This window comes from Phaethon aethereus (genome assembly GCF_964289735.1).
Source record: "Phaethon aethereus genome assembly, contig: HAP1_SCAFFOLD_220, whole genome shotgun sequence".
Classification (NCBI taxonomy): Eukaryota; Metazoa; Chordata; class Aves; order Phaethontiformes; family Phaethontidae; genus Phaethon; species Phaethon aethereus.
The window spans coordinates 54,852-125,790 of NW_028114225.1; the positions used below are offsets into that span (position 1 = coordinate 54,852).

The window sequence follows — 70,939 nt, forward strand, 5'->3', positions numbered from 1 at the left end:
TCCTGGAATTTTCCTGGGGGAAATTTTCAAGACACCCTACCCCACCCTCTGCCATGTTAAGATTGTAAATAGTTTTCACAGTGGAAGTTCATTTACAAATAATCCAGTGTTCCTGAAACGAAAGCCGTTTGTGTTACTCCTCCATTGTGATGTCTTTCAACAATGTTGAGTCACTGCAGTGTTAAATATTTTGGTTTGTGGCACATTTGCTGCCTTCTCACGCTTTCCCCTCCTGACCCCAGGCTGTGCTTTCTTCCTTGTTACCACCTGCGTGAGGGTCCCTGCAGCAATGTCAGAGGGAAACGGTGTGTGGGTTTGTGTGTTGCAAGCCCTCTGACCAGCCTGGCCTGCAGTGGTGGGTGTGAGTCAAAACTATAATTTTCATAAAGCAATAGAAGTGATTTGGGAAAAAACCTCCAGTTTTTCATGAAACTGGATATGAAATTTTCCAAGCTGTTTCCGGAAAAGAAATCATGCGAGTTGGAGCTACTGTGTATTTCTGATCGGTGAGCATCTAATGATTTTGTCTCAAATTTAAAACTTTCCCACAAAAAGCTTAAGCTTTGCAGAAACTAAAATGTATCTCGGGAAGATCTTACCAGTTGGTAATCTGCTGCTGTGTGGTGTGGTCACGAATGAGTGGTTTAGGCCGCTTAAAGAATCACCGCCACAGACATTAGAAAGCAAATTATTTTAAAATAAATTTGTGAAAAGTGTGACTTAAGAGAATTTGATGGCAAGGTCCCCTCTATTACTTATTCAACATGGAAAAAGCATACAACGAGAAATCAAATTAGAACTGAGTTGGAATGATATACACATGGATAGGAGGAAATGGTTTTTACAGACTCGGGGAAGTTGAATCGGGTTAGTATGACTTATATGTGGATTAAGGAAAGAAAATGATGGAGACCCTGCTGTTGAATCATGAGGTTCAGAGTGGACTGGAATCCACTTGGTCAATGGTTTATGTCTAGAGATTGTGTATAGGGAAAGATGAGGGATGCCTTCCCATTGAATCACGAGATTCAGAGCAGACCCCCTTGCTTTCTAAAGTCCTTCTCAGAGAAAAGTCTAGGTGTGGCTGAATCCACTCCTAGTCCCAGATTTGGTCAATGGCTTATGACTAAAGGAATCAAGTGCTGGAGATTTTGGTGTGGTGATGTAGCCTATGATTTTGTGCTTTCTGTAACTTTAGGATGTCAACAATCTAATATAAAATAGCAGCAATGAAAATTCACTAACACTGTTAAGGTAAATCACAGTATTAAATCATATAATTTCCTCATAAAGCTTAACAACACAACAACGTAAAACTTAATAAGATTCTCTAATTACGCATGCACGTACATAGACGTGGATACAGAGATAGAAAAGATAGGTATATGTGGGAGGAGAGAGAGAGAGAGAGATATACACCAAGGTATCTATTAAAAGTTTCCCCTAGAATTCCATGAAATACTCAATGTCAAATGCTTTTGCATTTTCTCAACAGGCGAAGAGTTGAGCTTCAGACAGGGGTTTCAGCCCAGGTTCGTGCCAGTGCTCCAAACTGATCAAGAACTTGAGAGCTCATGAGCTCCGAGAGGCGTCCCCCTCAGAGGGGAGTCAGGTTGCAGCCTGCTGCGGTCCGGGAGAGCTCAAAGGGTCTCACCTGGAACCGCTGTTTAGAGGGTCGGGAGATAATTGACTTTCGGCATCAGTGAACTTCCATGCTGGCCACAACGCAGACAGTTAATTTCTCAAGTCTCTGGTAGCACTGGTACCAGTTGTTCCAGGGTTGTCAGGAGATGGTTAGTTACTCCTGTTCTTGTTCCGCACCCTGGTCAGGCAACCGCATTCCTGGTGCAATCAGTGCCATCCCCCACCTCAGCTATGCAAGAGTGCTTGGTATGGTTGAGGGGCTCTCAACCACCAACCTCTTTGTTCAAAGGCCAAGGCTTGCCAGGCAACTGTATTCCTCAGGTTGTAGAGCGGCCCAGGTGCAAGGCAAGGAAGGGGGCATATATAAACTCGTAGCACAAACTAGTTTATTCTATCAGTCTGCATCCACTAGTTGAGGATTATAATCTCTTGTCAAGAGTAATTGAGCATATGTTTAGAAGATAAGTGACAGCATCACGTTTCTGACAGCAACTAACCTCGTCCTGGCCCTCCCTATTGCTTGGAGATGGGCCTATTTGCAGAGGGACGTAATTTTAAATGGTAGCCATCCTGCTTCAAGACAGGAGTGGGCACTTGGTGCATGGCAGAAATGGTGGCAAGCTGTGTTTACTTCTTCATTTCTGAGACCTGCAGTCGAGTTCCTCCTTAGCAGTGGCAATTTCAGTCACAGCAATAAATGCAGAGTAAGGTTCTGTTCTGGAGGTGCAGCAAATTCAGTAAGGCACCCAGCTGAGGAGTCTGTCTGTCCGTCTGGGCTGTCCTTCCCCAGCTGACAGCAGGCTAGTGGCCTTTGACAGATCTGGAGTTGTGTTTGTTGGAAATAAATACCTATTCTGCTCAAATTTCAAGGAGCGGCCAGCCTGCCTCTGTTACAATCCCAGGTAGAGCAGGTCTTTGCAGCCAAGCACCAGTGCTGTAAATCCAGCTCCACCTCCTGCCCAGTCTGTCTGGCCGTGGTCAGGTCTGGGACAGGAGCCTCAGTTCACATTTGGGGGTTTGGGCAGCTGGGTACAGGCTTTCTGTCCTGGCTTTGGGTGAGACATGACATGCAGGAGGTTTCAGCAACTTTGTTTTAATGTCTTGGTGACTGTGGCCCGTGGGCCAGCCCTGCTGGAGAGCAAATGTGTGCAGGTCCATACATCCGGACTCTGCTCTTATCACCTGTCCTCTTGCATCATGGAGGAAGGTTACTGTAATAAAGTGAGAACTGAAATTCTGCATTTTCTTTGATCAAGAAAAGGAAAATTCTGTAACTACAGGATTTTTGAATATTTCAGATCCTCAAGATATAAACATGGATCACCCCATTAGAGGATTTGTGCCTCTGTTCTGTGGATCATACAGCCTTAAGATAGCCCTTTTATATTTTAATTTTTCCAAGTTATTTCCAAGTCTCGTGTAGGACATGTGATGCAATCCTCTAACAGGCAGCTGGGTGCTATTTGTGTGCTCTGTGTGCCGTTTGGCTGCGGGTCCCTTCCTGCCTGCACTGTTGTGGGATGTTTCAGCAGAGGCAGGTCTGTGGCTGCCGGCCCTGCAGTGGTCCTGCCGCGGGGCTGCGTCCTGCCCTTGGCTGCAGCCCTGACCCTGTGGAGAACTGGGCCCCGTGAGTGGTGGGGATGGCCATCACGTGCATCCTGCAAGTCGACAGCACAACCAGGGGACCACAGTTTGGGCTCCTGCACTTTGGGCACCACTGTGGTGGTGGGGATGCACCAAGTCAGGCTGGGGAGGGGGTTGTGTCACTGGGGACCTGCTTCCCAGAAGTGCATTGCCTGCTGCACTGCTTTTCTGTCATTCAGCCCTGTTGAGCAGGAAGACCTAGAAACTGGGGAGTTGCTTTTTACCTTTTTGCATCTCTGGTGGATGAGGGGGTGGGCATAACTGTGTGATGGTTCACTTTGTGCTTCTGCCTCCTGTGGAAGGGAGTGAAGGCATCGCATAGGAAAAGCAGCAGCACCCTCCCGGCTGCAGGGTACGTGCCACGGTGGGATTGTCTTTTTTCTCCAGAGCTTGCCGGTACATGGCGTTAGACAGCGCTTTAGTGTGGGACACCTTCCCGTGCTGAGGAGAGAGGGAAGGGGAAGTTAATCCATGCCTGGGATTGCTCTGACCTGCCCTGGTGCTCAGAGATGTTGATATTGGAGGAACTTGCATCAGACACAACAAGCAGGATGCAGAAACTACCTCCTTTTTCTTTATTCCCCGTGTCCTCTTTTGCCTCAAGCATTTATTGTCACTGATTTGTCTTCTCCTTGCCTTCTCTCACAGGCCTTGAAGTGACGTCATGGCAGATCACAGAATCACAGAATCGTTAAAATTGGAGAAGAGCTTTAAGATCATCAAGTCCAACCATCAACCCAACACCACTATGCCCACTAAACCATGTCCTGAAGTGCCACGTCAACATGTTTTCTGAACACTTCCAGTGATGGTGACTCCACCACCTCCCTGGGCAGCCTGTTCCTATGTTTAACCATGCTCTCAGTAAAGAAATTTTTCCTAAGTTCTAGTCTAAATCCCCTGGCACAACTTGAGGCCATTTCCTCTTGTCCTATTGCTAGTTACCTGGGAGAAGAAACCAACACCCACCTCACTACAACCTCCTTTCAGGAATGGCATGCACATGCCATTTCAGATGCAGATGCCATTGCAGATGCCACTGCAGATGCAAATACAATTTCAGATGCAGTTGCCCGCGGACATGTTTCTGAAGACGCAGGTGCCATTGCCGACACCATTGCAGATGCAGAGAGCATTACAGACAGCTCTGGAGAAATGACATCTGAAACGGTATCTACATCTCCAAGGGTAGTTGCAATGGTATCTGCATCTGCATCTTGCTACAGGTTACAAAATCTTGGAATAGAAGCTGTTCTGCATAATATCCTTGGCTTCTTTTTCTTTTTTCTTTTTTATTCCACCCCAGGTGAACAAAGCAAAGACGGACAGGGTCTTTGTGCTTGAGGACAGGAGGTGTCATTTTAACTAGAACTTCAGATTGCCCGAGCTTTTTTCCTTTTTGCTTTGCCTTTTTTCAACCAGATACACCCATATGTGGTATATAATGGCTGCTGCATTTCCTATAGGGCCTGCAGGAGGACAGAGGCAGGCGAGGGGGTGCTGGGGTGGAAGGTGACATCGCTGGGGTGTGGTGAGGTCACTAGTGTGGGAGGAAGCGGATTGGTCACTGAGTTGCTCAGTGCCTGCCAGCTGAGAGAGCAGAGAGCTGGCGGGGGGGCAGAGGAGAAGTGGGCTGGGGGGATGGCAAGGGACCAGCAGCGAGGTGACACCTGGGGTGGGGGCTGCTGAGGTCACTTCTGCCGGAGATGCTGATAGGGTAGGAGCAGGCACGTGGCTTGGCTGTTCCTTGTGAGGTCACTCCTGTCTCTGCAGGTGATAGGCCAGCAGCGTGCAAATGGCTTGGAAGTCCCTTGTGAGGTCACTTCTTCCCGAGACCCTGATAGGCCAGGAGGAGGCTGATGGCTGGGTGGGTGTTGGTGAGGTCCCTTCAGCTGGAGCTGCTGCCAGGCCAGCAGCAGGCTGGAGGGGCATTGTTGGGTCTCTCCTCTCCACTGTGGGCCCTGCCTTGCTCCTTCTTCCGCCAGCTTTTATTGCTGAGCACGACATCATATGGTGTGGAATATGTCTTTGGTCTGGTGGGGTCAGCTGTCCCAGCTTGTCCCCTCACAACTTCTTGCCCACCCCCAGCCTACTCGCTGGTGGGTCAGAGCGAGGAACAGAGAAGCCCTTGACGCTGTGCAGGCACTGCTCAGTGACAGCTGACACAGCCATGTTTTATCCGGAGGCTTTTGGTCACAAATCCAAAACACAGCACCATACGGGCTGCTGCTGAAGAAAACTAACTCCATCGCAGCCGAAACCAATGCCGTGAAGCACATCCTACTCCTACCACGAGAGCAACACAAAGCCGACAGTGTTCGGTCACACAGGAGGGGCTGTTTTACCCCAAAGGCTTTCCATCCCACCTCTTGAAACAGCCTGACCACAGCCAACCCCTAAACCCTGCCTGCCCAGATGGGCTCCCAGTAGCAGAGACATGCGGGTGCAGGGGGCAGACGCAATTATTTGGAAAAGGACCAGGGAGAAAGGGGTGACTGTTTCTCAGGACAAGAGGGAAAATCTCTCGCCTCTCTCCCCAGCTGTGCCATCTCCTTGCTGGTGTCATAATGGGCCTCCAAATGACGTGGACTGATGTCACAGGGTGGTGCCCTGCATCCCAGGGAGGTTTCTCCAGCGCCGCGGCAGTGCTGGCACTTCCTGGCGAGGCCTGGGCACTGCTCAGGGGCTCCTCACTGTTGCCCTTTGGAGCTGCTCCACAGCCGGGAGCAGGGCTGGGAGGCAGCGGGGCTGTACTGGGGGACCCTCGACTGACAAGCAGGACCCTTGCTGACAGTCAGAGCAGGGGCACATCGGAGATGTTGAGTTTTGGGCAAGGAGCCGCACAGAGCATCCTCTTCCCCAAGATGAGGGCAAGTGGTAAGCGTGATGGTGGGCTGCTGCACCGTGGCTGTCAGCTTGGAGCTGAGCTACTTGTTCGCCATGCTCCTGCAGCTCTGCACCAAGGCTGAGGGGTTTGGGAGCTCCTTCCTGAGGGGTTGCACTAGGGCTGTCCACTGCCCAAAGCTGCAGCTGCTGTGCTGTGGGGGTGGCTGGACAGGGCTGGGGGCTGTTGTGTGAGAGCGCTGCCTGAGGGTCCCTCTGGGCTCGGGGGACTGTGTGGCTGCCAGAACTGCCAGGTGCTGGTACGGGGCTCCTGTGGGCATGGCTTGGTCCCCTTAAAAGGGGAAACCGTTCAGGGCCAGCTGTCTCTGGGAGTTGGCAGTCTGAAATGGGGGCACAGTCCAGCTCCACAGCCATGGCAGTGTTCTTCTGGGATGTCTGTGTACTTCAGCATCAGTCATCCCCCGGGTAGGGAGCTTGCCGAGCGTCTGTGAGCTGTCTGGTCTGGAGCCTGAGACCTCTTTCCTTTGCTTTGCAGCAGTCGTGGCTATCTGGGGAGCTGTGTCTGATTACATCATGGGACAGCTGAAGGTGGACAAGGTGGGCGGGTGTCCTGGTCCCCCTCACCATGCCGGGGTTCAGTCCTCCTGAGAGGCCTGGGCCCCGAGGAACGATCCCCCCCTGAGCACCACAGCAGCACGCCGAGACCACCTTGTGTGCCCAGAACAGCTTCTGAGAGCCAGTCTGAGAAAGCATCCAGCATGCCCTAGGGCTTCACTCTTCCCTGTGGTCAGAGTGGAGAGACCAAGCAGAGGGACTGGGCATGATGCTGGGTCTGTGCCAAGGACTAAGTCCCAGGGGTATTCCCTGTGCTGGAAATGGCTGGGATCTTCTCTAGCCAAGAGATGTTCGCAAACATTTTGAGGAGGAGAAGTAAAAAAATGGAGAACATGGGTTTTTTCCAAAGCTTTCACTTTTCCTATCTCTAAGGTACTCATTTATCAGCCAGCCGTTTTGTCTTTTCCCTGGGCAGGGTGTCCTGGTTGCAGGACTTGGGACCTTCGCTACCATCCAAGAGCAATTCCACGGCAAGTAAGTGGTGTTTGTGGTTTACAGACCCACCTTCCAGCTGGGCATTGATGAGTTATGGGTGTGGGAGCTTGCGCTCCCCACAGTGATTATCCCTGCTGAGAAGGCCACCCTAAGCTTTCCCCCTCCAGGTCTAGGGGGTCATGGGTTGCGTGCTCCTTGTTCCTTGGAAGGGGCTGGGAGAAGTAGCCAATTGCCACCAAAGGTCAGGGGACAGCTTGAGCTCCCCCAAAACAAATGGCTTCCCAAGAGCTGTTTCTACAAATGACCTTTTCTCTAGAATTTTGTTATGGAACTTGCATGGAAATTGGGCCTGCTGTGGCAGTGACAACGTTCCTCCTCCTTGCAGCCAATGTCAAGATCGAGCTGCAGAACTACAAGCAGCTGTCGTGAGCTGGCACCTCCTAACCGTGGCATGTTGTGGAGAATCATGTGCAAGAGTGTCACCCGAGACTAAGGGGATAGACAGGTTGAAGCATGATGAGGATGTTAAGGAGGAGGAGGGGGAGGAGGAAACATGAGAAGCAGGCAACAGGAGGCAACATGCGTAGGATTTAGCAATAGGAGGCACGAAGAAGAAAAAAGGAGCAGGAGGAGGCAACAGGAAGAAACATGAGGCAACAGGATGACAAGGCAACAGGAGGCCACAAGTAGAGGAAGAGGAGAAGGAGGCGGCAAAAAGAAGCAAGAGGAGGACACAATAAGAGAAGAGTAGCATGCAGGTTAGGACATGGAGATGGACATAAAAAAGGAAAAAGAGAAGGAGAAGGAAGAGGAGGAGGGCGAGGAGAAGGAGGACAATGATGACAACAACAACAACAACGATGAAGACAAGGAAGACAAGGACAAGGAAGAAGAGGACAAGGAGGAGGCAAAAGGAGAAGAGAGGAGCCAAAAGGAAGAAGAGGCGTAGGATGAAACAAATGGCAACAGCAGGTGACAGGGACAGGAGGAGAAACAGAAGGCTATAGGAGTCAAGAGAAGGCAACCAGAGAAGGAGGAGGGGGAGCAGGAGGAAGCAACGGGAAGTAAGAGACAGAGGAGACAATATGACACAAGAGGAAGAGGAGGACCCAAGAGGAAGCAGAAGAGGACAAGAGGTGGAAAGAAAAAGAGGCAAAATGAGGAAGAGCAGGAGACGGGAAGAGGAGGCAATGGGAAGAGGAGAAGGAGACAAGAGGAGGCCAAAGCAGAAAACTGGAGGAGATGGAGAAGGAGGCAAGAGGAAGCAATAAGAGGCAACAGGATGCAAAAGGAGGAGGAAGATGAAGACGAAGGAACATGATGCAACAGTGAGAGAAGAAGGGAAGAGGAAGGGGAGGCAACAGGAAAAACAGAGCAACAGGAGGCAACAGGAGGCAAGAAAAGGAGGAGAAGGCAGAGGGCACGAAGGAGGAAGAGAAGGAGGAGGTAACAGGAGGCAAGAAGAGGAAGAGCAGGAAGACAAGGAGAAGGAAGAGGAGGCAAGAGGAGGAAACCAAAAGGAACAGGAAGAGCAGGCAACAAGAGGAGGAGGAGGCAATAGGATAAGGGGCAAAATGAGTTAACATGACGAGCGTACGGAAACAGGAAACAACAGGAGGAAAATTCGAAAGAAAGCAAAAGGAGGAGAAGAAGAAAAGGGAGGCAATAAGAGGCAAAAAGAGGAAACAGACGGCACCAGCAGAAAAGAGAAGGCATACAAGGTGGAGAAATAGACAAAGGCAACGAGAAGAACCAGGAGGTCAGACAAAGCCGAGGAAGAGAAAACAGGTGGAAACAGGAGGCAAGAGGAGGGAGAGGAGGCAACCGAAGACGACAACAGCAGGAGGAGGAGGAGGTAACAGCAGGACACAGTAAGTGGAGAAGGGATCAGGAAGTAAAAGGACGCAAAAGGAGGTAGCAGGAGAAGAAGAAAGAGGCAGCAGGAGATGGGGGAAAAAAATATAAAAGGACACATAAGGACACAAGGGGTAAAGAAGAAAGAAGAGCAAGGAAGCAGCAGGAGGAAACAGGAACAGGAGGGATATGGAGGCAACAGGAGCAGAAGGACACAGGAGGTAAGAGAAGATAGAGGCAGCAGGAGGCAAAGATGGAAGAAAAACAGGAGGCGAAACAACAACACAGCAGGACCCAGGAGATAAAGGAGGAGGAGGCAACAGCATGCCACACAGGGCAACAGGAGGGACTAGGAGGAAGAGGAGGAAAAGGCAACAAGAGGTAAGAGGAGGCAATAAGAGGGAACTGGACAAAAAGAAGTGTGAGACAAAAGGAGGCAAAAGCGCGTAAGAGGCGCGGGAGGATGATGAAAAGGAGACAATAGGAGAAAACAGGTGACGTCAAGATGAAGAGGAGAAAGCAACAGGATAATAAGAAAAGGAGGAGGACAAGGAACAGGAGAAGATGCCAGGCACTTTCCTCTTAGAGTTCAATAACCGGTGACAAAAGAGAAGGAAGAGAAGCAGGAGTAGGAGAAAGTGTAGGAGGCATAGGGAAGAAGGGACAAAAGGAGAAAACAGAAGGAATAAAAGAGGTTGGCAAGAGGAAGCAACAGGAGGCACCACGAGGCAACAGGCTATGGAAGAAATAGGAGGAGAACAGGCAAGTAGGAAGAAGAGGTGTAAGAGGATTACGATGCAGAGGAGGAGAAACTGCATGAGGACAGGATGTCAACACATAAACACTAGGAGGAACAAGGGGAGGTGGAGGACAAAAAACAGAAGGACAATGCAGAAGAACATTTTCCAGTATTCTGCTGTTCCTCTCTGGTGCCTCCTGTGGTGTCCTGGTCGTCACTCTCCTCTTGGCTATTCTTGCCTCCGGTGGCATCCTCCTCCTCTTGCCTCCCCTCTCCTCCTCCTTGTCCGCCTTCTCTTGCTTCCCGTGACGTTCCTTAGCCAGCTGTTCCCTCCTGCTGCTGCTGCTCTTCCTGCTGCCTGCTGGAGGAGAGGGGAATATGGGGAGGAGGAGGAGGAGGAGGCAAGAGGAAAAAACAGGGAGTAAGAGGAGACAGCAGGAGGAAAGAGGAAGAGGGGAAGGAGGAGGAGGACCTAACAAGGGCCAGGAGGAGGCAGGCGAAGGAGGAGCAGGTGGAGAAGGCAGAGGAGACAAGAGAAGGATGAGCAAGAGGAGGCAACCGGAGGCAGCAGAAGGCAACAGTTGATGAGAGGAGGCCTGCGAGCTGCAGAAGAGGAGGCGACCGGAGGGAACGGGAGCCAACAGGAGGCAAGAGAAGGTTTAGGAAGGTAGGGAGGAAGAGGAGGCAAAAGACAACAGCAGGTAGGAGGAGGAGAGCAGGAGGAGCAGCCACAGAAGGAAACCGGAGGCCAGAAGAGGAGTAAAAGATGGAGAAGGAGGCGGAGAAGGAGGCAAGAGAAGGCAGGAGATCAAAGAGGACGCAAGAGGAGGACAGAGCAGGACAGAACACGTAAAGAATGACTAGTCCCAAGGAGGCAACCGGAAGAGAAAGAGCATGAGGCCACAAGATGCCCGGGGAGACAAGAGGAGGCAAAAGCAGGAGGAGGAGAAGGCCACAGGGTAACAGGAGAAGGAGGAGGTGCCAGACACATTAGGCAATAGGGTTCAAGAAGAGGTGACAGAAGAGAAGGAGGAGAAGCATGAGTAGGAGTCGGTGGAGGAGCCATAGGGAACAAGGGGCCGAAGGAGGCAACGGAAGGAGTAGAAGGAATTAGCAGGAGGAAGCAATGGGAGACGATGGGAGGCTACCTAAGGAAGAGGAGGGGGAGAGGCGGTTAGGGAGAAGAAGAGGTGTAAGTGGAGGAGGATGGAGAGGAGGAGAATCTGCAGGAGGAGGGAGCAGCCAAAAAGGAACAGGAGAAGGAGCAAGGGGAGGAGGAGGAATGGAAAGAGGAGGAGGATGACGAAGAGCAGGAGGCTACGCGGTACAAAGATGTGCAGGAACAAAAAGGGAGAAAAAGCAGAAAAAGGGGAGGATGAGCAGAGGCGGTGGAGTCTAGAGGAGGAAGCAGGAGGCGACAGGCTGAGGGAGGAGGCAAGTGGAGGCAAGAGCAGGCAAGAGCAGGCCAAAGGAAACGAAAGAGACATCCTCCTCCTTCCCGGGCCTCTTGGTGACAGCTCTTGCCTCCTCCTCCACTTGCTCCAGTGCTCTGCTCTTGCCTCCGCAGGCCTCCTCCTTCCTTCTCCTTTTCCCCTTGCTCCTCCGTTGCTTGCCATTGCTTCCTTTCTTCTCCTCTTCCACCCGCCGCCTTTTTTCTTCGGTCTCCTCCTCCCCTTGCCACCTCTTGCCTCCTCCTTCTCTGCTTGACTGCTCCGCCTCCTCCTCCTTTCGCGTCTTCCTCCTGTCGCCACTTGTTGCTTTGGCCTCCTTTGGCCTCCTCTTGCCTCCTCCGCCTCTTGCCTCATAGTGTCGCAGCCTTCTCTCACCTTCGGAGACTTTCATCGCTTCGCGCCTGTGGAGCCTTTTGCCGCGTCGGCCGCCTCGTTTTGGAGTCCTTTGCCGCATTGGCCGCATCGTTTTGGAGCCTTTGGCCGCACCGACGGCCTCCGTTTCGGAGGGTTTGGCCGCGCCGCCTGCCTCCTTTTGGAGCCTTTGGCCGTGTCGACCGCCTCCTTTCGGACCCTTTGACCCTGTCGACCGCCTCCTTTCGGAGCCTTTGGCCGCGCCGACCCCCTCCTTTTGGAGCCTTTGGCCGTGCCTACCGCCTCTTTTTGGAGCCTTTGGCCGCGTCGACCGCCTCCTTTTGGAGCCTTTGGCCGCGCCGCCCGCCTCTTTTTGGAGGCTTTGGCCCCATCGATCGCCACTTTCGGAGGCTTTGGCCCCGTCGATCGCCACTTTCGGAGCCTTTGGCCCCTTCGACCGTCTGCTTTCGGAGCCTATGGCCCCGTCGACTGCTTCCTTTCTTCCTAAGGAGTCGTTTGTCATGTTGCCCCGCTGTTTTCGGATCCTTTCGTCTCTTCACGCCTGAGGAGCCTTTCGCTGCGTCGCCCCCGAGGAGCCTTTGGCTGCGTCGCCCGCGTCCTTTCGGAGCCTTTGGCCGCGTTGCCTGCCTCCTTTCGGAGCCTTTCGTCACGTCGCGCCCCAGGAGCCTCTCGCAGTATCGCGACTGAGGAGCCTCTCGCCGTATCACCCCCGAGGAGCCTCTCGCCTCCTGTCCCCCGAGGAGTCTTTGGCGGCGTCGCCCGCGTCATTTCGGAGCCTTTGGCCGCGTTGTCTGCCTCCTTTCGGAGACTTTCATCACTTCGCCCCTGTGGAGCCTCTCGCCACGTCGCGCCCCAGGAGCCTCTCGCAGCATCAGCCCTGAGGAGCCTCTCGCCGCGTCGCCCCCGTCCTTTCGGAGCCTTTGGCTGCGTCGCCCGCGTCCTTTCGGAGCCTTTGGCCGCGTTGCCTGCCTCCTTTCGGAGCCTATCGTCACGTCGCGCCCCAGGAGCCTCTCGCAGTATCGCCACTGAGGAGCCTCTCGCCGCGTAGACCCCGAGGAGCCTGTCACCCCGTGGCCCCCAAGGAGCCTTTTGCCGCATCGCCCGCCTGCCTTCGGAGCCTTTTGCCGCGTCGGCCGCCTCGTTTTGGAGTCCTTTGCCACGTCGGCCGTCTCATTTTGAAGCCTTTGGCCGCGTCGACCGCCTCTGTTTTGGAGCCCTTAGCCGCGCCGACCGCCTCCTTTCGGAGCCTCTCGCCGCGTCGCGCCCCAGGAGCCTCTCACCACGTCGTGCCCCAGCTGCCTCTTGCAGCATCGCCACCGTGGAGCCTCTCATCGCGTGGCCCCCGCGGAGCCTCTCATTGCGCGGCCCCCGAGGAGCCTCTCGCCGCGTGGCCCCCGAGGAGCCTTTTCCCGCGTCGCCCGCCCGCTTTCAGAGCAATTTCCCGCCTCGCCCGCCCGCTATCGGAGCGTTTTCCCGTGTCGCCCGCCTCTTTTCGGAGCCTTTGGCCGCGCCGCCCGCCTTCGTTCGGAGCCTTTGGCCGCGTCGACCACCTCCTTTTGGAGCCTTTGGCCGCGTCGACCACCTTGTTTCGGAGGCTTTGGCCGCGCCGCCTGCCTCCTTTTGGAGCCTTTGGCCGTGTCGACCGCCTCCTTTCGGACCCTTTGACCCTGTCGACCGCCTCCTTTCGGAGTCTTTGGCCGCGCCGACCCCCTCCTTTTGGAGCCTTTGGCCGTGCCTACCGCCTCTTTTTGGAGCCTTTGGCCGCGTCGACCGCCTCCATTTGGAGCCTTTGGCCGCACCGCCCGCCTCTTTTTGGAGGCTTTGGCCCCATCGATCGCCACTTTCGGAGGCTTTGGCCCTGTCGATCGCCACTTTCGGAGCCTTTGGCCCCTTCGACCGTCTGCTTTCGGAGCCTATGGCCCCGTCGACTGCTTCCTTTCTTCCTAAGGAGTCGTTTGTCATGTTGCCCGGCTGTTTTCGGATCCTTTCGTCTCTTCACGCCTGAGGAGCCTTTCGCTGCGTCGCTCCCGAGGAGCCTTTGGCTGCGTCGCCCGCGTCCTTTCGGAGCCTTTGGCCGCGTTGCCTGCCTCCTTTCGGAGCCTTTCATCACGGCGCCCCCAAGGAGCCTCTCTCTGCATCACCCCCGAGGAGCCTCTCGCGGCCTGTCCCCCGAGGAGGCTTTGGCGGCGTCACCCGTGTCATTTCGGAGCCTTTGGCCGCGTTTGCCTGCCTCCTTTCGGAGCCTTTCATTGCTTCGCGCCTGTGGAGCCTCTCGCCACGTCGCGCCCCAGGAGCCTCTCGCAGCATCGCCATCGAGGAGCCTCTCACCGCGTGGCTCCCGAGGAGCCTTTTCCCGCGTCACCCGCCCGCTTCCGGAGCATTTTTCCGCCTCGCCCGCCCGCTTTCGGTGCGTTTTCCCGTGTCGCCCGCCTCGTTTTGGAGCCTTTGGCCGCGCCGCCCGACTCCTTTCGCAGACTTTGGCCGTGCCGCCCACCTCCTTTCGGAGCCTTTGGCCGCGCCGACCGCCTCCTTTTGGAGCCTTTGGCCACGCCGCCCGCCTCCTTTCGGAGTCTTTGGCCCTGTCGACCGCCTCCTTTTCGGAGCCTTTGGCCGCGCCGACCGCCTCCTTTTTGAGCCTTTGGCCGCGTCGACCGCCTCCTTTCGGAGCCTTTGGCCGCGTCGACCGCCTCCTTTCGGAGCCTTTGGCCCCGTCGACCGCCTCCTTTCGGAGCCTTTGGCCCCGTCGACCGCCTCCTTTTCGGAGCCTTTGGCCGCGCCGCCCGAATCGTTTCGGAGCCATTGGCCGCGTCGCCTGCCTCCTTTTCGGAGCCTTTGGCCGTGCCGCCCGCCTCCTTTTGGAGATTTTTCCCACAGTGCCCGCCTCCTTTTCGCAGCCTTGGCCGTGTAGCCCGCCTCCTTTCGGAGATTTTTCCTGCACCGCCCGCCTCCTTTCTTCCTGAGAAGTCATTTGTCACGTTGCCCTGTTGTTTTCGGATCCTTTCGTCTCTTCACGCCTGAGGAGCGTCGCGCTGCGTTGCCCTCGAGGAGCCTTTGGCTGCGTCGCCCGCGTCCTTTCGGAGCCTTTGGCCGCGTTGCCTGCCTCCTTTCGGAGCGTTTCGTCACGTCGCGCCCCAGGAGCCTCTCGCACTATCGCCACTGAGGAGTCTCTCACCGCGTAGACCCCGAGGAGCCTGTCGCGCCGTGGCCCCCGAGGAGCCTTTTGCCGCGTCGTCCGCCTCGTTTCGGAGTCCTTTGCCGCGTCGGCCACCTCGTTTTGGAGCCTTTGGCCGCGCCGACCACCTCCGTTTTGGAACCTTTGGCCGCGTCGACCGCCTCCTTTCGAAGCCTTTGGCCCCGCGGACCGCCTCCTTTTCGGATCCTTTGGCCGCGCCGCCCGCCTCCTTTCGGAGCCTATGGCCCCTTCGATCGCCTCCTTTCGGAGCTTTTGGCACCGTTGACTGCCTCCATTCTTCCTGAGAAGTCGTTTGTCACGTTCCCCGGCTGTTTTCGGATCCTTTCTTCTCTTCACGCCCGACGAGACTCTCGCCGCGTCGCCCCCGAGGAGTCTTTGGCCGCAACGCCCGCCTCGTTTCGGAGCCTTTGGCTGCGCCACCCGCCTCGTTTTGGAGTCTTTGGCCGCGCTGCCCGCCTCCTTTTGGAGCCTTTGGCCGCGTCGACCGCCTCCTTTTGGAGCCTTTGGCCCCGTCGACCGCCTCCTTTCAGAGCCTTTGGCCCCATTGACCGCCGCTTTTCTTCCTGAGGAGTCGTTTATCACGTCCCCCGGCTGTTTTCGGATGCTTTCGTCGCTTCACGCCCGAGGAGCCTCTTACTGCGTTGCCCCCGAGGAGCCTCTCGCCGCGTGTCCCCCGAGGAGGCTTTGGCGGCGTCGCCCGCGTCATTTCGGAGCCTTTGGCCGCGTTGCCTGCCTCCTTTCGGAGCCTTTCATTGCTTCGCGCCTGTGGAGCCTCTCGCCACGTCGCGCCCCAGGAGCCTCTCGCAGCATCGCCATCGAGGAGCCTCTCACCGCGTGGCTCCCGAGGAGCCTTTTCCCGCGTCGCCCGCCCGCTTCTGGAGCGTTTTTCCACCTCGCCCTCCCGCTTTCGGTGCATTTTCCCGTGTCGCCCGCCTCGTTTCGGAGCCTTTGGCCACGTCGCCCGCCTCCTTTTGGAGCCTTTGGCCCCGTCGCCCGCCTCCTTTCGGAGTCTTTGGCCTTGTCGACCGCCTCCTTTTCGGAGCCTTTGGCCGCGCCGCCCGACTCCTTTCGCAGCCTTTGGCCGCGTCGCCCGCCTCGTTTCGCAGCCTTTGGCCGCGTCGCCCGCATCCTTTCGGAGCCTTTGGCCATGCCGCCCGCCTCCTTTCGGAGCCTTTGGCCACGCCGACCGCCTCCTTTCGGAACCTTTGGCCGCGCCGCCCGCCTCCTTTCGGAGCCTTTGGCCCCGTCGACCGTCTCCTTTCGGAGCCTATGGCCCCGTCGACTGCCTCCTTTCGGAGCCTTTGGCACCGTCGACTGCCTCCTTTCTTGCTCAGGAGTCGTTTGTGATGTTGCCCGGCTGTTTTTGGATCCTTTCGTCTCGTCACGCCCGAGGAGCCTCTTGCCGTATCGCCCCCGAGGAGCCTTTGGCTGCGTCGCCCGCGTCCTTTCGGAGCCTTTGGCCGCGTTGTCTTCCTCCTTTCGGAGCCTCTCGCCGCGTCGCGCCCCAGGAGCCTCTCGCCATGTCGCGCCCCAGCTGCCTCTCGCAGCATCGCCACCGAGGAGCCTCTCATCGCGTGGCCCCCGAGGAGCCTTTTGCCGCGCCGACCGCCTCCTTTCGGAGCATTTTCTTGTGTCGCCCGCCTCCTTTTCGGAGCCTTTGGCCCCGTCGACCGCCTCCTTTCGGAGCCTATGGCCCCGTCGACCGTCTCCTTTTGGAGCCTATGGCCCCGTCGACCGCCTCCTTTCGGAGCCTTTGGCCGCGTCGACCGCCTCCTTTTGGAGCCTTTGGCCGCGCCGCCTGCCTCCTTTTGGAGCCTTTGGCCGTGTTGACCGCCTCCTTTCGGACCCTTTGACCCTCTCGACCGCCTCCTTTCGGAGCCGTTTGCCGCCTCGCCCGCATCCTTTTGGAGCCTTTGGCCACGTCGACCACCTCCTTTTGGAGCCTTTGGCCCTGTCGACGGCCTCCTTTCGGAGCCTTTGGCCACATCGACCACCTTCTTTCGGAGCCTTTGACCCTGTCGACCGTCTCCTTTCGGAGCCTATGGCCCCGTCGACCGCCTTCTTTCGGAGCCTTTGGCACCGTCGACTGCTTCCTTTCTTGCTCAGGAGTCGTTTGTCACGTTGCCCGGCTGTTTTCGGATGCTTTCGTCGCTTCACGCCCGAGGAGCCTCTCGCCGCGTCGCCCCCGAGGAGCCTTTGGCTGCGTCTCCCGCTTCCTTTTGGAGCCTTTGGCCGCGTTGCCTGCCTCCTTTCGGAGACTCTCGCCGCGTCGCGCCCCAGGAGCCTCTCGCCATGTCGCGCCCCAGCTGCCTCTCGCAGCATCGCCACCGAGGAGCCTCTCATCGCGTGGCCCCCGAGGAGCCTTTTCCCGCCTCGCCCGCCCGCTTTCGGAGTGTTTTCCTCTGTCGCCCGCCTCCTTTTCGGAGTCTTTGGCCGCAACGCCCGCCTCGTTTCGGAGCCTTTTGCCGCGTCGCCCGCCTCCTTTTTGGAGCCTTTGGCCGCGTCGCCCGCCTCCTTTTCGGAGCCTTTTGCGGTGCTGCCCGCCTCCTTTCGGAGCCTATGGCCCCGTCAACGGCCTCCTTTCGGAGCCTATGGCCCCGTCGACCGCCTCCTTTCGGAGCCTTTGGCACCGTCGACTGCCTCCTTTCTTCCTGAGAAGTCGTTTGTCATGTTGCCCGGCTGTTGTCGGATCCTTTCGTCTCTTCACGCCCGAGGAGCCTCTCGCCGCGTCGCCCCCGAGGAGCCTTTGGCCGAGTCGCCCGCGTCCTTTCGCAGCCTTTGGCCCCGTCGACTGCCTACTTTCGGAGTCTTTGGCCCTGTTGACCACCGCTTTTCTTCCTCAGGAGTCGTTTGTCACGTCGCCCGGCTTTTTTCGGATCCTTTCGTCGCTTCACGCCCGAGGAGCCTCTCACTGCGTTGCCCCCGAGGAGCCTCTCGCTGCGTGTCCCCCGAGGAGCCTCTTGCCGCGTGTCCCCCGAGGAGCCTTTGGCCGCGTCGCCCGCCTCCTTTCGCAGCCTTTGGCCGCGCCGCCCGCCTCCTTTCGGAGCCTTTGTCCGCACTGACCACCTCCTTTTGGATCCTTTGTCCCCGTGGTCCGCCTCCATTCAGAGCGTTTGGCCCCGTCGACCGCCTCCTTTTGTAGCCTTTGGTCCCGTCGACCACCTCCTTTCGGAGCATTTGGACGCGCCGCCCGCCTCGTTTCGGAGTCTATGGCCCCGTCGACCGCCTCCTTTTCGGAGCCTTTGGCACCGTCTACTGCCTCCTTTCTTCCTGAGGAGTCGTTTGTCACGTTGCCCGGCTGTTTTCGGATCCTTTCCTCTCTTCACGCCCGAGGGGCCTCTCGCCGCGTCGCCCCCGAGGAGTCTTTGGCCGCACCGCCCGCCTCGTTTCGGAGCCTTTGGCTGCGCCACCCGCCTCGTTTCGGAGTCTTTGGCTGCGCCGTCCGCCTCCTTTCGGAGCCTTTGGCTGCGTCACCCCCCTCATTTCGGAGCCTTTGGCCGCGTCGACCGCCTCTTTTCGGAGCCTTTGGCCGCGTCGACCGCCTCCTTTCAGAGCCTTTGGCCCTGTTGACCGCCTCTTTTCGGAGCCTTTGGCCCTGTTGACCGCCTGCTTTCAGAGCATTTGGCCCCGTCCACCGCCTCCTTTCTTCCTGAGGAGTCTTTTGTCACGTTGCCCGGCTGTTTTCGGATCCTTTCGTCTCTTCACGTCCGCGGAGCCTCTCACCGCATCTCCCCTGTCCTTTCGGAGCCTATGGCCCCGTCGACCGCCTCCTTTCGGAGCCTTTGGCACCGTTGACTGCGTCCTTTCGAAGCCTTTGGCCGTGTTGCCTGCCTCCTTTCGGAGCCTTTCGTCGCGTTGCGCCCCAGGAGCCTTTCGCCGCGTTGCGCCTCAGGAGCCTCTCGCAGTATCGCCACTGAGAAGCCTCTCACCGCGTAGACCCCGAGGAGCCTGTCGCCCCGTGGCCTCCGAGGAGCCTTTTGGCGTGTCGCCTGCCTGCCTTTGGAGCCTTTGGCACTGTCGACCGCCTCCTTTTGGAGCCTTTGGCCCCGTCGACCGCCTCCTTTTGGAGCCTTTGGCCCTGTCGACCGCCTCCTTTCGGAGCCTTTGGCCCCGTCGACCGCCTCCTTTCGGAGCCTTTGGCCGCGTCGACCGCCTCCTTTTGGAGCCTTTGGCCGCGCCGCCTGCCTCCTTTTGGAGCCTTTGGCCGTGTTGACCGCCTCCTTTCGGACCCTTTGACCCTCTCGACCGCCTCCTTTCGGAGCCGTTTGCCGCCTCGCCCGCATCCTTTTGGAGCCTTTGGCCACGTCGACCACCTCCTTTTGGAGCCTTTGGCCCTGTCGACGGCCTCCTTTCGGAGCCTTTGGCCCCATCGACCACCTTCTTTCGGAGCCTTTGACCCTGTCGACCGTCTCCTTTCGGAGCCTATGGCCCCGTCGACCGCCTTCTTTCGGAGCCTTTGGCACCGTCGACTGCTTCCTTTCTTGCTCAGGAGTCGTTTGTCACGTTGCCCGGCTGTTTTCAGATGCTTTCGTCGCTTCACGCCCGAGGAGCCTCTCGCCGCGTCGCCCCCGAGGAGCCTTTGGCTGCGTCTCCCGCTTCCTTTTGGAGCCTTTGGCCGCGTTGCCTGCCTCCTTTCGGAGACTCTCGCCGCGTCGCGCCCCAGGAGCCTCTCGCCATGTCGCGCCCCAGCTGCCTCTCGCAGCATCGCCACCGAGGAGCCTCTCATCGCGTGGCCCCCGAGGAGCCTTTTCCCGCCTCGCCCGCCCGCTTTCGGAGTGTTTTCCTGTGTCGCCCGCCTCCTTTTCGGAGTCTTTGGCCGCAACGCCCGCCTCGTTTCGGAGCCTTTTGCCGCGTCGCCCGCCTCCTTTTTGGAGCCTTTGGCCGCGTCGCCCGCCTCCTTTTCGGAGCCTTTTGCAGTGCTGCCCGCCTCCTTTCGGAGCCTATGGCCCCGTCAACGGCCTCCTTTCGGAGCCTATGGCCCCGTCGACCGCCTCCTTTCGGAGCCTTTGGCACCGTCGACTGCCTCCTTTCTTCCTGAGAAGTCGTTTGTCATGTTGCCCGGCTGTTGTCGGATCCTTTCGTCTCTTCACGCCCGAGGAGCCTCTCGCCGCGTCGCCCCCGAGGAGCCTTTGGCCGAGTCGCCCGCGTCCTTTCGCAGCCTTTGGCCCCGTCGACTGCCTACTTTCGGAGTCTTTGGCCCTGTTGACCACCGCTTTTCTTCCTCAGGAGTCGTTTGTCACGTCGCCCGGCTTTTTTCGGATCCTTTCGTCGCTTCACGCCCGAGGAGCCTCTCACTGCGTTGCCCCCGAGGAGCCTCTCGCTGCGTGTCCCCCGAGGAGCCTCTTGCCGCGTGTCCCCCGAGGAGCCTTTGGCCGCGTCGCCCGCCTCCTTTCGCAGCCTTTGGCCGCGCCGCCCGCCTCCTTTCGGAGCCTTTGTCCGCACTGACCACCTCCTTTTGGATCCTTTGTCCCCGTGGTCCGCCTCCATTCAGAGCGTTTGGCCCCGTCGACCGCCTCCTTTTGTAGCCTTTGGTCCCGTCGACCACCTCCTTTCGGAGCATTTGGATGCGCCGCCCGCCTCGTTTCGGAGTCTATGGCCCCGTCGACCGCCTCCTTTTCGGAGCCTTTGGCACCGTCTACTGCCTCCTTTCTTCCTGAGGAGTCGTTTGTCACGTTGCCCGGCTGTTTTCGGATCCTTTCCTCTCTTCACGCCCGAGGGGCCTCTCGCCGCGTCGCCCCCGAGGAGTCTTTGGCCGCACCGCCCGCCTCGTTTCGGAGCCTTTGGCTGCGCCACCCGCCTCGTTTCGGAGTCTTTGGCTGCGCCGTCCGCCTCCTTTCGGAGCCTTTGACTGCGTCACCCCCCTCATTTCGGAGCCTTTGGCCGCGTCGACCGCCTCTTTTCGGAGCCTTTGGCCCTGTTGACCGCCTCTTTTCGGAGCCTTTGGCCCTGTTGACCGCCTGCTTTCAGAGCATTTGGCCCCGTCCACCGCCTCCTTTCTTCCTGAGGAGTCTTTTGTCACGTTGCCCGGCTGTTTTCGGATCCTTTCGTCTCTTCACGTCCGCGGAGCCTCTCACCGCATCTCCCCTGTCCTTTCGGAGCCTATGGCCCCGTCGACCGCCTCCTTTCGGAGCCTTTGGCACCGTCGACTGCGTCCTTTCGAAGCCTTTGGCCGTGTTGCCTGCCTCCTTTCGGAGCCTTTCGTCGCGTTGCGCCCCAGGAGCCTTTCGCCGCGTTGCGCCTCAGGAGCCTCTCGCAGTATCGCCACTGAGAAGCCTCTCACCGCGTAGACCCCGAGGAGCCTGTCGCCCCGTGGCCTCCGAGGAGCCTTTTGGCGTGTCGCCTGCCTGCCTTTGGAGCCTTTGGCACTGTCGACCGCCTCCTTTTGGAGCCTTTGGCCCCGTCGACCGCCTCCTTTTGGAGCCTTTGGCCCTGTCGACCGCCTCCTTTCGGAGCCTTTGGCCCCGTCGACCGCCTCCTTTCGGAGCCTTTGGCCGCGTCGACCGCCTCCTTTTGGAGCCTTTGGCCGCGCCGCCTGCCTCCTTTTGGAGCCTTTGGCCGTGTTGACCGCCTCCTTTCGGACCCTTTGACCCTCTCGACCGCCTCCTTTCGGAGCCGTTTGCCGCCTCGCCCGCATCCTTTTGGAGCCTTTGGCCACGTCGACCACCTCCTTTTGGAGCCTTTGGCCCTGTCGACGGCCTCCTTTCGGAGCCTTTGGCCCCATCGACCACCTTCTTTCGGAGCCTTTGACCCTGTCGACCGTCTCCTTTCGGAGCCTATGGCCCCGTCGACCGCCTTCTTTCGGAGCCTTTGGCACCGTCGACTGCTTCCTTTCTTGCTCAGGAGTCGTTTGTCACGTTGCCCGGCTGTTTTCAGATGCTTTCGTCGCTTCACGCCCGAGGAGCCTCTCGCCGCGTCGCCCCCGAGGAGCCTTTGGCTGCGTCTCCCGCTTCCTTTTGGAGCCTTTGGCCGCGTTGCCTGCCTCCTTTCGGAGACTCTCGCCGCGTCGCGCCCCAGGAGCCTCTCGCCATGTCGCGCCCCAGCTGCCTCTCGCAGCATCGCCACCGAGGAGCCTCTCATCGCGTGGCCCCCGAGGAGCCTTTTCCCGCCTCGCCCGCCCGCTTTCGGAGTGTTTTCCTGTGTCGCCCGCCTCCTTTTCGGAGTCTTTGGCCGCAACGCCCGCCTCGTTTCGGAGCCTTTTGCCGCGTCGCCCGCCTCCTTTTTGGAGCCTTTGGCCGCGTCGCCCGCCTCCTTTTCGGAGCCTTTTGCAGTGCTGCCCGCCTCCTTTCGGAGCCTATGGCCCCGTCAACGGCCTCCTTTCGGAGCCTATGGCCCCGTCGACCGCCTCCTTTCGGAGCCTTTGGCACCGTCGACTGCCTCCTTTCTTCCTGAGAAGTCGTTTGTCATGTTGCCCGGCTGTTGTCGGATCCTTTCGTCTCTTCACGCCCGAGGAGCCTCTCGCCGCGTCGCCCCCGAGGAGCCTTTGGCCGAGTCGCCCGCGTCCTTTCGCAGCCTTTGGCCCCGTCGACTGCCTACTTTCGGAGTCTTTGGCCCTGTTGACCACCGCTTTTCTTCCTCAGGAGTCGTTTGTCACGTCGCCCGGCTTTTTTCGGATCCTTTCGTCGCTTCACGCCCGAGGAGCCTCTCACTGCGTTGCCCCCGAGGAGCCTCTCGCTGCGTGTCCCCCGAGGAGCCTCTTGCCGCGTGTCCCCCGAGGAGCCTTTGGCCGCGTCGCCCGCCTCCTTTCGCAGCCTTTGGCCGCGCCGCCCGCCTCCTTTCGGAGCCTTTGTCCGCACTGACCACCTCCTTTTGGATCCTTTGTCCCCGTGGTCCGCCTCCATTCAGAGCGTTTGGCCCCGTCGACCGCCTCCTTTTGTAGCCTTTGGTCCCGTCGACCACCTCCTTTCGGAGCATTTGGATGCGCCGCCCGCCTCGTTTCGGAGTCTATGGCCCCGTCGACCGCCTCCTTTTCGGAGCCTTTGGCACCGTCTACTGCCTCCTTTCTTCCTGAGGAGTCGTTTGTCACGTTGCCCGGCTGTTTTCGGATCCTTTCCTCTCTTCACGCCCGAGGGGCCTCTCGCCGCGTCGCCCCCGAGGAGTCTTTGGCCGCACCGCCCGCCTCGTTTCGGAGCCTTTGGCTGCGCCACCCGCCTCGTTTCGGAGTCTTTGGCTGCGCCGTCCGCCTCCTTTCGGAGCCTTTGGCTGCGTCACCCCCCTCATTTCGGAGCCTTTGGCCGCGTCGACCGCCTCTTTTCGGAGCCTTTGGCCCTGTTGACCGCCTCTTTTCGGAGCCTTTGGCCCTGTTGACCGCCTGCTTTCAGAGCATTTGGCCCCGTCCACCGCCTCCTTTCTTCCTGAGGAGTCTTTTGTCACGTTGCCCGGCTGTTTTCGGATCCTTTCGTCTCTTCACGTCCGCGGAGCCTCTCACCGCATCTCCCCTGTCCTTTCGGAGCCTATGGCCCCGTCGACCGCCTCCTTTCGGAGCCTTTGGCACCGTCGACTGCGTCCTTTCGAAGCCTTTGGCCGTGTTGCCTGCCTCCTTTCGGAGCCTTTCGTCGCGTTGCGCCCCAGGAGCCTTTCGCCGCGTTGCGCCTCAGGAGCCTCTCGCAGTATCGCCACTGAGAAGCCTCTCACCGCGTAGACCCCGAGGAGCCTGTCGCCCCGTGGCCTCCGAGGAGCCTTTTGGCGTGTCGCCTGCCTGCCTTTGGAGCCTTTGGCACTGTCGACCGCCTCCTTTTGGAGCCTTTGGCCCTGTCGACCGCCTCCTTTTGGAGCCTTTGGCCCCGTCGACCGCCTCCTTTCGGAGCCTTTGGCCATGTCGTCTGCCTCCTTTTCGGAGCCTTTTTTCCCACGCCGCCCGCCTCCTTTCGGAACCTTTGGCACCGTCGACTGCCTCCTTTCTTCCTGAGGAATCGTTTGTCACGTTGCCCGGCTGTTTTCGGATCCTTTCGTCTCTTCACGCCCGAGGAGCCTCTCGCCGTGTCGCCCCCGAGGAGCCTTTGGCTTCTCGCCCGCGTCCTTTCGGAGACTTTGGCCGCGTTGCCTGCCTCCTTTCGGAGCCTTTCGTCACGTCGCGCCTGTGGAGCCTCTCGCCACGTCGCGCCCCAGGAGTCTCTTGTAGCATCGCCACCGAGGAGCCTCTCATCGCGTGGCCCCCGAGGAACCTCTCATCGCGCGGCCCCCGAGGAGCCTCTCGCCACGTGGCACCCGAGGAGCCTTTTCCCGCGTTGCTCGCCCGCTTTCGGGGCTTTTTCCTGCCTCGCCCGCCCGCTTTCGGAGCGTTTTCCCGTTTCGCCCGCCTCGTTTCGGAGCCTTTGCCGCGCCGCCCGCCTCGTTTCAGAGCCTTTGGCCGTGTCGCCCGCCTCCTTTTTGGAGTCTTTGGCCGTGTCGACCGCGTCCTTTTCGGAGCCTTTGTCCGCGCCACCCGCCTCGTTTCGGAGCCTTTGGTCGCGTCGCTCGCCTCCTTTTCGGAGCCTTTGGCCGCGTCGACCGCCTCCGTTTTGAAGCCATTGGCCGCATCGACTGCCTCCTTTTGGAGCCTTTGGCCGCGCCGCCTGCCTCCGTTTTGGAGCCTTTGGCCGCGTCGACCGTCTCCTTTCGGAGCCTTTGGGCGCGCCGCCGGCCTCCTTTTGGAGCCTTTGGCCCCGTCGACCGCCTCCTTTCGGAGCCTTTGGCCCTGTTGACCGCCTGGTTTCGGAGCCTTTGGTACCGTCGACTGCCTCCTTTCTTCCTGATAAGTCGTTTGTCACGTTGCCCGGCTGTTTTCGGATCCTTTCGTGTCTTCACACCCGAGGAGCATCTCGCCGCGTCGCCCCCGAGGAGCCTTTGTCTGCGTCGCCCACGTCCTTTCGGAGCCTTTGGCCGCGTTGCCTGCCTCCTTCCGGAGCCTTTCATCGGTTCGCGCCTGTGGAGCCTCTCGCAGTATCGCCACTGAGGAGCCTCTCACCGCGTGGCCCCCGAGGACCCTGTCACCCTGTGGCCCCCGAGAAGCGTTTTGCCGCATCGGCCGCCTCGTTTCGGAGCCCTTTGCCCCGTCGGCCGCCTCTTTTTGGAGCCTTTCATTGCTTCGCGCCTGTGGAGCCTCTCGCCACGTCGCTCCCCAGGAGCCTCTCGCAGCATCGCAACCGAGGTACCTCTCATCGCGTGACCCCCGAGGAGCCTCTCATTGCGCGGCCCCCGAGGATCCTCTCTCCGCGTGGCCCCCGAGGAGCCTTTTCCCGCCTCACCCGCCCGCTTTCGGAGCGTTTTCCCGTGTCGCCCGCCTCGTTTTGGAGCCTTTGGCCGCGCCGTCCGCCTCGTTTTGGAGCCTTTGGCCGTGTCGCCCACCTCGTTTTGGTGCCTTTGGCCGCGCCGTCCACCTCGTTTCGGAGCCTTTGGCCGTGCCGCCCGCCTCCTTTTGGAGATTTTTCCCGCGCTGCCCGCCTCCTTTTTGGAGCCTTTGGCCGCGTCGCCTGCCTCGTTTCGGAGTCTTTGGCCGCGCCATCCGCCGTCTTTTGGAGATTTTTCCCGTGCCGCCCACCTCATTTTCGGAGCCTTTGGCTGCGTTGCACGCCTCCTTTCGGAGCCTTTGGCCGTGTCGCCCGCCTCCTTTCGGAGCCTTTGGCCGCATTGCCCGCCTCCTTTCTTTCTGAGGAGTCGTGTGTCATGTCGCCCGGCTGTTTTCGGATCCTTTCGTTGCTTCACGCCCAGGGAAACTCTCGCTGCTTCGCCCCCGAGGAGCCTCTCGCCGCATATCCCCCGAGGAGCCTTGGGCCACGTCGCCCGCCTCCTTTCGGAGCCTTTTGCTGCGTCGCCCGCCTCCTTTTCGGAACCTTTCGCAGCGTCGCCCACCTTCTTTTGGAGCCTTCTGCAGCATCACCCGCCTCGTTTCGGAGCCTTTGGCCGTGCCACTCGCCTCCTTTTGGAGCCTTTGGCGGCACCGCTCGCCTCCTTTCGGAGCCTTTTACCCCGTCGACTGCCTCCTTTCGGGGCCTTTAGCCGCGTCTCCCGCCTCCTTTTGGAGATTTTTCCCGTGCCGCTCGCTTCCTTTTCGGAGCCTTTTGCCGCGTCGCCCGCCTCCTTTCGGAGCCTTTGGCAGCGTCGACCGCCTCCTTTTGGAGCCTTTTACCCTGTCGACTGTGTGAAATATGTTTATCTGATTCGTGTGATGAAGTGTAATCTTCTGTACTTTCATGGATTTCTCCTGCACCATGAAAAGGGGTAAAGGAGAAAGTTAAACTACTTTGCTGGTATATCAGCTCAAACCAGTTTGACCACTGGCCGCATAGTATTGTGTAAAGAAAGTGCATGCATAAGGTTTGGGGTCATCCTGGGGGCACGCCGAGGAAGATTCGAGAAGACTCCAGCAGGAGAAGAGGGCATGTGCTGAAGAAGACACGGCTGTTCATTAATATGTATTAGAAGACACGCCTATTCATGAATATGTATTAGCGAACAGGATCACGCTGAGGAAGAGTCGAGAACGATTCTAGAAGGAGAAGAGGGCATGCGCCGAAGAAGACACGCCTATTCATGAATATGTATTAACGGACAAGATATAAACCAGGAACAGGAACTGAACCGCGTGCGTCTTGGTGGAGCAGAGACTCCCGGCGCACCCAGCGCTGTTTGCTTGCCTCTATTCGCTTAATAAATTGTAAATTTGAATTGGAATCCTGTTTGGGACTAAATCATTTATAAAAATTGGGGGCTCGTCCGGGAGGGTCTTGGTTCCTGAATTCTGACTTGATCTAGGAGGGGCGCCCCACCTTTTGGTGGCTCCTGATCGGGTCGGGTCGGGACTAACGCCATCCTGAACCTGAATAGGGGCAAGCAAAGAATTTGATTTTTTTATGAGCTCCCTTGCCGGCTGCAGCAGTTTATTTTGCCCGTAATTCTGCGCGCGAAGATCCGAACGAAGACGACGGAGTCCTAAGTATTTAAGGTGTATACCGTTCGGTTGGGTAGGATTCGGTTGCCTGTGTGTGTAAGAGTGTGACTGAGACGGAACCTAGTTCCGAAGCGATTGTGGAGGTCTTCTAACCGCGGTTCCAATCTCCCGCGAGGGACTTGGCCGGTGAAGGACCGAAGCGATTCTTAGAGGATTCGTGGGTGGGTGGGTGATAGGTCCTAAACCCCCTGCAAGACACTCTTACTGGTTGCCAAGGGCTGTAGGAATTGCCACAGTAACAATTCCTAGATGGGTCAGACGAAATCGAGAACCCAGGACCAGAAGAAAGGGAGCGAATTACTAGAAATACCTCCGGAGAGTCCATTAGGAATAATGATTGAAAATTGGAATGATAGGGGCCCCAGAAAAGGAAAAAGTAAATTAAAAGTAGTTCAATATTGTATGGTAGAATGGCCAAAAGAACCTTTGAGACCACATGTCTTCTGGCCTGTTTTTGGATCTTTTGAAGACTGGGTCTGCCAGGCCTTAAATATATATGTTAATTCAAAGGAACCTTTTATTCAGGAGGAAAGTGATTATGCAGGATTATGGGACAGAACTTTACGTTCTTTTCCAGCCTCAAAACTTGCATTAAAAACAGATGAAAAGTTTGAGGAAGAAGAAGAGGGGAAAAGTGAAAAGGAAAAAGATGATAAATGGGAGCCACTGGATAACCTACCGCCTCCATATTCTAATAATCCATCTCTGGTGGCGGCTCCCCCTCCGGTGGCCGTAGTATCTCCACCACCAACAGCACCGGAATTAGATCGACCTCCGGCTTCATGTACGAGAAGTAGGACTGCTGTATCTGAGGGAGCTTCTCTATATCCCTTACGAGAAGTACCCCTCAGAGGCAATCAGGGAGGCATCGGGTTTGTGGCAGTCCCATTAAATACCACAGATGTAAGAAATTTCAAGAAAGACATGGGAACCCTATTAGATGATCCCCTCGGAGTAGCTGAAAAATTGGACCAATTCCTAGGCCCCAATACTTATACCTGGGAAGAAATACAGTCCATTTTAGGGATCCTATTCACTGTTGAGGAAAGGGGAATGATTAGACAAGCTGGAATGAGAATTTGGGAAAGACAGAATCAGGCAGGACCCCCGGGAGATCAGAAATGGCCAAATGTGGATCCCCACTGGGATCATCAACAACCCCAAGGAAGACAAAATATGAGGGATTTGAGAACGTTAATCATACAGGGAATAAGGGAAGCGGTTCCCCGAGGGCAAAACATTACTAAAGCATTTAATGAACACCAAGGGAAAGATGAATCTCCAACAGAATGGTTGGAGAGGTTGAGGAAAAACCTACAAATGTATTCTGGACTTGATCCGAATACAGTGGCTGGGACCGCATTCCTTGAAACACAATTTGTAGCTAAATCCTGGGGGGATATAAGAAGGAAATTAGAAAAATTGGAAGATTGGCAAGAAAGAGGATTAGAGGAGTTACTTAGAGAAGCCCAGAAAGTCTATGTTAGGAGGGACGAAGAAAAACAAAAAGCAAAAGCAAAAATTTTTGTAGCAGCAGTAAGGGAAAGTCAGAAAAATAAGGTGACTCCTGGAGAGAAAAGGGAAAAAAGAATAGAGCAGACACCCCGGGGACAGCCTTATCGAGAAAGATTTACAATTCCCGTCTGTTACTACTGTAACAAGAGGGGACATGTTCAGAAGAACTGCCGTAAGCGGGAACAAGATGAGAAGATGTTCAAAGAAGACTAGGGGTGTCAGGGGCTCTATCTTCTGGGGACTTCAACATCAACAGAGCCCTTGATAAAATTATTAATTGGTCCCCATAAAGAGGAAGTTTTATTTTTAGTGGATACAGGGGCCGAAAAGTCAACCATTCAAAAACTTCCAAAAGGAATAGAAAAAGGGAAGAGTTACGTGTCAGTAGTAGGAGCAAAAGGGGAGCCTTTTAAAGTAAATATATTGAAAGATGTAGAAGTAGAAACAGAAAAGAAAATTTGTCTTAATGATTTACTTTTGCTCCCTGAAGCGGAATACAATTTATTAGGAAGGGATTTGATTTTGAAGTTAAACTTGAGCATTCAGAGTCAAGGGGACAAACTGCAGATTAAATGATACACTTTAACACAAGAGGATGAAGAAGCTATTAACCCCTCAGTGTGGTATAAGGAAGGGGAAACTGGAAAAATAAAAATGGACCCCATAAGGGTTCAATAAATAGATCTGCACCGCCCAATTAGAATCAAGCAATACCCTATACCTATGGAGGGTCGAAGAGGATTAAAACCTGTAGTTGACAGACTTTTGGAAAAAGGAACCCTAGAACCATGTATGTCACCTCATAACACGCCCATTCTTCCCGTAAAGAAACCGGATGGGTCATACAGGATGGTGCAGGACTTAAGAGCTGTAAATCAGCGAACAATCACTAAATTCCCTGTGGTGGCAAATCCTTATACTTTATTGAGTCATATATCTCCCAAACATACTTGGTATAGTGTAATAGATTTGAAAGATGCTTTTTGGGCCTGTCCTCTGGATGAGGGATCCAGAGATTATTTTGCCTTTGAGTGGGAGGACCCCGAAACAGGACGAAAACAACAATTAAGATGGACTGTGTTACCACAAGGATTTACAGAGTCACCAAATCTATTTGGACAAACTTTAGAAAAAATTCTACGAGATTTCACAATACCTAAGGAGGTAAAATTATTGCAATTTGTGGACGATTTATTAGTAGCAGGAGAAACTGAAGAGGGGATCCGAAAAGCCACCATTAAATTGTTAAATTTTCTAGGGGAAAAGGGATTAAAGGTGTCCCGATCAAAGCTACAGTTTGTAGAACAAGAAGTAAAATACTGAGGACATTGGCTGAGTAAGGGAAGGAAGAAGTTAGATCCTGATAAGGTATCTGGGATTCTATCCTTAAGACCCCCACAAACTAAAACGGAAATTAGGCAAATACTGGGATTATTAGGATATTGTAGGCCATGGCTTGAAAATTATAGTGATAAAGTAAAATTCTTATATGAAAAATTAACTAATAATCAACTTAAGTGGTTTATTGAAGATGATCAGAGATTTGAGGAAGTAAAAAAGGCATTAATACAAGCACCTGTATTGAGCCTCCCAGATCTAGAAAAACCTTTCTATCTCTTCGTGAATACATCAAGCCAGACAGCATACGGAGTTCTTACTCAAGACTGGGCAGGAATCAAAAAACCCGTGGGGTATTGTTCTAAGTTACTTGATCCAGTAAGCAGAGGATGGCCTGCTTGTCTCCAAGCTTTGGTTGCTACAGCATTATTAATAGAGGAAGTTAGGAAGATTACCTTTAGTGCTCCTTTAAAAGTGTATACCCCACACAATGTCAGAAATGTTTTACAACAAAAAGCGGAAAAATGGTTAAGGGACAGCCGGATCCTAAAGTATGAAGCAATACTAATAGACTCCCCTGACTTAGAACTGAGGATGACTTCTGCTCAGAGTCCAGCACAATTTTTGTTTGGAGAACCATCAGAGGAATTACAACATAACTGTTTAGAGGTAATTGAGACCCAGACAAAGGTGAGACCAGATTTAAGAGATGCTGAGTTGGAAAATGGAGAAGCGCTGTTTATAGATGGCTCCTCCAGAGTGGTAGAAGGGAAGAGAAAATCGGGTTATGCAGTAATTAATAAGGACTTGGAAGTTGTGGAATCAGGACCTCTGAGTCCATCATGGTCAGCTCAGGCTTGTGAGCTGTATGCCCTATGTAGGGCCCTGGAATTATTAAAAGGAAGAAGTGGGACTATATTTACAGATTCTAAATACGCATATGGGGTGGTCCACACTTTTGGAAAAATTTGGGAAGAAAGAGGTTTGATTAATACTCAAGGGAGGAATTTAATACATCAAGAATTAATAGTAAAGATTTTGAAGGCGTTAAGAGAACCAAAGGAGATAGCAGTGGTACATGTGAGGGGACACCAAAAGGGATTAGATTACCGAACTAAAGGAAATAACTTAGCAGATAAAGAGGCCCAGGAAGCAGCCTTGAGGACTAAAGTTGCCAAAATTAATGTAATACAAACAAAGGAGGACACCAGCAAAGAAGAACGAGAGGAAAGAGAGAAGAAGTTTACGCCAGAAGAACAAACAAAATTGGAGAAAATAGGAGCTAAATTAGAACAAGGACACCAGGCGAATATTAGAACGTTTGCATGCGCAAACACATTGGGGTACAAAAGCGTTAAGTGATCATTTTCTTAAACAATTTGGTGGTATTGGAATTGTTGAAATAGCAAAGCAAATTACACAAGGTTGCTTAACCTGTCAAAAGGTAAATAAGACAGTGTTTCGACAAACAGCCACGGGAGGGAGAAAAACAGCTTACAGACCTTTTGAGAAAGTACAAGTCGATTTCACTGAATTGCCTAAGGTAGGGAGGATAAAATATTTATTGGTAATAGTAGATCGTTTAACACAGTGGGTAGAAGTGTACCCTGTAGCATGAGCTACGGCACAGATGGTGGTAAAAATTTTATTGGAACATTTGATACCTAGATATGGGATAATCCAGTACATTGATTCTGACCAGGGCACACATTTTACTTCTAAAATAATAAAACTATTATGTCAATCATTAGGTATACAGTGGGAATACCACACTCCGTGGCACCCACAAAGCTCGGGGAAGGTAGAAAGAATGAATCAAACAATAAAACAACAATTGGCTAAATTAATGATTGAGACGCAAATGCCCTGGACGAAATGTTTACCATTGGCACTCCTAAACATAAGAACGAAACCATACAGTGAGACTGGATTATCGCCATATGAAATGTTCTATGGCATGCCTTATTTTCAAGGAATGCCTCTGGGGAACAATGTAATTGAGGATCATAGTATCCAACAATATATAATTACCATTGGAAAAAGATTAAAAGAATTAAGAGAGATTGGGATGGTGGCCCAAACACCACCTTTAGGATTTGCAATTCATCAGTTAGAACCAGGAGATAAAATTCTGATAAAAACATGGAAAGAAGGAAACTTATCTCCCCTCTGGGAAGGACCTTTCCTTGTTTTATTAACTACAGAAACAGCTGTGAGAACTGCTGAAAAAGGATGGACACATGTGTCGCGAGTGAAAGGTCCAGTGAAGGAGTGGAAGGTCACATCTGACTAAATCGCTGTGGGAATTTTATTGCGGCTACTCCTGTAATAAAACAGGAGTGAAACATGAAATTCCCACAGTTGCTGAAAATCTATTTGTAAAGTCATTGAATATAACTAATTGTTACGTTTGTGGTGGAACAAATCAAGGTGAACGATGGCCATGGGAAGCTATGGAGAGGAATGTAAGTAATCCCCAAGTTTGGAAAACAATGGGAAAGGGTAATAGGAAACAACAATGGGTACTCCAAACGAGTATAATCGGAAGGAGTTGTTGGCAAAAGAAGAACAGGAAAAAGGAGCTGGAACTAGAATTTGTCCTTTGTGTAGGTGGTGGTGTGTATTTGTAAGATTAGTGTTGCACGCTAACTGGCAGTTTTCTGTAGCCATAAAGCCTTGCAAATAAAGAGGATTGCCAGGCTCGGGCAACTGCTCAGGTCTGGACAAACCACTGATCTAGCAAAGCTCTGGCCTTCACAAGCAGTGCTCAATTAATTTGGGTACTAAGAAAGCACCCCCTTAAAGGAAAGAAGAGGGCAAGACCGGAGGGGAACTGGTGTTGCGGCTTAAAAAGGGTCTGCCAAGGGCTGCAACCCCTTCGGGCTGTGACCGCCGATCACTATGGCCCTGACCGGACCTCTTCTAGTTCTACTTGGGGGTGAGTTCCTTGGACTCTGACTACGGCAAATAACTGTAGTCAATATTGGAACAAGTCCAGCTGGGGTTTACCCCAGAAAAATGGAAAAAGTGAGGACCTTTTCTAATTGTACAGCGCATAACTGTAATCAACAATAAAACCTAGTTTTTTCCTGTTACCCATAAATTAGGGAGAACGAATGGCCTCCTGAGAGACAAACTTGGAATGGAATAGGATTTTGGGGAGATTTTATGGGTGGTGATCGGCTTACTAAAATGGGGATAGTTGTATTGAGGATATGTGGGGGATTGTTACTAGATTAATCTACTCGGTTATACTCAATTGGAAATGAAAACACGAATCAATACTATAAAGAAAAAGATGGGGGATTGTGAAATATGTTTATCTGATTCGTGTGATGAAGTGTAATCTTCTGTACTTTCATGGATTTCTCCTGCACCATAAAAAGGGGTATTTTACAGGAGAAAGTGAAACTACTTTGCTGGTATATCAGCTCAAACCAGTTTGACCACTGACCGCATAGTATTGTGTAAAGAAAGTGCATGCATAAGGTTTGGGGTCATCCTGGGGGCACGCCGAGGAAGATTCGAGAAGACTCCAGCAGGAGAAGAGGGCATGCGCTGAAGAAGACACGGCTGTTCATTAATATGTATTAGAAGACACGCCTATTCATGAATATGTATTAGCAAACAGGATCACGCTGAGGAAGAGTCGAGAACGATTCTAGAAGGAGAAGAGGGCATGCGCCGAAGAAGACACGCCTATTCATGAATATGTATTAACGGACAAGATATAAACCAGGAACAGGAACTGAACCGCGTGCGTCTTGGTGGAGCAGAGACTCCCGGCGCACCCAGCGCTGTTTGCTTGCCTCTATTCGCTTAATAAATTGTAAATTTGAATTGGAATCCTGTTTGGGACTAAATCATTTGTAACAACTGCCTCCTTTCGGAGCCTTTTACCCCGTCGACCGCCTCCTTTCGTAGACTTTGGCCACGTCGACTGCCTCCTTTCGGAGCCTTTGGCCGCGTTGCCCGCCTCCTTTTGGAGCCTTTTCCCGCGCCGCCCGCCTCCTTTTGGAGCCTTTTGCCACGCCGCCCGCCTCCTTTCGTAGCCTTTGGCTGCATCGACCGCGTACTTTCGGAGCCTTTGGTTGCGCTGCCCGCCTCCTTTCCGAGCCTTTGGCCGCGCCGCCCGCCTCCTTTTGGAGCTTTTCGGAGCCTTTCATCGCTTTGCGCCTGAGGAGCCTTTCTCCGTGTCACGCCTGAAGAGCCTTTCGACGCGTCGCGTCCCAGGAGCCTCTCGCCTTGTCGTCCCTGAGGAGGCTTTCGTCGCAGTGCCGGGCTCCTTCTGGAGTCTTTCGTCGCGTCCCCCCCGAGGAGGCTTTCATCGCAGCGCCGGGCTCTTTTTGGAGCCTTTCGTCGCATCGCCCCCGAGGAGCCTTTCGCATTGGGAAAAGGTACACGAGTCCTCAGCCTGTGGAGACGACTCCTGTCGGGTGTGAAGGAAAGGTATCCCTTCAAGGAAGATGTTCTATGTCACCCAGGCAAGTGGACCACCATGGAGAAAGGTATCCAGTACCTGAGGGAGCTAGCTCTGCTGGAAGTCATTTGTGGTGACTTGGACAATGGCAATCATCCAAAGATTCATATGAAGTCAATTGCACGCGACCTATGTGGCGGAACTTTCTACGGAGTGCACCATCGTCATATGCCAACTCATTAGTAGTAATGGCCTGGAAAGACGGAGAGAGACCAACGGTGGATGAATTGGCTGGCCAACTCTGGCAATACGAAGAAAGTCTCTCATTGATATTGCTAACGCGTTTTTCTCAATCCCTTTGGTGGCAGAGTGCAGGCCACAGTTTGCTTTCACTTGGAGGGGTGTCCAATACACCTGGAATTGACTTCCCCAGGGGTGGAAACACAGCCCTACCATTTGCCATGGGCTGATACAAACTGCACTGGAACAGGGTGAAGCTCCAGAGCATCTGCAATACATTGATGACACCATCCTATGGGGCAACACAGCGGAAGAAGTTTTTGAGAAAGGGAAGAAAATAATTCAAATCCTTCTGAAAGCTGGTTTTGCTATAAAACAAAGTAAGGTCAAAGGACCTGCACAAGAGATCTAGTTTTTAGGAATAAAATGGCAAGATGGATGTCGACAGATCCCAACGGATGTGATCAACAAAATAACAGCTATGTCTCCACCAACTAGCAAAAAAGAAACACAAGCATTTTTGGGCGTTGTGGGTTTCTGGAGAATGCATATTCCAAATTACAGTCTGATTGTAAGCCCTCTTTATCAAGTGACCCAGAAGAAGAACGATTTTAAATGGGGCCCTGAGCAACGACAAGCCTTTGAACAAATCAAACAGGAGATAGTTCATGCCGTAGCCCTCGGGCCAGTCCGTGCAGGACAAGATGTTAAAAATGTGCTCTACGCGGCAGCCGGGGAGAATGGCCCTACCTGGAGTCTCTGGCAGAAGGCACCAGGAGAGACTCGAGGCCGACCTCTAGGGTTTTGGAGTGGAGGATATAGGGGATCTGAGTCCCGCTATATTCCAACTGAAAAGGAGATATTGGCAGCATATGAAGGAGTTCGAGCTGCCTCAGAAGTGGCTGGTACTGAAGCACAGCTCCTCCTGTGCTTCAGGCCCAGGACCCGACCCGGCCCAAAGAGAGGGTCCCCTCTACACAACATGCGACTGATGCTACGTGGAGTAAGTGGGTCGCGCTTATTACACAGCGGGCTCGAATAGGAAACCTTAATGGCCCGGGAATCTTGGAAGTGATCATGGACTGGCCAGAAGGCAAAGATTTTGGAATATCACCAGCAGAGGAGGTGGCGCGTGCTGAAGAGGCTCCACCATATAATAAACTGCCAGAGAACGAAAGGCAGTATGCCCTGTTTACTGATGGGTCCTGTCGTATTGTAGGCAAACATCAAAGGTGGAAAGCTGCTGTATGGAGCCCTATACGACGAGTCGCAGAAGCTGCTGAAGGACAAGGCGAATCAAGTCAGTTTGCGGAGGTGAAAGCCATCCAGCTGGCTTTAGATATTGCTGAACGAGAAAAATGGCCAATACTCTATCTTTATACTGACTCATGGATGGTGGCAAATGCTCTATGGGGGTGGCTACAGCAATGGAAGCAGAGCAACTGGCAACGCAGAGGCAAGCCCATCTGGGCTGCTGAATTGTGGCAAGATATTGCCTGTCCTGGTTTCAGCCAGGATAGAGCTGGTTTTCTTCACAGAAGCTAGTGTGAGACTGTGTTTTGGATTTGGGATGAGGAACTGTTGATAATGTGCTGATGTTTTGGGTTGTTGCTGAGCCGTCAAGGACAGTCCAGCTTCTTGTGCTGGCCGGCCAGCGAGCAGGCTGGGGGTGCACGGGGAGCTGGGAGGGGACACAGCCGGGACAGCTGACCCAGGCTGGTCAAAGAGAGATTCCCTACCATCCGACGTCATGCCCAGTACATAAACTGGAGTTGGCCGGGGGGCGGAAATCGCTGCTCGGGGACGGGCTGTCGATCACAGGGTGGTGAGCAATTTCTGTATTGGGCCTCACTTGTTCTTGTACATTCCTTTGTTGGTATTATCATTATTGTTCCCTTCTTTCTTTCTGTCCTATTAAACCGTGTTTATCTCAACCCACGAGGTTTTTCCTAATTCTCTCCCCCGTCCCACTGTGGGAGGGAGAGTGAGCGAGCGGCTGCGTGATGCTTAGTTGCCGGCTGGGGCTAAACCACGACAGTCCTTTTTGGCGCCCAACGTGGGGCACGAGGCTTGAGATAATAACGGTTGCAGGTCACAATATCAGTTTATTTGATTTGCATCATGCTCTCGTCTTTGCTGTACATGTTAAGGATCGGTGTTGGTTTCTGCGGGCTTCTGTACTCTGCAATGATTAGTAATGTCTCGCCTGTGAATTTTGTTTTTAGAGCACTGACCTTGAGCTTAATGTGGTATCATCTGAGCTCTGTACTAAAGCCGTTACTGTATTTTGGCTACAGTCTTGTGGAGATGATTAGCAATTATACTTCTGCCTCTGAAAGGTTTTTTATGGAGGAAATGCAGAATGGTACCTTTGCTACCCTCTATCATAACATTTCCTCCTTCATCACAATAATTTTTCAGTATTTTGAACACCCTTGGCTGGTTAAAATACCTCTATTGCTACTTCTGGGGAACATGGTTTCGGTTTTGTCTAAGGTTGGCAAGCAATTTAAGAGTATCACCCGGAGATCTGCCCCAAGGCTGGATAGTTATGAATGGCAGGGCGTGTGGAACAGCATGGGCAAATGCCTGGGGCGGTGGGCACCTCCGGTGTTTTGGAGCTTCACTCCTGAACAAGTGCAGAATCCTGATAAACTAGCAGAATATTTGGAAGAAGTATGCTGTCAGCCTGGCAGCTCCAAGGAGACACAAATCATTGCCATGTGCTGGGGCCTGGCCCATGCCTACCGAACCCTATTTAACACTATGCAAAGGGGAGAGAGGCTCTCTGGGTCTGCTGGCAATGTGGCAGGCACTGTGACTACTCCAACCCCTGTGGCAGGCACTGTCACTACTCCAACCCCCACGGCGGGCACTGTAGCTACTCAGACTGTTGCAGCTGAACCAGAGAACCAGCCCATCCCGGTATCAGTTGCCCCTGTACAAAAGAAGAAATCTTGGAAGCGGAAGTCAGCTCGTTTAGTAAGGGAGGAGGAAGATTCTGCTAAGAAGGAGCCAGAGGAAGAGAGTGAGGAGGCAGAGTGCTCTGAAGCAGGGCCATCACAAGCACGGAAGAGGGAAGAGAGCGAGTCATCACTTGAAGAGGAGGAGGAGGAAGAACTTATAAAAGAGACGGTAACTACGCGATCTCTATCCCTGAGTGAATTGCGAGATATGCGAAAGGATTTCAGCCGTCGTCCAGGTGAGCACATTGTCACCTGGCTGCTCCGATGCTGGGATAATGGGGCCAGTAGCCTGGAATTAGAGGGTAGGGAAGCCAAGCAGCTGGGATCCCTTTCTAGGGAAGGGGGCATTGACAAAGCAATTGGAAAAGGTGCACAAGTCCTCAGCCTCTGGAGACGACTCCTGTCGGGTGTGAAGGAAAGGTATCCCTTCAAGGAAGATGTTCTACGTCACCCAGGCAAGTGGACCACCATGGAGAAAGGTATCCAGTACCTGAGGGAGCTAGTGGTGCTGGAAGTGATTTATGGTGACTTGGACAATGGACAATCATCCAAAGATCCAGATGAAGTCAATTGCACGCAACCTATGTGGCGGAAGTTTGTACGGAGTGCACCATCATCATATGCCAACTCATTAGCAGTAATGGCCTGGAAGGACGGAGAGAGACCAATGGTGGATGAATTGGCTGGCCAACTCCGGCAATACAAAGAAAGTCTCTCCTCCTCCCTACGGGCCTGCGTCTCTGCTATAGAGAAACTGTCCCAGGAGTTCCGGCAATTCAAAGAGGATATGCCCTACCCTCCACCCATACGGACCAGTGTCTCAGCCATTAGGAGTAAGCGCTCTTCTGTTCAAGAGAGAAGATACAGAGGATACACACCGCGAGCCACCCTGTGGTTTCAATTGCGTGACTACGGAGAGGACATGAGGAGGTGGGATGGAAAACCTACCTCGACCCTAGAGGCACGAGTACGCGAGCTGCAAGGAAAAACAATTACAAAAGGGGGTTCAGGTTCCTCAAGGAAAATCGTCGCTCCACTTTCCAGTGGGCAGCTTCCCAGAAAGAATAGAAGAGCTGATCTCACCTCTGATCCTCTTGAAGGGACTTCTGATTCCTATTTACAAGAAGTGGGTAACGAGTACTATGAGCAGGATTAGAGGGGCCCTGCCTCCAGCCAGGCGGAGGAGAGGGACAACCGAGTTTATTGGACTGTGTGGATTAGATGGCCTGGCACATCAGACCCACAGGAATATAAGGCTTTAGTGGACACCGGTGCACAATGTACCCTGATGCCATCAAGCCATATAGGGGCAGAACCCATCTGTATTTCCGGAGTGACAGGGGGATCCCAACAGCTGACTGTGCTGGAGGCCGAAGTGAGCCTAACTGGGAATGAGTGGCAGAAGCACCCCATTGTGACTGGCCCGGAGGCTCCGTGCATCCTGGGCATAGACTACCTCAGCAGAGGGTATTTCAAGGACCCAAAAGGGTACCGGTGGGCTTTTGGTATAGCTGCCTTGGAGACGGAAGAAATTAAACAGCTGTCCACCTTGCCTGGTCTCTCAGAGGACCCTTCTGTGGTGGGGTTGCTCAGGGTCAAAGAACAACAGGTGCCGATCGCTACCACAACAGTGCACCGGCGGCAATATCGCACCAACAGAGACTCCCTGATCCCCATCCATGAGCTGATTCGTCGGCTGGAGAGCCAAGGAGTGATCAGCAAGACTCGCTCACCCTTTAACAGCCCCATATGGCCAGTGCGAAAGTCTAATGGAGAGTGGAGACTGACAGTAGACTATCATGGCCTGAATGAAGTCATGCCGCCATTGAGCGCTGCTGTGCTGGACATGCTAGAACTTCAATATGAACTGGAGTCGAAGGCAGCCAAGTGGTACGCCACCATTGATATTGCTAATGCGTTTTTCTCGATCCCTTTGGCGGCAGAGTGCAGGCCACAGTTTGCTTTCACTTGGAGGGGTGTCCAATACACCTGGAATCGACTTCCCCAGGGGTGGAAACACAGCCCTACCATTTGCCATGGGCTGATACAAACTGCACTGGAACAGGGTGAAGCTCCAGAGCATCTGCAATACATTGATGACATCATCGTATGGGGCAACACAGCAGAAGAAGTTTTCGAGAAAGGGAAGAAAATAATTCAAGTCCTTCTGAAAGCTGGTTTTGCTATAAAACAAAGTAAAGTCAAGGGACCTGCACAAGAGATCCAGTTTTTAGGAATAAAATGGCCAATACTCTATCTTTATACTGACTCATGGATGGTGGCAAATGCTCTATGGTGGTGGCTGCAGCAATGGAAGCAGAGCAACTGGCAACGCAGAGGCAAGCCCATCTGGGCTGCTGAATTGTGGCAAGATATTGCTGCCCGACTAGAGAATCTCGTCATAAAAGTACGTCACGTAGATGCTCACGTACCCAAGAGTCGGGCCACCGAAGAACATCAAAACAACCATCAGGTGGATCAGGCTGCTAAGATTGAAGTGGCTCAGGTGGATCTGGACTGGCAACATAAGGGTGAATTATTTATAGCTCGGTGGGCCCATGACACCTCAGGCCATCAGGGAAGAGATGCAACATATAGATGGGCTCGGGATCGAGGGGTGGACCTGACCATGGATGCTATTGCACAGGTTATCCATGAATGTGAGACGTGTGCTGCGATCAAACAAGCCAAGCGGTTAAAGCCCCTCTGGTATGAAGGACGATGGTTGAAATATAAATATGGGGAGACCTGGCAGATTGACTATATCACACTTCCACAAACTCGCCAAGGCAAGCGCTATGTGCTTACCATGGTGGAAGCAACCACCGGATGGCTGGAAACATACCCTGTGCCCCATGCCACCGCCCAGAACACTATCCTGGGCCTTGAAAAGCAAGTCTTATGGCGACATGGCACCCCCGAAAGAATTGAGTCAGACAATGAGACTCATTTCCGAAACAACCTCATAGACACCTGGGCCAAAGAGCACGGCATTGAGTGGGTGTATCATATCCCCTATCATGCACCAGCTTCCGGAAAAATTGAACGATACAACGGACTGTTAAAGACTACACTGAGAGCAATGGGTGACGGGACATTCAAACATTGGGATAAACATTTAGCCAAAGCCACCTGGTTAGTCAACACTAGGGGATCTACTAATAGAGCCGGCCCTGCCCAATCAAAACTTCTACGTACTGTAGAAGGGGATAAAGTCCCTGTGGTGCATGTGAGAAACATGCTGGGGAAGACAGTCTGGGTTACTCCTGCATTAGGAAAAGGCAAACCCGTTCGTGGGATTGCCTTTGCCCAGGGACCTGGGTGCACTTGGTGGGTAATGCGGAAGGATGGGGAAGTCCGATGTGTACCTCAAGGAGACTTGATGTTGGGTGAAAACAGTCAATGATTTGAATTGTATTATGTTAATTGTTCAGTATGACATTACTACTATGGCTGCTATCTACCATATCAATGGTATTATAGTAAGAATCACCCAGACTGATGAAGAATGAGCTTCACTGAAACCAAGCAACGTGCAGCAGTGATGAAACCAGAACTGGCTTCAGCAGCTTGCGCCCAACAAATCCCTCGAGACTGACATCTTCGACCTGCAGATCATGGACATGGACCGTGCCAGATGACAATCCAACACCACATACCATCTCCCCTGCCCTGAGAGACTGCTATGATGGATGAAGCCCAGAGTCATGGACTGACTGAACTCCATAGACATTTTAAAGTGATGGTCCATGGACTAAGAGAGTGATATCTGTGTGTATATATTAAAAGACAGGAAGAGTAATAATGAATAATTGGAATGTATTGAAAAGTATAGGACCTGGGCATGACGTAAATGGTATGGAATAAGGGGTGGATACTGTCCTGGTTTCAGCCAGGATAGAGCTGGTTTTCTTCACAGAAGCTAGTGTGAGACTGTGTTTTGGATTTGGGATGAGGAACTGTTGATAATGTGCTGATGTTTTGGGTTGTTGCTGAGCCGTCAAGGACAGTCCAGCTTCTTGTGCTGGCCTGCCAGCGAGCAGGCTGGGGGTGCACGGGGAGCTGGGAGGGGACACAGCCGGGACAGCTGACCCAGGCTGGCCAAAGAGAGATTCCCTACCATCCGATGTCATGCCCAGTACATAAACTGGAGTTGGCCGGGGGGCGGAAATCGCTGCTCGGGGACGGGCTGTCGATCACGGGGTGGTGAGCAATTTCTGTATTGGGCCTCACTTGTTCTTGTACATTCCTTTGTTGGTATTATCATTATTGTTCCCTTCTTTCTTTCTGTCCTATTAAACCGTGTTTATCTCAACCCAGGAGGTTTTTTTCCTAATTCTCTCCCCCGTCCCACTGTGGGAGGGGGAGTGAGTGAGCGGCTGCATGGTGCTTAGTTGCCGGCTGGGGCTAAACCACGACACCTGGTCAGCGTCTTTGGTACTACTTCAAGTGAAGAACAATTCCCCCTCCCCCCCCGCCCCTTACATCTTCTCACTTCACGGTGAAAGATGTGTCATATAAATGTTGTGTGCAAAACAAACCTTCCAGCGAAGTTCCAAAATGCCAGTGCTGAATGCCTCGCCTCCTGCTAGTTCTTTCTGCCCAGAAGAGGTCTGGAGTGCCATATGTTGATGTAACAAAGGGAAGATACAAATCTAGAAGTGGTCTTGAGGCTAGCAAATGACCAATGACCTGAGGACTGCATTTAGGAGAAGGCTCTGAGCTCTAGATAAATCTGTGCGCACTGTAAGCACAAAAGGCAAGGCTAAGCCAGGAAACAAGGGGTCCTGTGATTTTGAATGGTTTTTTTTTCCCCCCAAGGGGCTTGGACAATAGGAAAAACAGTGAGGTGGTTTAGAAGACAAGCAAGCATGAGTAAATGCATCTGTCTTTTTTTGAGTCCTGTTCAATCTGTAAATCAAAAGTTTAAAGCTGTTACGTTAATGAGCACATCAGATTTGCAGCTTTCCTCTAGCTTTTTTTCCCACACATCTCAAATTTTGCCCATAATGAATATGATAAAAACATGTTTTATTAGGCAGTTAAGCTGATCCAGTAGTACAAATGCAGCCTCGAGTTTGCTCCGGCTACTTTTAATTTTGCTAAGACAAGCTTTCCCCTGTATGGGGGTTAAGCTGATTTAATGCTCTAATATGCTGAAGCATTCCTAATGTTTAGGAAGGCATATTTTAGTTACAGGTAATACGGAATAGGAGTCTGTATGTGTACGTTTGTTCTTGGGTCTTTATTCTAAAGCTTTTGGACAGCATTGCTTTGTAAGAAAAAAGAATGCTCTGAAATAACACATAACAAAGTCTTCTGTTGGAGAAGTTTGTAAATATGAAGCATCAAAAACATCAGCTTTGGTCTGCTGGAAACGTTGTGAGACTAAGCCTGCTTGTTTACAGCAAAAGAAATATGCTTCTCAGTCTGTCTTAGTATTTGCTTTTAATACAAGCCCATTAAGTAGTCTTTCTGCATCAATGGGATAGCTATGTTAGATTAAAGCAAGTCATTGCAGTTACCCATATCTTTAACAGGACGTGTACGTAAGTGAGATGTGAATGGGTGCTTTGAAGGAACACATTGATAGTGTCTTCAGTTTTTCATTGTGTAGCGTTTTCCTTGAGCAAAAACTAGTTTTTAGAGTTGCCGAGGAAGAGGAGCTGCTTTGAGTGCTCTTTTGAGTACAATGGGTGTAGTTGGTTTCCCTCTCCTTCATTACTTTAACCTTACGAAAGGTGTCTTCTAACCAGATGTGCCGTAGGCATCAACATCTTAAATGAGGACTGCTTTGGTAACCGTAACATTTCCTTAAAAATTTTTCTGGGTAAGGTTTCTTACTCATAAAATGTCGTTTATTCCATAACTAAATGCTCTTCAGAGTTCTAGTTTTTATTTTTGTAAGCTCCTATTAAGAGATACTTGACTTCTGGATATGACTTAGGCACCGTTGGTAGGTGCCTAGTAAAATAGCACAAATGTAAAACATTGAAAACTAGTTCTGTTGATTTTATTAGATTCTCTAAGGTGTATCTTAAACATTTAGGAAATAATTTTGTAGCCCATGGTTCGGTTTCTTCATTTAGGCATTTGAAAACACTGTTTTTGAAAGAATCAAGCTTGATGCACGCCTCTCACTCCAGGGATTCTTCTTGTTATCGTCCGTCAGTGTCAGATTCTCTTTCTGAGGTAGTCCAAAGCTTCAAGAAGCTGAAAGAAACTGCTATTACCACTAGGAGGCGAAGTGCTCTATGTTATGTCTGAGCATGTTTGTTGTCCAGGAACTTACTCTTTGAATACCGTCTTGTGTTTGTTTTCTTGTCAGCTATTGTTTTTTCCAAAGTTAGAAGAATAGGGAATTAAAAGTAATCCAAACCCAACCCCTCTTCTCAAGGGCTGTGTAGAAGGGGTGTGGTAGACCTGAACTCTCATCTCTAAAACTGGAACGCACATTTCTTTTGTCCACAATTCTGTCCTTTTGCTAGCCTGAGATAGAGTGCTCTGCTGACTGGGTGTGTGTCAATCTTTCCCGTAGCTGTCAAAGCAGGGCACACTCAACCAGTCTTTGGATTTGTATGTGCATTCTTTTAAATACTTTGCTCTTTGTTTATGAAAGTATTGTTCCTTTCACCTTAAGCTTGTAAATCTGGCAGCTGAAGACCTGCATCTGTCTTTTTTTGAGTCCTGTCTTCTAATAAGACTTACAGTTTAGAACTTATGAACATCTCAGGCGCATTTGTGGCATAACTTCAGTCTTGAATTCTGTGGCGTTGTAAGGGCTGCTGGGCATTCATTACATCTTCGCTGCCAATGTCTTTAGTGGCTGGGAAAATAAGCCCTTGAAATGGCAGGGGTCTTCTGTGTGTGGTTGTGAAGAGCCAGGGGTTTTGACCTAATCAGTTAAACTTGCTGTAGAAAAAGCTTTTAAGTTGCATTTGGTAGCTGCACAGACAAAAAACTGTCTTAAATATTTCACTGAGCAATACTCAACTTCTGCTTGAGATGACTGCATTGATTCTGAAGAACTTTATCACTTTAATTTGCGTAATTTTTATTTGCGTAGTTTCCTGCTTCATGAAGTGTGAGTATACAAATTCAGAGTTTCTGTGAAAGCAAAAGCTGCAGCGACTGTGTGAGTATGATTATGAGAAAGCAAATCTTCTATAAAACTTTATTCTTAAAATAAGCTTTTAATTGGTTAATTTTTGTGTGAGTAAAGCTTAATGATTGTGTTTTGATCAAATGAATCACATATTCCTGTGCAGTGAGGTTTTGTTGTGAAACTATTTAATCAACTGTGGACTGCAACTCATGGCATTACAGATGTTGTGCTCTTACACCTCAAATCTCTTGTGTCTAAAAAAACCCAAAAACCTAACCCCCAGCCCCCTAAACAAACGAAACCCTTAATGAAAGGAAGAAGCTTCAGATTTTTGCAAGAAGGGAACATGTTTGCTTAATATAAGCTGTGCACTTCTCTGCTGCTCTTTATTTTGCTGGATATCGTTTCAAAACACACAGAAGTGGAGTAAGTACAAATTACCCAGGTAACGGTAAGGTAAAATACGAGCACCTGAAGTAGGATGTGTTTAATGTGCTTCACGGGTAATATTCACCACTCCCCACGGGCAGGCAGGTGTTCAGCCATCTCCAGGGAAGCAGGGCTCCATCAGGCGTAATGGTTTCTTGGGAAGACAGGTGCCATAACTCTGAACGTCCCTCCACCCCTTCCTCCTTCTTCGTCCCAGCTTTATATACTGAGCATGATGTCATATGGTATGGAATATCTCTTTGGCCAGCCTGGGTCAGCTGTCCTGGCTGTGTCCCCTCCCAGCTTCCCGTGCACCCCCAGCCTTCTCTGGGGGCAGGCCAGCACGAGAAGCTGGACTGTCCTTGACTACTTAGCAACAACTCAAAATATCAGCATGTTATCAACATTTTCTCATCCCAAATCCAAAACATAGACTCACACCAGCTTCTGTGAAGAAAATTAACTCTACCCTGGCTGAAACCAGGACGGATGTGTTTAAGGTGCTTCACAGGTAATATATAATTTCAGGAGCATCGTCCACCGGCACAAAGCATCCTGAAGGCTAGCCATAGGGAGCATACATAAAGACCCTTTCGTTTCTCTTTCTCCTTCCTTCCACGCTACTTTCTTTTTTTCCTTCCTCCAATAAGGGCTGTTTGGTGTTGTCCAAGTAGGTTTCAAAGTAGATTTTTGAAAGGAAATGGGTAGCTCCTAAAATGCAATAGGTTGGCTAATCAACAGCTATTAGGCTTTCTTGCCTTGGTGACTATGATGCTACATGTATCTTATTGTAGGAATAAACATTAAAATTATTTCACAGAACGTTAGTTGCTTCTGTATCCCTTTAAGAAGATGAACTGTGTTTCAAGTGACTGAAAATTCTTGCTAAGATTGCTAGGAAGTTAGCGCTATGCATTTAGAAAACAAAGCAAGTAGCCTCTAAAATGACTTTATTTAATTTATTTTTAAATGGGAAAAGGACTCGGCAGACAGTCTGAATTTGATGTAAGAAGTGATGTTTCCTGGGAACTTGTCATAGAATAAAAGACTGGTAAATGCAACCTCGCAATGATTTCCAGTGAAACAGGATTTACTTACCCTACAGTTTGCAGAAATTAATGGAAAAGACCAGGACAAGAAGTCTGTCACCTACATAGGTAGATTCAAGGGACACTGGATCAGTGATAAGTTGCTTATTGGAGAGTTTATCTGTAGCTTGCTTGTTGGAGTTTCCTGAATGAAAGATACCAGACAAATGGAGGTTTAAGGTATTCATACTAAATACCTAATCTTTTTCAAATGCCTAAAGGGAGGCCTGAATGGCTAGTAGAGATCATGACACTTAAGTAATCGTTTTGCAAAAGCTGTAACAAGCTTTTTTTTCTTTTGATGGCAGTTGAAATGCTGACATTAGTATTGACTGTTCCCTGTAAAGGTCGTAAGAGGGAGCTGTGAATTTAAAGGAGAGAGTGTCTGTGATGGAGGAGGAAGCTGTTGAGTGTCTGGCTAGCTACATACATGTTTCCGGCATTGTGTTTCTAAATGCAGCTGTAACAAGTGTAAATGAAACCAGTAATTACTCTGTAGTTTAAAGTTGTCATTTCTCTTGCTTGAGGCAAGCAGTTCACCCTTATAATTTGCGCAAATACATTGAAGATTTGTACTCTGGGAATTAGGGTGGTAAATCACTGAAGTATTTTGTGGATGTCTTTGGGAAAATCATTTATTAAAATATGCCGCATTTCTTGCTTTTAAATATTACGCTTGAAAAAAAAGGATCCCTGAAAGAAATCATAGGGAAGAAGTAGATTTGCTTTTGGTGCTGGTATAATCACTTTGACATATTTTTTTGTCACATGTGTTGATCTGTCACATGAATTCCTCCTGAAGTCATAACATGTTGTTCTGTGTTCTTTTTAACATCACTTACAGAAGTTTTATAAAGCAAACTCTTCTCTAAATTATGTTGTTTATAGCTGCCTTGTCTTGTATGGTGTGTATGCAAACACAAAGGAATACCCTTAGAAGTAGCAGAAATGTTCTTTCAGTGATGCATATATTTCTGTTTGCTACTTGCTCAGCTTGGGTTCAGCTGTGTAAGTGTTGTAGCGCAAAAAGGTGTGGATGCTAGCAACGTGCTCTCCTCACTAACATTGGTTGGACTCAACTACGTACAGAGTTGTTACGTCTTATGGTACAACTTCATGTCGTCATTGTGATTTGATATTTCAAATAAAATGTCATGGTAGCCAAGGCAAACTTGACAGCTAATCAATGTAACGTCCAGTAGACTGCTCCACCTGGAATAATATGCTGGCGTTCGAAGTATTCAAGTGGGCAGTAACTTGCATACAGAACAGAAATAATAATTGAGACGTACTGCCTGAAGCTAATAGGTGACCACCCGAGGGCGTAGGAAGTCTTTAACACTGCAGTTGTTTGGCTGCAATGCACTGGCCTTCAAGTCGAGCTAAGACTTTGGTAGTGGTTTCTGTAGCACTTCAGTAGCTCCAGAGGGAGTCATAACAGAGCAAGTTGGCCACATGCTACGTGACTGCATCAGTAGCTTGTGTACGTGTTGGAGGTCTGGCTCTTAAAGCTGATGGCAAATAAGAAAATTCCTGGTTTAACCTCTTTTGCGGTATGTGCCGAGGTAAAACTTTTCTTCTGTTATCCTGAAAGTAGGTCTTACATTCTGCATAAAGTTAAACATGAAAAGCTCCTCTTTGTGTAGTCACAGAAAAATGAGTTGTCACTGATTCAGTAACACCTTTCGTATCTCCCCTTCCCATGTTTAAATGGAACAGTCAGTTCTCAATATAGATTTATCTTTTGCAGGAAGAATCCCATTCACTTTCAGCAGTTCAGTCACCCTAACGATGATGACTATCATGAAACGGAGATAGTAACTCAGGACTGAGAGAAGGGGTTAAGGGAATCTTAGCAGTTAATTAGTAGATAAAGTTTGAAATCTTGTTAGCTATTGCGTAAAGTAACTGGAACAAGAGATCTGTAGTTCCTTACAAAGACAGTTCCTGATAAACCGACAGGAGTGAGAAGACTTGTGGCTCCTCACAAGGACGGTCCCTGATAAGAACCAGGAGAGTGCCTCAAGAACCGGCTGAAACTGACCTTGTGGTTTGGACGAAAACCAAAGAGCAATTGAGTCTGCGTAAGAACAAGGGGTTACTAGTGGTGACGAAGAGGAGCCACCGGCCTTCATCCTCACGACCGTCAGCGACCACCACCAGAAGGCACTGCGCAAGCGCAGATGGGAGGAGTTCATGGAAATAACATCTTGGAACTCATGTCTGTACGAAGCGGGGACAGATCATGCATATGTATAGGCATATTGCGAAACTTTATGTGTATGCAACACTTTGCTGTATATATTTGAAGTAAGTGCCGCGTTGGGGTGTGCAGGGTTTTTGGTGGGACTACCCCCCCGTGCTGCCCAGCGCTGAATAAACATACCTCCTTTACAGTCTTGCAGATTGTGGAGTCTGTTTTCGGCACATCAGGACAACAATGATGATCGGCCCGAATGTCCGTATGGAACGGCGTGCTAGAGGTAAGAAGCACTGTACAAAATGGCTTTTCTTCTTTTACAGGTTAAGAATGTTCTCCCACGGAATTGCAAAATGACATTAGGATAATGAGTAATTCTAGATGTTAAATCTTGACTGCAGCCTTCTGAAATTTACTGTGGGCAGACTGCTACTGTAATCAAGGTGGTAGGGAATTAAACTAAAATAGGGTTAGAAAATAGATTTGTGAATTTGTAGCAAGTTGTAAGTATAAGAACATTATGCACCAGCAATGCTGCTCGAGAACCCACCGAACCCTTCCCATCTTGATTTAATTATCAAGGAGTTAAGTGCAACATTGTGATCATGGTATTATGTTTTGTTCTAATAACAAGTAGCTAGAAAGAAGGAACACCTTGGTCAGTTCTGTGGTCCGGTGGATAAGCAATTATTCATTCTATAGTCTTGTCTTAAAACAAAGGACTGTGGGGTGAATGATTGCATATTGGACCGACAGCCCGTGAAGGCCTATTGAGCGTTGCCAAGCCTAAGTGAACTTTGTAGGAAAGGTAATTCCGGCAGGGGGAGGTTGCGACCACCGACTCAGAGACCACCCACTCAAGAAACCCTCCGACTCAAAAGATTAAGGAAGTAAAATCTCAAGAAATCATAGTGAGCATGCGTGGTCATTTACATGTGAGGCGAGGGATATTTAACCAATCATTGTATGGACACTTGATGAATATGTATTAATCTTGCCTATAAATGTTTGATTTTTGAACTGATCGAGCGAACACGGTTTAGGAGGAGCTATCCCCCGTGTTCCCGGCGCCGTGAATAAAGAATGCCTGCCTTTTAACACTTCATTGGTGTTACGAGGTTTATTCCCGATTTCGCTGACACTACCACTAAAGCACTAGAGTCTGTGCAAAATATTTGTTAGTGGTTTCAGCTGGCAAACATGGAAACTTGACTTTTGGAACCTATTCAATGACCTAGAAATCAACGCCTTTTCACTTGTCAACATGCAGTAAACTGTTCTTCTTTTATACATGTGTATATGTATATGTTTATGTTTATGTTTATGTATGTGTATACACACACGTACACACATACACAAAAATTTATTATTACATGTCGTTCCCGTTATGTAACTCTTAGTTTAAATTTAGAGAAAGTATTTGTTGAGATTTTGTACAAAAACTCTATTTTAATCAGTATTTGATTTGTTAAAAAGCATAATTTAAGTAACAGCAATAAAGTCCAGTTTATGGCTGACTGGTACAGCTTCTTTTTAAAAACTGTTGTTTTTCTTCAAAAAATTGTTTTATTCCATTTTGTTTCTCAATGTCTGGGTTTTACACTTTTATTTAGCAGAGTTTAATGACCGCTTTGTAACGGACACAACAGACAAAGGATGTACTTTGAGGCAATAGCACTTCTGTGTGGGCATACGGAAACTTAACAGCTGCTGTATTAAAGATTGTGCCTGAGCAGAAACATTTTCTCCCCTCTCTCCAAGAAAGTGTGGTGATCCTGAAGAGCGTGTTCTCTATGGACTGCAACAAAATGAGGGCAGCTTTTAAGAAAAAGCCATGTTATATTTAGCTAATGCATAAAAATTTTCTTTTCTGAGAAACATCTATGAGAGAAATTTCTCATCTTGGGATGAGAAATCCGGGTTTATCCTGGTCACGAAATTGCCAGTGTACTTTTCAGGAGTACAGTGGATACTTTATCCAACACTGTCTCTTCTTCCAGATGAGACAACCTCTCTGCTGTATTAGTTGATCATTTCTTAGTCTGTGTTTCATTCTTTGGAGTTAGAGGAAAGGACACACCCATGAAGCAATGATAATTCTTTCAACAAAGCAACAAATGTAATTTGAAGGGTTTTTGTGTTTTGGGTTTTTTTTTAATTGTCTTTATCTGTTGGCTCCTACTTGAAGGGAGCACAATTGAATGGTCTAGAGGCTACGCCTTGAGTCAGGATCAAATGGCCTGATGCTGACAATAGTCGTAGAACACTGAAATAGGCAATTCTTTTTGTTTCAGTACAGTGTATTTAATAGGAAGCTGTACTTCCTTTTTCATTCAGATAACTATCACTTCTAATGCACACGTAATGTACTTGGGCAGTAACTATGGAACTGTAAATCAACTTGAAGTGTGTAAATTTGTCACAAGTTATTTGACATAAAAATAAGATTTTTCTGATGCAGACTAACTGTTACTCTGTTCTTTGAAGAATAAGAAAACATAAATAAACAACTGATTTTACAAGGCAGCCTTCACAGCAAGGGTATCTTGTAAAATATACAGGAAATTCTGCTGTTGCAGAAATGAATCTCCAGTTTCAAGTAATGTCACATGGTATGTCATTCTTAAATAGTGGGCTTTAATTGTTGCTTATTTTCAGAAGCAAAAATTAGGACAACTGAACAGGTTTTCTGCCAAAGTTAGAATTTTTAAAACTTTTCTTCAGAAAAATAAATGGAGTTGGAACTATTTTAACATGCAGCCCTGCGAAAAGCCTCTGATATGCTAACATGACAGATTAGCACAACGTAAGTTGGACCAAGTTAAAACAATAGAGCAGCATTGGATAACTGTTTGGGAGGGGATAAATCTGTGTGTTAATGGCCTGGATCACAGCCTGAATGAGGGGAACATTTATTGTTGTATTGATTTTATTGTATTGATCCAAGAGTGTGTTGACTTTAAATTTTCTTTTGATGCTATTTTTTTATGGAAGACATACAAACTTGTAAACTGAGTTTGATGGATTGCAGCAGCATACGGCAGAAGTGAGTAATCTTGCTGAAGAATCCTTCTGTGGCCTCTCCCCGTGATCCTTAGAGACAAGCAGTTCTTTCCAAATTCTTTGATTTTACCAAACTATTTAATTTGTAGCCCTACGTTGCAGAATGTGGAAGCTACGCCTGGATGCCCAAGACCTGGGATGCACTGTGCACGCATTGTACTTTATGCACCAGAAGTTATGTTCTGGTTTCATTTTTAGTGAGAGTAAATACTTGGATCAATTCTTGTTATATGCTGGATAAATGCGTCTCATGCTACAACTTTGGAAACTATCTCATCTCTTGGTTTTGATCAACCATCTTTTTCTTTTTTTATTTGATGCTGAAACAAGAGGTACTCTTATGTAACCTGATTTTTTTTTTCTACCCTCCTTTCTATACGCTGAGACACTGCAGTAAAGCACTCGTCACAGAATTTTCTTTTAAAAAGAAACTAAAATTATCCATAAAACACCAAAGAGCTCTGGGGCTTGTTAAGTGTGGAACAAGATGGCGAATCAAGCTTTTACTGTTTTCTTTTTCGCAGGAAGAATCCACAGCACAAGCCAGAATACAGGCACAGTGTACCTCCAGGTAAGCCAAGTTCTTCAGTATAGCTCAAAGTGGGGGAGGAACCGCCAAACCCAGTAATAGATACCAAAATTTTGGAATAAAGTGCTTTCATGTACTGTACGTGAATAACGCTGCATTTGCAGCTTACTCTGTGTTGCCCTGCACCCTTGCTCTTCTCAGGCATGAGGTTTTGCCCTTGTCTGTTGTAAGGAAGGTTGCTTGGCCGCTGCAAACCTGCACTCGCTTTTTCAAATGTTTTTCAGCTGCAGGGAGATGGGCTGGGTCAGACACAATTGACACAGTTTGGATGCCTTGTGTCTTGTGAATTGACAGAAATGCTGTGTGGCGAGTGGCTATTTTCATGAGTTTCATAGCTTTTGTTGAAAATGAAACATGGAATAGTGTGATATTACCTGACGTCTGTATTCTACTTCCTCCATTCAGAGCTGGAGTATTACAACGAAAACAGGGAATATATTTAGGTGTTACTGAAGTATTTATCCACATTTCAAATAGCTGCTGCAGTAAATTATTTCTATAGGTTTTCTTCCATCCCCATCGAAAAAAGTGTACGCAGAGCTGTACAGATGTACAGAAATCTTAAGATTTCATACTTACTTTTTATTCTTATTTTTCTTTTGATAGGAAATCCTCAGGTAACATACAGCTTTAAAGTCTTGTGATGCTTTAAAATAAACATTGCAAGCATGACTGTCGTCTTTTTTATTTTATTTTAAATTTTTTTGACCAGTCATTTTCTTACTGAGAGAACAAATTTTTGCATGTATGTTCTCTTGAGGCATAGAGGGAATAGAATTAAAACGGAATCTGAGTTTCTATTCTAACATTTTCTAGTCTTTTATATTCCAGTAAACAGATTTGTTGAAAAACACAGGGGCGTGCACTGTTTATCTTTTGTCTGCTCTTAAAGAATTCAAAGAGATACTTTGCATTTTTTGTGCCTTCTCTGATGCAAGTCCAATGACTTGGAGATTTTTTTCCACTTGAAATCCCAATGCAATAAATAATACTTCAGAGGAGAACAGTTATGGAAATGTAATGATAAATGTATTTTACTTTAAAGAATCAGGATTATGACATTATTAAGGAGAAACTGCATGTATGGAAACAATGGTGTAAAATATTTAAATGCTTTGAAATACTCCAATTTTCTGCTTTAAAAAAAATCCCCCCAAGCAACCAGTATTGATGATATTTGTCTACAGATGGCACGGTTCACAACTGTAAGAACAGTTCATCTGGGTAATCTCTCAGGAATCATTCAGTACAAAAAAGGGGGGGGGGTTGGGCAACGGGGTAGTTTTTATACTTGTAAATACAGCGCAACCATTGCAGCATTTATTTTAATAGGTCAGTCTTCTATTGTAGCAACATCTATGAATAACCCTTATGCTAGGTTACTGTACTCTGTGCTGACTAGTAACTTTCCTTTCTTTAGTAACTGAAAGAGGAACCCGACAACGAACTTCAAAAAATGGTGAGTATATTCTGTTACGAATGGGCACATCAGCATAGGAGGCAACCGATCTCCTTTGGGTTTTGGGGGGTATTTGATAGTGCTGGAGAGGCTTGATAATACTTACCCGAGGAGAAAGCAGTCGTCATTTTGGTAAAACCCTGCTTGCTTTTTTACAAGGAATAGTGCTGAAAATGAATTTGTGCCACGCTTCCTGGATGAGTCTACCTGTACTGCCCTGGAAGCAGGCAAGAAAACAAACGTTTTAAGGAGACACGCATGTGGCTCAATTGATTCTTCCTTCCTTACACAGGGGTCATAATAGGATGAAAGGAATCCAGTATTTCATCCACAACTAGTTAAGGTTGCCCTGTAAAGATTGATTGCTCTTGAAACAGAGAGAGATTCCTTCTGCATTGCATTGACCTTGAAATAACTTTCAAGTGATATCTGTGCATGTGTTCATGAGCTTTTTTTATACTTACTATGAGGTATCGCTGTTTCAGGTAAGTTGCTGGCTTGGTAGGACACTGAAGTGTAGAAGAAGGTTAATGCCTTTGAGTTGGGGGCAGCTTTCACTGTAAACTACGTATATGTCCTTCTCACTTCAGTTTCTAGTCGTCGGTGAGGGTTATGTAGTAGCACAGGCAAGCTGTAGTCTCTCTTGATAATGTAAATTGTAATATTGTGTATACCTCCTCCATGTACCAGTGGCGCACCTAGCTGGCTTTGCTGCCGCCGACAATGTTCACTCCAGGTTTAGATATCCTTTAAGTCTGTTTCCAGGTTTCTTTTGTGTCTCAGCTTCTGCATGTGAAGCTTCCTGTTCTTTCTGAAAGAATTTAAAAGGGAGCTTTAAAGAGCAGTCTGAAAGTCTAACGATACACAGTCTTCATTTTCACTGGCCTGAACACGGCACGAGGATGTGGAGCTGCTGCATCTCAAGTGAAAGTGGAAACTGGCTTGTCTTCCTTGACGGTCAAGGTGTGGCTGGGCATTTCCTAAAACATTTTCCCCAAAACAGAGAGATCTGCTTTCTAGAGAAAAAGAAATAAAAGTGCAAATAGGTGTAGTGTTTTGGCCTCCGTTTCTGTTATGGGTGGATGCAAGAGGTTGCTTTTGTATTTTCCACTGAGAAATTTCTTTCCCATCCCATTTGCTTCTCAGGTACGTGTGCACTTTTGCAATCACTGAATGCTTGATATTGTTGTATCAGTGCAGTAGCATATTCTGAAGCCCCATCTTGATCGCTGCTCCCTTGTAGAAATGTGTGTTACGGCATGCTGAGAATTGTTAGCAGCACTGTAAGAGCAGTGAGCGATTAAGATTTTATAATGAAGGAAGTTGGACTGTGTGCATTATCTAAAGGCTAAATCTAATCTTGAAGGCTTTAAACAGTAGCTGTGCCTTTCATAAGAACACCTTCCTTACCCAAATCCTGTGTGTACAGCTCATGGCAGGTGGTCAGCCAAGTGTGACTATGGAAGGAAAAGTGCTTCTGTTGTAAACATGTAAAACTTTAACTCGGAAGTGAAATTCAATCTGTGAAATTCAGCTCTTTTACTAAGTAAGAACCAGGGAAGATTTGATATTCTGTGCGCAGGACAAAGAAGGGAGTTAGTCAATTAAAGTGCTGTTCATATTTGCTGATTTCCCCCCCCATCCCCCACCCCGATGTCTTCTTGATGGGCTTGCTTAGCTCTCTTGAGGGCAAAGCTTGTAAAAGGTTGGGCTCAGCAAATGCACATCTGAGGCAGTTGTACCGAGCCGTGCAAAGTCACACACGCAGTCAGGGCTCCATCAACCTGTATTTTGTGCTGTTTGGCACAACTGCATTGTTAAGCACAGCAGGATTAATTTCTGTGCAAGTGTATTTAAACTCCACTAGCCAAGAAAAAGGTACCATCTACATGACATTTGACATGTTTAATTTTTAACATTTTTTTAGTCTAATTTCTACCAGAGAGATTGTAAATTTCCTGTAAAGAATGTGGTCTATCTTCTGAGAATCAATCTAAGGCTCATTACTGGGGGAATGGTTGTAAGGGAGGAAGCAGGAAAAAAAAGTGAGAGTTATGCTGTCATTAAATTGTCACTACTGAATGACCTCACTACATTTTTGCTCCTTAGATGAATGACCTGCTGTGGCTGTGGACTGTGCAGGATTCTCCTACACACTTCTTTGTAGGTTTCCTAGCAAGCTAATCAAGCTCACTTCCAAATTGAACTCTCTGAAAGAGGTGGTCAGCAAACTTTTTCTCCCCACATGAAGCAGATACCTTCAGAGAAAGTTTCAAGGGTTTCTTGATAAATATAGTACTAGGGAACAGGCAGAACTGTGCTTAATGAGCAGCGTTAGGGGCTGTGGGGCTGAATTAAACTGTAGCTGAAAGAGGTGGAATAGGAAGACGTGGAAGGAAGTGCATCGTTCACTGCTGAAATCTAAAAGCGTTGATTGAGGGAAAACATAGTATGCGCCTCCTGCATTTGTAGGAAAAAAAAAAATAGTCTGATGGAAGTAATCAGTATTTTGCCAGAATTCCTACTTCTGTTGCAAAATACCTCCCAGAGTGCTGTGAAGCTGAAGAAGAGCTTTTATTTGCTGAGCGGGTTTGGGCTTTATTATTCTTGTCAGCTGACAAGAGGGATTTTGTTCTTACTGTATTTAGCATCTTTGTTTTGACCTCTCCCGTCCAAGACATAATTCATTCTGCAGGACCATAGTCTGGGATTCTTATAAGAAATTCTGATGGTAAACATGGACACGATTAAGTTCCTCTGAAGGCTGATAAACAATAAACTAGCAAGCATAATAGTGGATTACAACTCAAATTGGCAGTTGGCATTTTCTGGATTTTCTGCTGGGTGGTGCACAGTGGGTCCTTCCAAAAATACCAGTTGCCAGCCGTAGGATATTTCTCAGTTATGTTCTTGGCTGCGTCACACACGGCTGGTGTTCTAGGAGGTCATTCAGTGCCTCTGTGGCACAACTCACCTATAAAATTGTGTATCTTTGAGAAATTTGACTAATGCCGTAACATGCTTTTGAAAACCTTGGGTGAGAGTTGCTATAGAGTATAAAATGTTCATCAGACCATAAGATAATTCTGGAATAGTAATGTTCCCACTAGTAGAAAAACATAACTAATAGAGGATGTGATCTGACTAGATAAGATACCGATGTTCTCATTTGTTCACCACACGCGTAGCTTGAGTGCCTGGGGCTCTGACCCGAGACTGCAAGAGGTAGCTAAGAAATGCTTACGGTTAAGATAAATGTTGATGATTTGAACTGGGGTCTGTAGCTGAGGAAAAAAGCCCCCACGTTTATAGTTTCACATGAAAGATGATGATAAGAATTGCTCAACAGATAAATTATCTGTACAAGATCATTGACAGGCTATCTCTAGACGAGCTAAGAACGCAAAAATTGGAGGCTGGGAAGAAGAGGAATGAACATGGTTTTACTCAGAGGTATGACTTAAGGGCAGAGTAACATGACTGGGACATTAACAGACTGTGGCTAGTTAGGAATTGCGAACATGTGAGAAAAAGGGGAGACAATGTAGGCTTGTAGAGCAAGGGTTATGCACATCTGCCAAAATCAGGAAGCAGTGGAAATAAACTTGATGAAGGTTCACAGCTGCTGATAAATAAAAGAAGGCAGTGCTGCCCTGGCAGCAGCTTTGTGCAGACACTGACAAGTCAGATGGATAAGGCTTCTTCAAATACCAGAATTATCCTGCCTCTGGGACACTTAAACATGTGCCAACATATTCGAGCAATTAAAAGAATACTGCAAAACAAGCTGTGTAAAAAAGTTTAGGAACGTGCTGCAAACAGCATCTGTCTCTTGTAAATAGAGGTTTCTGAGTCTTTGATTTCTGCTGGTACAAAGTATTGTGAAGTTACTACGAAGGCAGAAGGCAATTTCATCACAAAATGTAAGTTGTGAACAGGATGGATAGACAGCAGATTAGAAGGCAGCGTGATAGAATAGACCGAACCGGGAAACAGGTAGGCTGCACCCAGCTCGGGAAGGTGGCATTCAGCATTTGTTGTTTCCTTACGCCGTGTTTGGAAAAGAAGCACAGACTATTCCGCGTGGATCCCAGTTGAGAATGTGGGAGGTGAGTGAGGTAGCAGGTTCCCTTCTCTCTCCTGAAGCTCATGAAAGAAGTGAATGGAAGTTAAAAGCAGAGTCAGATTCCAGAGATTTATGAATATAAAATAGCCCTAAGTAAGTATGGATGAAGGCAGAAAATCTAGGGTCAAAATAGCTGCCTAGCAATAGCCAGAGGCTGAGTGGCAAGAGAGATGTATTGTTTAGACACAGACGTAGCAGGAAGATGACCAGGGAAATTGTGTGCGCCACTCCTTAAGGAAAGGAGAGTTATCAGAAGACATTATCTGATATTGTCATCTTCTGATATCAGAAGACATTATCAGAAGAGGCCTGATACTGTTTTCCAAGTGCTGGAAGAAAAGCCAGTAAGGAAAACTTTCTAAGTGATCAGACTGGTAAGTGCTGCGGTAGGTGTCAGAGAGAGATGGTACAGCTGTTCATGAGTCTTGAAAATCAAAATAGTAAGCATTGGGTAGAGTGCGTTAGTCGATTCTCTCTCTCCTCTTGAGGAGAGAGACTAACTAGATGGTCTCTGGAAGGTCTCTTTCTTTCTGTGTTTATGATTCATGAATATATGACATTTTTTCCCTACAGGAAAAAGGGCTGTGGAGAAAGAAGGTGATGATGATGAACCAAATGAATATGACCTTAATGACAGCTTTATAGATGATGAGGAAGAGGAGTGTGAGCCTACTGATGAAGACTCTGACTGGGAACCAAGTTCAGAAGACAAGGATAATGAAGATGTTGAAACACTTTTGCAGGAAGCACATAGATTTGTTAAGACCAAAAAGTAGCTGCGCAGAACAACATTACAAATGTCTGATCTGCCTTAAAACATGGATGTGCAAGGAGAGGAATTGTGAGGAATGAGTGATTTGTGTAAAGAAAATCTAGTGAATATATGCTTGAAGCAAATGTCATTTATATTGAAATAAAGGAATGTATGTAGGGCATGACCATAAACAGGGGAGTGGTGTTAAATGGAAGAAACCATAATCTTTATGTAACTTCCTGATGTGTATAGCTTATGTAGCTTCTTGATATGTGTATGTTAGTTCCTGATATACTAGTGCAAACCCGTGTTGTAGGTAACCGCAGAAATGTCAAGAAGTTGTATAGCCAAATAAGGTAGCATTATATAAGTAGAATAACAGAGCGCATGCGCCAACAGAAAGGTCATGTAGAGTGCACTGACGAAGAGGAGCATCTTCCTCCCAACGACCACCGGACGACCACCTAGAAAAGGATGAAGCATGCGCAGACCGGGGAACGCACTTAGAGGAGGAGTCATCTTCCGAGAAAAAGGCAGAGAAAGGCGAGAAAGGAAGCCTAGAAAAGTACAAAGGAGGGGATTGTAAGAAGTGAAGGTGTGCCCCGGCGCACCCAGCACTGTTTGCTTGCCTCTATTCGTTTAATAAATTGTAAACTTAAATTGGAATCCTGTTTGGGACTAAATCATTTATCACAGACTTGTTTGGAAAACTGGTTTTTCCTCATTGATGTAGGCACTACAGGAAGATTTTAATGGGGGCAGGGGGATTCAGCAATGCCTTTCTTGTCTATGTGTCTCCCTGTGTTTCACCACGCGCACGTTAAAAAATTTCTTCCATCCCTCTGATCATTTTTGTGGCCCTCCTCTGGACCCACTCCAGCATGTCCATGTCTTTCCTGTGCTGAGGGGCTCCAGAGCCGGACACAGTACTCCAGGTAGGGTCTCACCAGAGCGGAGTTAGAGGGGCAGAATCACCTCCCTCGACCTGCTGGCCGCACTGCTTTTGATGCAGCCCAGGATACAGTTGGCCTTCTGGCCTGTGAGCGCACATCGCCAGCTCATGTCCAGGTTTTCATCCAGCAGTACCCCCAAGTCCATCTCAGCACGGCTGCTCTCAATCCCTTCATCCCCCAGCCCGTACTGTGTCGTGGTTTAGCCCCAGCCGGCAACTAAGCACCACGCAGCCGCTCGCTCACTCTCCCTCCCACAGTGGGACGGGGGAGAGAATTAGGAAAAACCTCGTGGGTTGAGATAAACACGGTTTAATAGGACAGAAAGAAAGAAGGGAACAATAATGATAATACCAACAAAGGAATGTACAAGAACAAGTGAGGCCCAATACAGAAATTGCTCACCACCCTGTGATCGACAGCCCGTCCCCGAGCAGCAATTTCCACCCCCCCGGCCAACTCCAGTTTATGTACTGGGCATGACGTCGTATGGTAGGGAATATCTCTTTGGCCAGTCTGGGTCAGCTGTCCCGGCTGTGTCCCCTCCCAGCTCCCCGTGCACCCCCAGCCTGCTCGCTGGCCGGCCAGCACAAGAAGCTGGACTGTCCTTGACGGCTCAGCAACAACCCAAAACATCAGCACATTATCAACAGTTCCTCATCCCAAATCCAAAACACAGTCTCACACTAGCTTCTGTGAGGAAAACCAGCTCTATCCTGGCTGAAACCAGGACAGTATCCACCCCTTATTCCATACCATTTACGTCATGCCCAGGTCCTATACTTTTCAATACATTCCAATTATTCATTATTACTCTTCCTGTCTTTTAATATATACACACAGATATCACTCTCTTAGTCCATGGGCCATCACTTTAAAATGTCTATGGAGTTCAGTCAGTCCATGACTCTGGGCTTCATCCATCATAGCAGTCTCTCAGGGCAGGGGAGATGGTATGTGGTGTTGGATTGTCATCTGGCACGGTCCATGTCCATGATCTGCAGGTCGAAGATGTCGATCTCGAGGGATTTGTTGGGCGCAAGCTGCTGAAGCCAGTTCTGGTTTCATCACTGCTGCACTTGCTTGGTTTCAGTGAAGCTCATTCTTCATCAGTCTGGGTGATTCTTACTATAATACCATTGATATGGTAGATAGCAGCCATAGTAGTAATGTCATTCTGAACAATTAACATAATACAATTCAAATCATTGACTGTTTTCACCCAAAATCAAGTCTCCTTGAGGTACACATCGGACTTCCCCATCCTTCCGCATTACCCACCAAGTGCACCCAGGTCCCTGGGCAAAGGCAATCCCACGAACGGGTTTGCCTTTTCCTAATGCAGGAGTAACCCAGACTGTCTTCCCCAGCATGTTTCTCACATGCACCACAGGGACTTTATCCCCTTCTACAGTACGTAGAAGTTTTGATTGGGCAGGGCCGGCTCTGTTAGTAGATCCCCTAGTGTTGACTAACCAGGTGGCTTTGGCTAAATGTTTATCCCAATTTTTGAATGTCCCATCACCCATTGCTCTCAGTGTAGTCTTTAACAGTCCGTTGTATCGTTCAATTTTTCCGGAAGCTGGTGCATGATAGGGGATATGATACACCCACTCAATGCCGTGCTCTTTGGCCCAGGTGTCTATGAGGTTGTTTCGGAAATGAGTCCCATTGTCTGACTCAATTCTTTCGGGGGTGCCATGTCGCCATAAGACTTGCTTTTCAAGGCCCAGGATAGTGTTCCGGGCGGTGGCATGGGGCACAGTGTATGTTTCCAGCCATCCGGTGGTTGCTTCCACCATGGTAAGCACATAGCGCTTGCCTTGGCGAGTTTGTGGAAGTGTGATATAGTCAATCTGCCAGGCCTCCCCATATTTATATTTCAACCATCGTCCTTCATACCAGAGGGGCTTTAACCGCTTGGCTTGTTTGATCGCAGCGCACGTTTCACATTCATGGATAACCTGTGCAATAGCATCCATGGTCAGGTCCACCCCTCGATCCCGAGCCCATCTGTATGTTGCATCTCTTCCCTGATGGCCTGAGGTGTCATGGGCCCACCGAGCTATAAATAATTCACCCTTATGTTGCCAGTCCAGATCCACCTGAGCCACTTCAATCTTAGCAGCCTGATCCACCTGATGGTTGTTTTGATGTTCTTCGGTGGCCCGACTCTTGGGTACGTGAGCATCTACGTGACGTACTTTTATGACGAGATTCTCTAGTCGGGCAGCAATATCTTGCCACAATTCAGCAGCCCAGATGGGCTTGCCTCTGCGTTGCCAGTTGCTCTGCTTCCATTGCTGCAGCCACCCCCATAGAGCATTTGCTACCATCCATGAGTCAGTATAAAGATAGAGTACTGGCCATTTTTCTCGTTCAGCAATATCTAAAGCCAGCTGGATGGCTTTCACCTCCGCAAACTGACTTGATTCACCTTGTCCTTCAGCCACTTCTGCAACTCGTCGTATAGGGCTCCATACAGCAGCTTTCCACCTTCGATGTTTGCCTACAATACGACAGGACCCATCAGTGAACAGGGCATATTGCCTTTCGTTCTCTGGCAGTTCATTATATGGTGGAGCCTCTTCAGCACGCGCCACCTCCTCTTCCGGTGATATTCCAAAATCTTTGCCTTCTGGCCAGTCCATGATCACTTCCAAGATTCCTGGGCGATTAAGATTTCCTATTCGAGCCCGCTGTGTAATAAGCGCGACCCACTTACTCCACGTAGCATCAGTCGCATGATGTGTAGAGGGGACCCTCCCTTTGAACATCCAGCCCAGCACCGGCAGTCGGGGTGCCAGGAGGAGCTGTGCTTCAGTACCAACCACTTCTGAGGCAGCTCGAACTCCTTCGTATGCCGCCAATATCTCCTTTTCACTTGGAGTATAGCGGGACTCAGATCCCCTATATCCTCCACTCCAAAACCCTAGAGGTCGACCTCGAGTCTCTCCTGGTGCCTTCTGCCAGAGACTCCAGGTAGGGCCATTCTCCCCGGCTGCCGCGTAGAGCACATTTTTAACATCTTGTCCTGCACGGACTGGCCCGAGGGCTATGGCATGAACTATCTCCTGTTTGATTTGTTCGAAGGCTTGTCGTTGCTCAGGGCCCCATTTAAAATCGTTCTTCTTCCGGGTCACTTGATAAAGAGGGCTTACAATCAGACTGTAATTTGGAATATGCATTCTCCAGAAACCCACAACACCCAAAAATGCTTGTGTTTCTTTTTTGCTAGTTGGTGGAGACATAGCTGTTATTTTGTTGATCACATCCGTTGGGATCTGTCGACGTCCATCTTGCCATTTTATTCCTAAAAACTGGATCTCTTGTGCAGGTCCCTTGACTTTACTTTGTTTTACAGCAAAACCATCTTTCAGAAGTACTTGAATTATTTTCTTCCCTTTCTCGAAAACTTCTTCTGCTGTGTTGCCCCATACGATGGTGTCATCAATGTATTGCAGATGCTCTGGAGCTTCACCCTGTTCCAGTGCAGTTTGTATCAGCCCATGGCAAATGGTAGGGCTGTGTTTCCACCCCTGGGGAAGTCGATTCCAGGTGTATTGGACACCTCTCCAAGTGAAAACAAACTGTGGCCTGCACTCTGCCGCCAAAGGGATCGAGAAAAACGCGTTAGGAATATCAATGGTGGCGTACCACTTGGCTGCCTTTGACTCCAGTTCATATTGAAGTTCTAGCATGTCCGGCACAGCAGCGCTCAGTGGCGGCGTGACTTCATTCAGGCCACGATAGTCTACTGTCAGTCTCCACTCTCCATTAGACTTTCGCACTGGCCATATGGGGCTGTTGAAGGGTGAGCGAGTCTTGCTGATCACTCCTTGGCTCTCCAGCCGACGAATCAGCTCATGGATGGGGATCAGGGAGTCTCTGTTGGTGCGATATTGCCGCCGGTGCACTGTTGTGGTAGCGATCGGCACCTGTTGTTCTTTGACCCTGAGCAACCCCACCACAGAAGGGTCCTCTGAGAGACCAGGCAAGGTGGACAGCTGTTTAATTTCTTCCGTCTCCAAGGCAGCTATACCAAAAGCCCACCGGTACCCTTTTGGGTCCTTGAAATACCCTCTGCTGAGGTAGTCTATGCCCAGGATGCACGGAGCCTCCGGGCCAGTCACAATGGGGTGCTTCTGCCACTCATTCCCAGTTAGGCTCACTTCGGCCTCCAGCACAGTCAGCTGTTGGGATCCCCCTGTCACTCCGGAAATACAGATGGGTTCTGCCCCTATATGGCTTGATGGCATCAGGGTACATTGTGCACCGGTGTCCACTAAAGCCTTATATTCCTGTGGGTCTGATGTGCCAGGCCATCTAATCCACACAGTCCAATAAACTCGGTTGTCCCTCTCCTCCGCCTGGCTGGAGGCAGGGCCCCTCTAATCCTGCTCATAGTACTCGTTACCCACTTCTTGCAAATAGGAATCAGAAGTCCCTTCAAGAGGATCAGAGGTGAGATCAGCTCTTCTATTCTTTCTGGGAAGCTGCCCACTGGAAAGTGGAGCGACGATTTTCCTCGAGGAACCTGAACCCCCTTTTGTAATTGTTTTTCCTTGCAGCTCGCGTACTCGTGCCTCTAGGGTCGAGGTAGGTTTTCCATCCCACCTCCTCATGTCCTCTCCGTAGTCACGCAATTGAAACCACAGGGTGGCTCGCGGTGTGTATCCTCTGTATCTTCTCTCTTGAACAGAAGAGCGCTTACTCCTAATGGCTGAGACACTGGTCCGTATGGGTGGAGGGTAGGGCATATCCTCTTTGAATTGCCGGAACTCTCGGGACAGTTTCTCTACAGCAGAGACGCAGGCCCGTAGGGAGGAAGAGAGACTTTCTTCGTATTGCCGGAGTTGGCCAGCCAATTCATCCACCGTTGGTCTCTCTCCGTCCTTCCAGGCCATTACTGCTAATGAGTTGGCATATGATGATGGTGCACTCCGTACAAACTTCTGCCACATAGGTTGCGTGCAATTGACTTCATCTGGATCTTTGGATGATTGTCCATTGTCCAAGTCACCATAAATCACTTCCAGCACCGCTAGCTCCCTCAGGTACTGGATACCTTTCTCCATGGTGGTCCACTTGCCTGGGTGACATAGAACATCTTCCTTGAAGGGATACCTTTCCTTCACACCCGACAGGAGTCGTCTCCAGAGGCTGAGGACTTGTGCACCTTTTCCAATTGCTTTGTCAATGCCCCCTTCCCTAGAAAGGGATCCCAGCTGCTTGGCTTCCCTACCCTCTAATTCCAGGCTACTGGCCCCATTATCCCAGCATCGGAGCAGCCAGGTGACAATGTGCTCACCTGGACGACGGCTGAAATCCTTTCGCATATCTCGCAATTCACTCAGGGATAGAGATCGGGTAGTTACCGTCTCTTTTATAAGTTCTTCCTCTTCCTCCTCTTCAAGTGATGACTCGCTCTCTTCCCTCTTCCGTGCTTGTGATGGCCCTGCTTCAGAGCACTCTGTCTCCTCACTCTCTTCCTCTGGCTCCTTCTTAGCAGGATCTTCCTCCTCCCTTACTAAACGAGCTGACTTCTGCTTCCAAGATTTCTTCTTTTGTACAGGGGCAACTGATACCGGGATGGGCTGGTTCTCTGGTTCAGCTGCAACAGTCTGAGTAGCTACAGTGCCCGCCGTGGGGGTTGGAGTAGTGGCAGTGCCTGCCACAGGGGTTGGAGTAGTCACAGTGCCTGCCACATTGCCATCAGACCCAGAGAGCCCCTCTCCCCTTTGCATAATGTTAAATAGGGTTCGGTAGGCATGGGCCAGGCCCCAGCACATGGCAATGATTTGTGTCTCCTTGGAGCTGCCAGGCTGACAGCATACTTCTTCCAGATATTCTGCTAGTTTATCAGGATTCTGCACTTGTTCGGGAGTGAAGCTCCAAAACACCGGAGGTGCCCACCGCCCCAGGCATTTGCCCATGCTGTTCCACACACCCTGCCATTCATAACTATCCAGCCTTGGGGCAGATCTCCGGGTGATACTCTTAAATTGCTTGCCAACCTTAGACAAAACCGAAACCATGTTCCCCAGAAGTAGCAATAGAGGTATTTTAACCAGCCAAGGGTGTTCAAAATACTGAAAAATTATTGTGATGAAGGAGGAAATGTTATGATAGAGGGTAGCAAAGGTACCATTCTGCATTTCCTCCATAAAAAACCTTTCAGAGGCAGAAGTATAATTGCTAATCGTCTCCACAAGACTGTAGCCAAAATACAGTAACGGCTTTAGTACAGAGCTCAGATGATACCACATTAAGCTCAAGGTCAGTGCTCTAAAAACAAAATTCACAGGCGAGACATTACTAATCATTGCAGAGTACAGCAGCCCGCAGAAACCAACACCGATCCTTAACATGTACAGCAAAGACGAGAGCATGATGCAAATCAAATAAACTGATATTGTGACCTGCAACCGTTATTATCTCAAGCCTCGTGCCCCACGTTGGGTGCCAAAAAGGGCTGTCGTGGTTTAGCCCCAGCCGGCAACTAAGCACCACGCAGCCGCTCGCTCACTCTCCCTCCCACAGTGGGACGGGGGAGAGAATTAGGAAAAACCTCGTGGGTTGAGATAAACACGGTTTAATAGGACAGAAAGAAAGAAGGGAACAATAATGATAATACCAACAAAGGAATGTACAAGAACAAGTGAGGCCCAATACAGAAATTGCTCACCACCCTGTGATCGACAGCCCGTCCCCGAGCAGCGATTTCCGCCCCCCCGGCCAACTCCAGTTTATGTACTGGGCATGACGTCGTATGGTAGGGAATATCTCTTTGGCCAGTCTGGGTCAGCTGTCCCGGCTGTGTCCCCTCCCAGCTCCCCGTGCACCCCCAGCCTGCTCGCTGGCAGGCCAGCACAAGAAGCTGGACTGTCCTTGACGGCTCAGCAACAACCCAAAACATCAGCACATTATCAACAGTTCCTCATCCCAAATCCAAAACACAGTCTCACACTAGCTTCTGTGAGGAAAACCAGCTCTATCCTGGCTGAAACCAGGACAACTGATACTGGTCTTTGAGCATTCCAGTGGAGGCTTAGACCTGTAAAAGAGGGATTTGGACCCTATAAATGAGAGTCTGGACCCTTAAAACAAGAGTTTGGAAGTTAAAAATGGGGCTTTGGGCCCTAAAGATAGGGCTGTGGAAATGAAATTGAGGCTTTTAACCCTCAAATTAGGATTTGTGCCCTCAAATGATGCTTTGGTAGCAAAAACTAAGGCTTTTCACCCTACAAGTGGGTCTTTGGAGGCTCAAAATGAGGCTTTGCACATTAAAGAAATGAGGCTATGTACCCTAAATGAGGAGTTGGGCCCTTAAAACGAGGCTTTGGGCCCTTAAAATGAGGCTTTGGGCCCTCCAAATGAGTATCTGGAGCCTCAGAATGACGCTTTGGGCTCTCCAAATTGCAGACTGGATCCTAAAACTTAGACTTTAGTTCCTGAAAATGAGGCTTTGGTAGCTGAACGTGAGGCTTTGGAAGCTAAAAATAAGGGCTTGGGCCTGAAAATGAGCCAAAGGCCATATGGCTTTGGACTCTAAAACTCAGGCTTTGGAACGTCAAAATCAGACGTCAGGCCTTAAAAATGCTGCTCTGGGCCCTTAAAATGAGTCTTTGAAACTTCAAAGCGGAGCTTGGTACCTATAAAGTAGGCTTTGGCACTAAAAATGCATCTTTGGACTTTAAAAATTAGACCTTGCAAACTAAAATGGAGCCTTTGGACCATTAAAATGAAGCTGCTCTCTAGAAAGAGGCTTTCTGCAGCTTAAAATGAGGGTTTCGATCGAAAAATGAAACTGTGGGCCCTAAAAAAAGGCTATGGGTAATATCAGACAAGTTTGGACCCTAAAAATGAAGCTTTGGGCACTATAAATGAATCATTGAATACTAAAGGAGAGGTTGGATCATAAAAACGAGGGTTTGGAAACCCAGGATGTGGCTTGGACCCTAAAAATGACTAGCTGAATCCTAAAACTGAGCCTTTGGAGCCTGAAAATCACAGAATCACAGAATCATTAAGGTTGGAAAAGACCTTTAAGATCATCAAGTCCAACCATCCACCCAACACCAGCATGCCCACTAAACCATGTCGCAAAGTGCCACGTCCACGTGTTTTTTCAATATTTCCAGTGATAGCGACTCCACTACTTCCCTGGGCAGCCCGTTCCAATGTTTCACCACTCTCTCAGTGAAGAATTTTTTCCTAATATCCACTCTATACCTCCCCTGGTGCAACTTGAGGCCATTTCCTCTCATTCTATCACTTGTTACTTGGGAGAAAAGACCAACACCCACCTCACCACAACCCCCTTTCTGGTAGTTGTGAAGAGCGACAAGGTCTCCCCTCAGCCTCCTCTTGTCCAGGCTAAAGAACCCGAGTTGCCTCAGCTGCTCTTCATAAGACTTGTGCTCTGGACCCTTCGCCAGCTTCATTGTCCTTCCCTGGACACGCTCCAGCAATTCAGTTTCTTTCTCGTAGTGAGGGGCCTGATGCTCTCTCACTCCAAACACATAGAGAGACCCTCACCACATTGGTCTCATGTACATATCCACACTGAAAACTCACTGCTCTTCCAGGATACTACTGTATAACCGCGTGGTTATAAAAGTCTCTCCACTGCTCCGTGCACAGGCAGAGCCTGAATCCCAGGTTACATTTGATGGCCCCGTGTTATGCAGAAGGTGTTCACTTCTGCCCACCAGATCTGTGAAGCTCTCCATAGACCAAGCTTTCTCATGCTTGCTGTCATTTTCATGCCTCCCTTTGTGAATGGGCAGGTGGAATGTCAGCAGATTTTTAGGACAGGAATTGGGGATGAAACTCAACTGTCTGCAATTTGGATCTGCAGTATTGTCATCTCCGGAGCTCTGCACAGGTCTCTGGTCTTTCCATCTGTAGGAAAGGGACAGGAAAGAGCCAAAATATTGGAGGCCATGGAGTGGTGGCTCCGTCCTCATATACCAGCAGTTGGGTGAGGGACCTGTGAGAACACACACGCTACCAAATCCAAAGACAAGGCTTGAACAATGCAGTTACTGCCAATATATATGACCTTGGACTGATAGGATGAGAGGAGACTGTTTGGTTAGCTCAGTGGCATATTTTCTAAGCTGTCAGTAAATAAATGTTTACCTGGAATTATAACCTTGAGTGGAGAGACAGACTGGCAGGAGTGCTCTAACAAGGATGATAAGAAGGAACCGCTTTGCTAGGGTTAGGGTTAGGGAAAAGGGTCCCTCTTCATGTCCCTATCTTCTGTCTTTCCCTCTCTGTCCCATTTCCTGTCCCATCCTTTCTAACTGTAACTCCCTATAATATGGAGCAACAGATGAACTCAGTGAAAGCTTGTTCCCTTTTCTTCACAGCGGAATATGAACCTAAGCAAGAGAAGCAGCAGTCTCTGAGGGAGGACACTAGGGTCAAGAGGGAGATGGTGTCCTGTTATCTGCACACATCCAATGTTGTGAGTACTTCTGACGCTCACTGCTGCCTTTGTGCTGGGGTCATGCTTTGGGCTCTGCAGTGGCTCCAGCACAAACACTCCATCCTGGCTTCTAAACACCAATTTCAGTAGTTTCTAGAGCTAAAACGTCACCTAAAATGGAGTCCCTCTTGACGTGCGGAAACAAACTTCACAACTCAAAAGACTTATAAAGCAGATATGTTTATTACAGCGCTGGACGCATGGGGGATATCTCCTCCTAACATGCGTGCCCTGAAACAAAAGTTCATCCTTTATATACCTGAAAGACATGAATATGCACACATTTTCCAAGAAATCACCGCCTCCTTGCTTATCTATTACATTTACATAACGCTGGCGTTCCAAAACTCCACTACACATGCGTGGAGGTCTGGGGTGGTCGTCGGTGGTCTTTTGGGGAGTTAGTCCCCTACTCCTTTTTCCCTTTTATGGTCACAGGTCTCTTGAGGATAATTTCTTCTCCTTGGATGTTTGTCCTTTCTGTTGTCCAGCCAAGCGGTTCCTTCTTATCATCCTTGTTAGAGCACTCCTGCCAGTCTGTCTCTACGCTCAAGGTTAAGATATCTTCTCTGTTCTCTTTAATCTCTCAGTCCTTGCTCTTAACTCTTCTTGGTTTTAATTTTCATGAGGCCTGCTTTCCTCGTGATTAACTGTTTACACATAGCTGAAATGTTAGCTGAAATGTTAGAATTGATTAGTGACACATGCTAAAACCTTGTAATTGTTTTAGATCCTTGTTTCATTCCCCCCTTTTCTATTATCCTTGCGAATTCTTTCGCAATCCCTCATAACATACCATTATAATTTGTCCACTGATTAAAATACCTCCCTCTTGCGATTTCGTGTTTGATCTTATTCTTTTTCCACATAACATAATCATCCACACTCTCGAACATCGAATCATACAGCAAGTACATAAAACAAATAAGTAATTTGGTTAATTTGTTAATTTGTTCCAAACTTCTTCAAATCCCCAAGAGGTGTCATCTAAAGATATTCTTATCATGACCTACTCCGTAGTGGGGGTTATTAAATAGAGAGATGTTAACCAGAACTGGAAATCCTATTAGAGATAAGGTTTGGCTAGAATCTCCTAATATTATTATGTATTTCTGTACATTTTTTCCGCCTAACTGGGTGAGATCTTCCCCTTGGTATTGGGATTGGTACAGCCTCCCAAACAAAATTCCGAATGGACTTAAATTCTCTTTAGTTCTTGGTTTTACCCTGATTCGTAATAGAGCTAGTGGGAGCGCTTGGTACCAATGTAGATTCGCTTCTTGACTGATTTTATCTAGCTGTTGTTTAAGTAAATGGTTCATTTTCTCAACTTGTCCACTTGCCTGTGGCCGATATGAGGTCTGTAGTTGCCAGTTTGTTCCTAAAATTTTAGTAACTTGTTGCACTATTTGCACACAAAAATGAGTACCCTTATCTGAGGACATCACGGTTGGTACACCGAACCTAGGGATAATTTCATTTAAAAGTACTCGTGTCACTTCCCTAGCACTATTAGTTCTACAAGGGAAAGCTTCTGGCCAGCACGAAAAGGTATGTATTAATACTAACAAATACCAAAACCCCCCTTTTCTTGGGATTTCAGAAAAGTTTATTTGCCAATTTTGACCTGGAACTTTCCCTTTATCAATACTTCCATGTTTTACACGATTTTCTACCTTTGGATGATTCTTTAAGCATATTTCACATTTATTAACCATGGTTTTTACAGTTTAAAACAAATTCCTGGCTACTATTTGCTTCCTAAGGGAATTATACAAGGCTTCAGTTCCCCAATGAGTCTCGTCGTGTTCTGCTTTTACCAGTTTCCATAATATTCTACAGGGAACTATTATTCTGTTACCTTTTAATTTTGCCCAACCTGATGATTCAACTTCTGCTTCCAAATGTTTAATTAATCTAAGATCCTTGTCATCATAATCAACCAAGTCTGGTAGCAGCAAAACTTTTTCAGGAATCAAACTTAATACCTCACCTTGCTCTGCAGCTCTTTTTGCCTCATGATCTGCCTATTCAAAGGCAAATAAATTGCAGCTTTCAGGGGCCAAGGTGAGGCAAAAGAATGCCTCTTTCAGATCCAATACTGTGAACGATTCATGGGTTTCTTTTAAATTAGTCAATAAGGTGTATGGGTTTGCCACTACCAGGTGTAAATCTTCAGCTATCTTATTTATTGCCTGCGGGTCTTGTGCCAATCTGTAGGCCTTGCCATCAGGCTTTTTTTTTTTTTTTTTAACAGGTGATGGAGTGCGCCCCAGGCCCAGCTGGCTGGACAGGCCGTGAAGCGGCCTGGGGCTGTGGGACAGGCCTCAGGTGAGGTGCCGGGGCCGCTGCAGGGGGCAAGCAGGGCTGGGGGAGTCAGGGTGCATGGTGCCCAGGGGGGTCTGCCTCCATCTCCTCCCCCTCCCCAGCCCTTGGGTCACCCCTGGGGCTGCTGCGGCCAGGCCTGGCTCCAGCTGACCA

The 70,939-nt window shown here is 49.6% G+C and overlaps 1 protein-coding gene across 1 annotated transcript; it reads left to right on the plus strand.

Annotated features, from left to right (window-relative positions):
• Positions 1-6,174: 6,174 nt before the first annotated feature.
• LOC309416168 (aprataxin and PNK-like factor) lies at positions 6,175-58,031 on the plus strand (the record flags this gene model as incomplete). Its single annotated transcript, XM_082015743.1, is given in 9 exon segments — positions 6,175-6,328; positions 6,668-6,729; positions 7,163-7,221; positions 47,569-47,635; positions 48,252-48,296; positions 48,300-48,301; positions 51,606-51,652; positions 53,091-53,129; positions 57,829-58,031. Coding segments are annotated over 9 exon segments (678 nt in total).
• Positions 58,032-70,939: the final 12,908 nt, after the last annotated feature.